This window comes from Lactuca virosa, chromosome 7 (genome assembly GCF_052849685.1).
Source record: "Lactuca virosa cultivar CGN04683 chromosome 7, Lactuca_virosa_CGN04683_v6, whole genome shotgun sequence".
In the NCBI taxonomy this organism is placed as follows: Eukaryota; Viridiplantae; Streptophyta; class Magnoliopsida; order Asterales; family Asteraceae; genus Lactuca; species Lactuca virosa.
In genome coordinates this window covers 252760810-252832898 of record NC_136432.1, presented here as the reverse complement: position 1 = coordinate 252832898, position 72089 = coordinate 252760810, and the positions used below count along the sequence as shown (strand labels likewise).

General features: G+C 40.1%; 2 non-coding genes across 2 annotated transcripts; both read left to right on the top strand.

Annotated features, from left to right (window-relative positions):
• The first annotated feature begins 29331 nt into the window (after positions 1-29331).
• TRNAQ-UUG (transfer RNA glutamine (anticodon UUG)) lies at positions 29332-29403 on the top strand. The gene has a single exon. It is a non-coding gene; the product is annotated as a tRNA-Gln (tRNA).
• Positions 29404-29468: 65 nt separating this feature from the next.
• On the top strand, positions 29469-29540 carry TRNAQ-UUG (transfer RNA glutamine (anticodon UUG)). Its single transcript has one exon. It is a non-coding gene; the product is annotated as a tRNA-Gln (tRNA).
• Positions 29541-72089: the final 42549 nt, after the last annotated feature.

Below are 72089 nucleotides of genomic sequence, written 5' to 3'. Positions count from 1 at the left end.
TACGAGGGTGTATCGGGACTGTGTCCTGAATGTGCTTGGGTAGAGGTTTCGTGTTGATCTAGTCCCAATACTGATGCGAGGGATGAAGGTGATTGTCGGGATGGACTGGTTGGGGGCCAATGGGGCCATGATAGATTGTAAGCGCCATTTGGTGAGGGTTTGAACCCCAAGTGGAGGAGAACTGGTCATTCATGGAGAGAGGGCCTCGTAGGGGCCAACCCTCTGTTCAGCTGCAAGGGCTAGGAGATTTCTGCAGCAGGGTTGTACGGGATTTCTGGCATATATCTCGGATACGAGGGTTGAGACCCCGATGGATTTCGACAATGTACCGGTTGTACAGGAGTTTCGGGATGTCTTTCCCGAGGAGTTACTTGGAGTGCCTCCGAAGAGGCAAGTGTACTTTTCGCATTGATTTGGTGTCGGGTGCCGCTCCGATAGCCAAGGCACCATACCGGCTAGCTCCGCCCGAGATGCAGGAGCTATCTATGCAGCTTCAGGAGCTGCTAGATCGAGGGTTTATCCGTCCGAGCAGTTCCCCGTGGGGAGATCCGATCATGTTCGTGAAAAATAAGGACGAGTCACACAGGATGTGTATTGATTATCGAGAGTTGAACAAACTAACGGTGAAAAACCGTTATCCGCTACCGAGGATCGACGATTTGTTCGATCAGCTGCAGGGTGCGTTTTGGTTTTCCAAGATTGATCTTTGTTCGAGGTACCATCAGATGAGGATTCGGGATGAGGATATACCGAAGATAGAATTTAGGACTCGGTATGGGAACTACGAGTTTGTGGTGATGCCATTTGGGCTCACCAATGCCCCAGCAGTGTTCATGGATCTCATGAACAGAGTGTGTAGACCGATGCTGGATCGGTCGGTGATCGTTTTTATTGATGATATCCTGGTCTATTCTAAGACCAAGAAGCAGCATGAGCAGCATCTGAGGGAAGTATTGGAGACACTAAGAACAGAAAGACTTTATGCCAAGTTCTCAAAGTGTGATTGCTGGATGCGAGAGGTGCAGTTCTTGGGGCACATCATCAACCAGGAGGGTATATCGATCGATCCAGCCAAGGTTGAGGTAGTGATGTGGTGGGAAGTACCGAGGAACGCATCTGAGATTCGTAGCTTCTTGGGTCTAGCAGGGTACTATCGTAGATTCATCTATGATTTCTCCAAGATCGTCATGCCTTTGACCCGCTTGACCAAGAAGAATGTGACATTTCGATGGGGCACAGATCAACAATTGGCTTTTGAGACCCTATGCGGTACTGATGCATAGGGGGCATGTGATTGATTACGCCTCGAGGCATTTGAAACCTCATGAGGCGAACTACTCCACTCATGACCTGGAATTGGGGGCAATGGTGTTTGCCCTCAAGATTTGGAGGCACTACTTGCATGGAGTACGGTGCACTATTTATATTGATCATAAGGGTTTGAAGTACTTGATGGATCAGCAGAACCTCAACATGCGACAGAGGAGGTGGTTGGACGTGCTGAAAGATTATGACTGCAAGATCTTATACAATCCAGTGAAGGCCAACGTGATGGCCAACGCTTTGAGCCGCAAGATGGTGGGTTCCCCGATTGGGAACGTTTGTTTGAGGATGACAGTGATCTCTCCATTGTTGGATATGATCAAGGAGGCTCAAGTGGAGGGTTTGAAGAGGGAAAATTGGAAGATAGAGCGGATACTGGGTCAGATCCCTTTGTGTTGTCCAGGATGGTCGGGGTCTCTTGACCCAGTGTGGCTGAGTGTGGGTCCCAGCATCTGGAGGGGTGAGGCAGAAGATATTGGAGGAGGCACACAAGTCCAAGTTCTCTATACACCCAGGGGCTACAAAAATGTATAGAGACTTGAGACTGAGTTACTGGTAGCCCTGCATGAAGCGGGAGATCGCCTGGTTTGTGGAGTGGTGCTTGACCTGCCGGAAGGTAAAGGCCGAGCATCAGCGGCCTCATGGCAAGGTTCAGCCGCTACCCATTCCCATGTGGAAGTGGGAAGAGATCACCATGGACTTCATCACAAAGTTACCAAGGACGGAAAGGGGTGTGGATGCCATATGGGTTATTGTGGATTGACTGACGAAGAGTGCCCACTTTATTCCGATCTCCGAGAGCATCTCCGCGGAGAAATTAACGGATATTTACGTGCGAGAGGTGGTGTTTAGGCACAGGGTGCCAGTCTTAGTGGTTTCCGACCGGGATGTTCGATTCACATCTAGATTATGGAGGAAGTTCCACGAGGAACTGGGAACTCAGTTGCATTTCAGCATGGCGTACCACCCCCAGACAGATGTCCAGAGTGAGAGGACGATCCAGACACTTGAGGATATGCTTCGGGCATGTATGTTGGATTTTAGAGGGAGTTGGGATACATACCTCCCACTATCAGAGTTTTCATATAACAATAGTTATCACGCTAGTATCGACCGACCACCGTTCGAGATGTTGTATGGTCGGAGGTGTAGGACCCCAGTTTGTTTGGGCGAGGTTGGACACCGAGTCATGAGGAGCACTGAGGTAGTGCTCAAGACTACTGGGTTGATTCAGCAGGTACGCGACCGGCTACGAGTCGCATAGAGTCGTTAGAAAAGCTATGCTGACCGGTGCCGATCAGACCTTGAGTTCTAGGTGGGGGATTTCGTCTTACTGAAAGTGTCACCATGGAAGAGTGTCATTAGGTTCCGGAAGAGGGGATTTTGTGCTATATTCATCTTTAATTATAATTCGTTATTTTATTTTGTGCTTCTAGTTTTTCTTTAAGAGGCTTGTTTACTTTCTTAATTTCATAGATTTAATTTTTAAGATAAAAAACTTCTCTAACTAATAACTTATTTTTCTCACGATATTTATTAACTTTATCTTCATAGGACTGAGAACATGATGTTTCACTTACCTCCTCGGTACTAAAAGTGGTGATTGAACTGTTGTAAGAGCTCATTATTTACCAAAGGTAAAACTCTGATTGTGCAATTTGATTTTGACCGAAGACCAAAAATAAATGTTCTTTGACCGAAAACACCAATAGTCAACACCCTGCTGACCGAGAACCTTGAAGGTTAACTCTTTGACCGAAAGGCCTGACTGAAACAGTTGACCGAGAACGATATATCTTGGCCGAGAACTCTTCCAAGCCTAGAACCCTATATCTTGTTACCGAGAACGTTATTCAACCGCTGAGAACACTAAAACCTAACCGAAATCAAGGTTTTTATCGTGTTTCCTTATCCAATGAATCCCAAATTTGGTAATTTACCAAAAACGATCTCTAACGCAATATCCTCCAAAATTAGTGAAGAACACTAAGAAAATTGTAACACCTGTTCCAGGTATCATTAAATATTCTAAGTTTTAGGGTTTTGTGCTGAAACTCGACGAGTTGGGGAGCTCCAACTCGTCGATTAGAGATCATTTATGAGGACGCAGGATTTAGATCCTACTCGATGAGTCGGAAGGCCCCGAATCGACGAGTAGGTGTTGTAAAGGAAAACCCTAAGTTTCAGGGGTTTGTACCCTATTTAAAGAACTTATGGCTCACTTGTAGCCTCTTTCATCGTTCTTACAGTCCAGAGAGAAACCCTAGCCGCATTTTGGTGCTTTCTTGAGTGTGTGTGAGCTTTTGAGGGTGAATCTTATGCTTTATGGGAGGAAAATTGGAGGGTGAAGAGATTGAAGTGAGGAGAAGGCTTTGGATCCAGCATCTACTTGTTGTTAGCATCCAGTTAGAGGTAAAAAGTGTTGGATTAGGTGTCTAAGCCCACAACTATAATTGGTATGTACTTGAATTGATAGCAGCACAGTCCTTTTGGGTTGCCCTCAACCTAGCAACTGGACAAGGAAATTATGAAAGGAGAGATATTAATTTATAAGATTAATAAATTAATATATATATATATATATATATATAAATGATTTATTAATATGTTAATGGATTAATATATTAATTAGAAATCATTATGTTTAATTAATTGTTAGCCAGAAATTAATCAGAATTGATTTTGGGGTTAAAAGAATTAATTATAAAGTGCAGGGACTAGTTTGCAATTAACTGATAGTTGAATGGAAGGATCCAGAACTCCCTTGGAAGGGGGTGGACGAAAACCCTAGGGGAAACCCTAGAGAATTCGTCCAAGGGGTCCAAGATAAGGCCTTGGGTCTTGCTTAGGCCCTAAGCAAAGGATAACTAGGGTTTCCCTTAAACCCTAGATCCCTCAGCTATATAAGGAGCCTCCTGGTTCATGTTTTTGGACACTCTTTCTTTTGAAGAAACCCTAAGGCCGAGATTTTGCATACTCCCTCTCCCCTCTCTCTTCTACTTTCCTTCTTGCTAGTTTGGGTGTGATTCCATTAGAGGCATTACACTTGTGGTGCTAAAGCTTCCAAGAAGATCAAGATCAAGATCAAGAGGATTGTCAATTGTTTGCTATAACAATTGAAAGGTATGTAAACCCTAAACCCTAGTTTACTATTTTCGAAAATAGCCTCTCTCCTCTAGGGTTCTTGTTTTGCAATTCAAAGTTGTATGTTCAATAGTTAAAACATAGATCCAAAGTAGGTTGCATGTGAACTTAGGAATTGTTTTCTAGTTTATTTGTTGTACCTAAAACCCATAAGTGGTATCAGAGCCATTGTTTGTTTTAAATTGAATTGCTATAATAGTTGAATTGCAAATTAGGGTTTATAGCCATTAAACCCTAAAGGCCAAATTTTCGCAATTAGGGTTTTGGATTGAAGGGTTTTCGAAAACCCTAGCCTCCAAAGAACCCTAATCGAAATTAAGGTTAGGGTTTTGAAAACCCTAGCCTACTCCCTTGTGAATTTCGAAATATGCTAGAGGATAACTAGGGTTTCTTGTTTTGGATAATTGTTACTTAATTAGATTAATTGGATAATTATCCTTACCCTATTTTTCGAAATTTAGAGGGATAAGGATTAGGATTAAATTAATGGATTAATTTAATTAGATAATCCTTACAAGATTTAATAATTTGATTAATAGTTAATTAAAAGATAAATGTTAAATCTAGTTAATTGGTTTATTTAAATTTAAATTTAATAGCTTAAATTTCGAAATTTATAAACCCTTGAAGTTTTAAAATGTTTTAAAACACACCTTATATATATATTATAATTAAAAGTTTAATATTATATATGTATAAGAATATGGTCAGTCAAATCGCTAGTATGCCTCATTCACGAAGCTAATCTATAAGGGGGGTATAAGGAAACTGCCTATAAAATGGTAGTTGAATGGGTGTCCACTCTCACCCACCGCTTCCTTGATTAGTGGAGGGTCGTTAGCAGAACGGATTTGATAGGACAACTAGTTCTCATTAAAAGTATAATGATATTAAAGAAAGTACTAGAACATTATTTTCAAAATCCCAACTCTAGTTACTTTAGGAAAAATGTGAAAAGTATGCCAATCCATGAAATTGCACATTATGCTTTATTGGTCGTTAGTGGAGCGTGTGTGGTTAACCAGCACACTAAAAGGCACTAATAAAGAGTAGTAATGGGTATCTCATAATTGTCATTTTGATGGAGCGTGTGTGGTTTACCAGCACATCAATAGTTAATGATAAAGACAATGAGGTTACCAAGCACATTTGCATGGTTATTCACATCTTGTTTGTGATCCTCGACATCCCAGTCACAAATAGAAGAGCATAATCTGAGATTAAAACATGCCATTGAATAGTTTCAATGTATCTCAAAAGAATTAGGAATTTCACTTCGTTTGTTTCGTCTAATGGTGGAATTGGTGAATCGTCATTCACCTACCTTTATGAAATTTGCACTTGGATCTCGGCATCCCATTTCTAAGTTGTGAATCTTCATAGTTGGATCCTAACCTTGATATTATATCTTTGGGTTATTCTATTAAGGTATCTTGAAATCTAACTAAAACTTTCTTTCTTTTCAGATGTCTACTCCTGGAAACACTTCTGCTTCGTCCTCCTCCAACCAAAACTTCTCTTTGCTCAATATATGCTCCAAAGTCGTTATGGATGGCTCAAACTATAACGATTGGATGCGCAACATCAAGATGGCTCTTCGTTTCGAGAACAAAGAATATGTTCTTGAAAAGGAGCTCAAAGAGCTTGATGAGAATGAAGCTACTCCTGAAGATCTTGCTGCCTACAAGAAACATTGCGATGATGCTACCAAAGTGGCATGCATCATGGTGGCAACTATGTCCCCAGAACTGCAGAGGTACTATGAGGACTACTGGCCTTTCGAGATGAACAAGGACCTTATGGAAAAGTACCATAAGCGAGCTCGTCAAGAAAAGTTCGAAGTAGTCAAGTCACTCATGGCTTGCAAGATGAAAGATGGGGAGTCGGTTGTGTCACATGTACAAAGAATGCAACGCTACATAGAGCGTTTGGTCAAGCTCAATATTCACTTTGATGAGGAATTGGCCATTGACATGGTCTTGAACTCACTTCCTGAATGTTATGGTCAGTTTATTCTAACTTACCATTTGAACAATACTGAGCAGACCTTGGCCCAATTGCACAACTTGTTGCAGACAGCTGAGGCAGGGATGAAGGGTAAAAGTATACCTTCCACACCTACGAGTGCCCCTGTTTTGGCTATTGGACAGGGAAAGGGGAAAAAGAGGAAAGGTCCTCCCAAACAAAACTGGAAGAGCAAGGCTCAAGCTGGGTCATCTAGTAATGGCCCAAAGGCTAAGCCCAATGGTTCCACTCCCCATGTTTCTGATCCAAAAGAGGCAGTTTGCTTTTACTGCAACCAAAAGGGGCATTGGAAGAGATCTTGCCCACAATATCTGCAAGATATCAAGGATGGCAAAGTGAAGCCATCTTCGGCAGGTATTTACACTATTTCTGCTAATAACTAATTATCTTCTCGTTCATGGGTCCTTGATACAGGATGTGGTTTTCATATCTGTTCTGATTTGCAGGGTCTAAAGGAAAGTGAGGAGATAGAGCGAGGAAGGATAAACCTGATCATGGGAAACAGAAAGTCTTCACCAGTAACCAAGATCGGAGTTTATCAGCTTCTGCTCAGTAATGATGTTAGATTAGATTTAATAAATTGTTGCTATTCGTCTGAGATGACGAGAAACATTATTGCATTTCATGCATTGTTCAGACAAGGTTTTACATATTCTTTTAATGATTTGAATGGTTCAATTTCTGTTTATAAGAATGGTGTTTTTATGTTTGAAGCTTTGCCTTGTAATGGTGTGTATGAAACAGTGACTTGTGTTGATAGCCTAGGAAATAGTGTACTTAATATTGACTTGTCTAATAGTGTAGACAAGGCATGCTTGTGGCATTGTCGTCTTGGACACATTAACAAGAAACGCATAGCCCAACTCCAAAAGGATGGAGTGTTGGAATCATTTGACCTAAAGTCAGATGATATGTGTGAATCTTGTCTTTTGGGAAAGATGACAAAATCACCATTCACAGGGTCTTATGAAAGAGGTGAAGGTCTGTTGGATCTCATACACACGGATGTGTGTGGGCCCTTCAGATCAACTACAAGAGATGCTAATCGATTCTATGTGACTTTCACTGACGATTATAGCAGATATGGATATATCTACTTGATCAAGCATAAGTCAGAAACTTTTGAAAAGTTCAAAGAGTTTAAGCATGAAGTCGGAAATCAATTGGGCAGAAAGATAAAGATACTTAGATCCGATAGAGGCGGGGAGTATCTTAGTATCGAGTTTAACGACTATCTGAAAGAATGTGGGATAGTCTCACAATTGACTCCTCCTAGGACACCACAGTTAAATGGTGTAGCTGAGAGGCGCAATCGAACCTTGTTAGACATGGTTCGTTCTATGATGAGTCGGGCTTCACTTCCTATTCACTTCTGGGGGTAGGCCTTAGAGACAGCCGCCCACATCCTCAATCTTGTCCCTACAAAGAAGGTTGCCAAAACACCTCACGAAATGTGGACAGGGAAAGTTCCCTCGTTAGCACATATTAAAGTCTGGGGTTGTGAAGCTTTCGTAAGACGAGAGACTCACGACAAGCTAGCCGCTAGAAGTGAGAAATGTGTTTTCATTGGTTACCCAAAGCAGTCTTTTGGATATTTGTTCTACAGGCCTAGTGAGAACGTGGTCTTTGTAGCACGAAGAGGAGTCTTTCTTGAAAGAGAGCTCATATTCAAAGAGGACAGTGGGAGCACTATTGACCTTGAAGAAATTCAAGAGTCAGCCAATGAAGGAACCTTAGATGACACTAGCACTCAACCAGAGGAAACAGTTCCTGTTGAACCAATCGATAACTCATTACCTCTTAGAAGATCCACTAGGGTGAGTGTGCCACCTGAGTTATATGGTTTTCATATTACTTCAAATGGTGACACATTCATAAGTGACAGAACACTGGTAAACTTAGATGAACCAGTCACTTATAAGGAAGCAATGGCAGGCCCAGAGGCTTCCAAGTGGAAAGAGGCAATGGACAGCGAGATTAAGTCCATGTATGACAACCAAGTTTGGAATTTGGTTGATAGTGCACCAGGTCGTAAGACAGTTGGGTGCAAATGGATCTTCAAGAAGAAGACAGACATGGATGGAAATGTGCACACATTCAAGGCTCGACTGGTTACAAAAGGTTTCACTCAAACCCCAGGGGTTGACTATGATGAGACCTTCTCGCCAGTGGCTAAGATTAAATCTATTAGGATATTGCTCGCCATAGCTGCCTTTCATGATTATGAAATCTGGCAGATGGATGTCAAAACTGCTTTCCTTAATGGGAAGTTGGCTGAAGATGTTTACATGAGTCAGCCAGAGGGTTTTGTTGATGCGAAGTTCCCCAATAGAGTGTGCAAGCTTGAGAAATCCATTTATGGATTGAAACAAGCATCTCGCAGTTGGAATCTTTGCTTCCATGAGAAAGTCAAAGAGTTTGGTTTCTCTAGAAGTGAAGATGAGTTTTGTGTGTATATCAAGGCTAGTGGGAGTATAGTAACTTTTCTGGTGTTATATGTCGATGACATATTACTCATTGGTAACGATGTTCCAACCTTGAAAGAAGTTAAGTCTTGGCTTGGAAAGTGTTTTGACATGAAAGACCTTGGAGAAGCTGCCTATATTCTTGGGATTAGAATATTGAGAGATAGAAAGAAGAGACTAATTGGACTTAGTCAGAGCACATACTTGGATAAGGTACTAAAGAGGTTTAGTATGGAAAATTCCAAGAAGGGAGAGCTACATATCCAGAGCAATACCAAATTGAGTAAGACTCAATGCCCGAGTACAGATGTTGAAATAGATGACATGAGTCGTGTACCTTATGCTTCCGCTGTCGGATCGATCATGTACGCTATGACATGTACTCGCTCTGATGTGGCATTTGCTTTGAGCATGGTCAGTCGCTATCAGGGAAACCCAGGTAGAGCTCATTGGATAGCAGTTAAGAATATACTCAAGTATTTGCGAAGGACAAAGGACTGGGTCCTTGTGCTTGGTGGCAGTGATACTTTGAGAGTAGATGGTTACAGTGATGCCAGCTTTCAGACGGATAGAGATAACTTCCGTTCTCAGTCGGGCTGGGTGTTTTTACTGAATGGAGGAGCAGTTACTTGGAAGAGTTCCAAGCAAAATACGGTGGCTGATTCTACTTGTGAATCAGAGTACATAGCAGCAAGTGAAGCGTCGAAAGAAGCAGCTTGGTTGAGGAACTTCATCGGGGATCTCGGAGTTGTTCCAACCATCCAGGAGCCTATGGAACTGTTCTGCGATAATGAAGGAGCGGTTGCCTTGACAAAGGAACCGAGAGATCATGGTAAGACCAGACATATCGACAGAAAGTACCATTTCATCAGACATAGAGTAGAAGAAGGCCATCTTATAGTAAAGAGGGTGTCATCTGAAGATAACCCAACAGATCCTCTCACAAAGGGTCTGAGTAGGGCTAAGCATATTTAGCATGCTCGGAGCATAGGACTGAAAGATGATATTAGTTTTAGTAGTTAGATTAGTTTTTGAAACTTGTAACAAAGTAAATGTAATTGACTTTTGGTGATTAAATAATAAAGTATTATTTATAAGTTTGGCTACTACCTTTTGTCAATTGTTTATTATTGTGTTTCATTTTTGCATGTTTTACTTCCTGAATAATGAGATTATTCAAACTCCACAGTCACTCGTACTCTTGGAAGTAAGTAGTGAATTAAGACTGTCATGAATTGGATTGTAGATTGTCTAAGGATAGACATGGCAATAGAATTGCTGCAACGTTCATGAGTACTCAGAAATTGAGATTTGAGTATTGGATAAACCCTCGCTCAGAGTATTACTTCATGGAATTCATCACGAGTAATACTGAGACGATAATATCTTATAATCTTGAAACGAAGATATATGAGTTGTAATTTACAAGTCGGTTGTGCATTGGTGATACGAAAACGCATCAGTAACTTGGTGTTATAAAACGTATTGTCATGCATAATTTGATGAGTAAAAGATACAAGCATATGAATCAACATTTATTCGTTCCTTTTGCCCTAACAGGAAAAGCGATATCTGTGGGCCCCTCGATGATTTGGTGTTGACTTATGTGTTGGGCCCAGCCAGGACTAAATTGATGTGTTCGATTAGAAGTCCTACATCATCACAAATCAGGAATCGGGAAACATAGATTCTGGACAAACAGATTGATTACATTCCATGTCTTTTGTCTGGGGATATCAAGCAGAACGAAGGGTTATATGATCACTTATCTTAGGACACGTAACTGACTGGGTCAGAGTTCGGCAGCAGCTTTTTGGAAGCTACAATTTGCTGGTCAAATTTAGAAGGCATACTAGCAATTATAGTTACAGACTTATCCAAGTGGGAGACTGTTGGATTAGGTGTCTAAGCCCATAACTATAATTGGTATGTACTTGAATTGATAGCAGCACAGTCCTTTTGGGTTGCCTTCAACCTAGCAACTGGACAAGGAAATTATGAAAGGAGAGATATTAATTTATAAGATTAATAAATTAATATATATATATATATATATATATATATATATATATAAATGATTTATTAATATGTTAATGGATTAATATATTAATTAGAAATCATTATGTTTAATTAATTGTTAGCCAGAAATTAATCAGAATTGATTTTGGGGTTAAAAGAATTAATTATAAAGTGCAGGGACTAGTTTGCAATTAACTGATAGTTGAATGGAAGGATCCAGAACTCCCTTGGAAGGGGGTGGACGAAAACCCTAGGGGAAACCCTAGAGAATTCGTCCAAGGGGTCCAAGATAAGGCCTTGGGTCTTGCTTAGGCCCTAAGCAAAGGATAACTAGGGTTTCCCTTAAACCCTAGATCCCTCAACTATATAAGGAGCCTCCTGGTTCATGTTTTTGGACACTCTTTCTTTTGAACAAACCCTAAGGCCGAGATTTTGCATACTCCCTCTCCCCTCTCTCTTCTACTTTCCTTCTTGCTAGTTTGGGTGTGATTCCATTAGAGGCATTACACTTGTGGTGCTAAAGCTTCCAAGAAGATCAAGATCAAGATCAAGAGGATTGTCAATTGTTTGCTATAACAATTGAAAGGTATGTAAACCCTAAACCCTAGTTTACTATTTTCGAAAATAGCCTCTCTCCTCTAGGGTTCTTGTTTTGCAATTCAAAGTTGTATGTTCAATAGTTAAAACATAGATCCAAAGTAGGTTGCATGTGAACTTAGGAATTGTTTTCTAGTTTATTTGTTGTACCCAAAACCCATCAAAAAGTTACTACCTTGATCTCTTTTTGCTTAGATCCCATCTTATGGAAGATTATGGCCACTTTTGGTGCAAAGAGGATGTCAAACTCGGATTTGGACGTGTTATAAGGATATAGTTCCAGATCTGGACACCTCTAGGCCTTCAATAAAATAAAGTTGCTTCCTTTACCTAGTCTAATCCCTTTTCCATGTCCTAAGTGTTGTATGAACCCTAGTTTTAGTATTTTAGCCATTTGAGGCCTTTCATGCACGTAAAGTTTGCAACTTTACGTGGTAACTACACCATAAGGGGTTGGATCTGTGATTTAGAGCCATGGATTCCACTGGAAAGGACTGAACAAAAAAAAGGCCGAAGGGACTTGACGATTTGCTTAGCCAACTCGACGAGTCGGGGAAGGTTTTCCCGTTTTTAGGATCCTGAGTGATTTCGGTAAGCTGATTAATGGATGTCGGTCAAGAGATTTCGGTTTAGAGTTTTCGGCCCTTGGACATTAAGGAACTCGACGTGTTACTCAGGTGACTCGGCGAGTTGACTCGGGATTTCGGTTGTATGGACTCTGAAGGAACTCGACGAGTTACTGGATGCACTCGACGAGTTGAGGTCAACATGGACTGTTGACCTTGACTGTTGACCGTGACTTTGACCAGGGTTGACTTTGAGGGAATTTATGGTATTTCGGGATTGTGACAAGTTAATCACATGATGATTATAGGCAGTTGAGTTGGAGCTGTGCGTTGGGACTTATCTGATCTTATCTTGTTAGTTCATCATTCACGAAAGGTGAGTCTTCTCACCATACCAATGGGTCCAAGGCACCAAGGCCTACCCATTTTATGATATATATATATATATATATATATATATATATATATATATATATATATATATCTATACTACTTTATAATACATATATAATGTGGGGTCTACTAAATTTTAAGACCAAAGTCTTAAAAACAAGGAGGTAAGATTTCATCCATTAGATCAAATTTGAATGGCCAGATTTAATATTTGACAATCCATGTGAAATGAAATTGACCAATCAAAAATAAACTTTAAAAAAAATGAGATATATAAATTAGACACTCCTTTCAAACCCTAAACCTAATCAATCTCCACAACCATTCTAGCTGCCGCCATTGTAGAGATCCAGTGAGACCTTCATTCCGACGATTTTCCCCAACCTCATCGGCGACTTCATTCATATCACCGTACATTACCATCACACAACAACAACATGTGAAACATCTACTACCCATACCTATCACTTCCATTGCATCACCAACGTCGTAAAGGCTTCCTCTGTTAGATTTTTGAACCACTTTCTTTGTCTGTTTTTGCCACACTTAAGCTGATGTTGATAGCTCTTCTCATTTGCTTCCGAAACCACCGCCTCCGTGCTCACCTACTTCGTAAACCCTAGCATCGTCGTGGCCACAACAACAGTTTCTCTGTTCGTCTCCGACCATGACCTCCACCTAGCGCCGCCATGCCTTTTTCTTTCTCTGTTGATCACATAACAACATAGTTTTCTTGTAATATATGTTTGTAAGTTGAATATTTGTGTGTTTTTATTTTGTACATACTTCATATCAGTGTTTTGTGTATTGTAGATATGTGTGTGATGTGTATGATAAGATCATTCTGATTCAAACTCTGAGATCTATATCTATGTTTATGTTAAAGGTTTGTTTATGAGAGAGTTTGTATAGGACCACTGAACATGGTCAATGTTATTAAAGTTTGTTTGGTTTCAAGAATTGTGTTTTAAACTTTGATTTTTTTAAGGCTTTGAGGATTGGTTTCTATATGCCCCTGTATGCTTTAATTAAAGCAAAATGCCTATTCATATGTGTTGCATATGTATAGATTTTGAGAATTGTATTTAAAAATATGGTGTATTTGTGTAGTTCAATGATGTATTCTTTAAGAAGTTTTAGATATTTGTTAAATTATGTAGATTTAGAGCAACAAGTTTCAGATCTGTATTGTATTTATAATTATGCTATATTTTGGTTCTATTCTTCGAATATTTTTAAAGCTTATTAAAACAGAACAAATTATCATCCTTTTAATGAGAATGAGTTTTTTTTAATGAGAATGAGTTTTTTCGGATATTTGTTTTAGAAATGATATAATAATAATAATAATAATATTATCATTAATAATAATAATGTTTATGGTTTTTTATTATGCTGTTTTATTTGATGTTTTTTGGTTGTTTGATTTTGTTACGAATATCCATGAAAATAAGAAAGTTTTATATTATAGTTGGAGTAGTGTTAATTGATTATATTATAGTAGAATAATTTAAATGTTAAATTATAAGTAAATTGGATATATTAAGACAAGCGGTGAAATTGTATGTAGCATTGTTTATCAACTTTTTCTATTCAAGCATTGGATACCGAAAAATCTGAAAAAGGTCTATAGCTATTACCTGATATTGAAAGGAAAAATGTATTGAACACTAAACCTGCAAAAAGACAATTATTAGGTTTTGTGTTATTGAAAGAATAAAAAAAAACGATATCAAAGTAAAATTTCTTTTCATTTAACCATTTGTTTTAAAGGATAACTTTTAAAGTATATACTATTAATTTATTTAATTTACATTTTAAACTTTATAATGCTATTGAAAACTTAAAAAAAAATTGTTAAATCTTGAAAGTTGTACCGTAAAAAATTGTATTTAGAACTAACAATATAAATTTATATCTTTGATTTATTTAAATTAAAGTTTTTAGAAATGATTTTAGTATGAATAAAGAGACATTTATTAAATGTTAAAAGGTTAAGTATTATATTCTTATTATATAAAGTTTATTAATTAAATACGTTACAAATAAATATCTATTTTAAAAAGAAATTTTATTGTTTATACATATAATTAAAAAAATGATACAAAAATTGCTTAAATGACGTAGGTGGTAGTAGCAATAAAAAGAGTATTAAGAACTAAAAAATATGGTTTTTTATAGTTGATATTAAATCAAGAAACAAAAACAAACTTTTTTCTATAAATAAATTACAAAGCAGTATATGTTTTTTAAAGTATTATATCATTTTTTTTTGAAATTTCAATTAACAACATTGTTTTGTGTGCATATCTTATAGATAGATTTTGATGGTAGCTTTAACGTAAGACACTAAAACGTCAAAAATGTATTTATATTTGTATTCTAAAACATCAACACAATTTAAATTTCAATAAAAACACATATTTTTATTATTAAACGTAACTATTCATCGAAAAGAACAAATTGTAATGATAAATGAAATTATGCGTTTAAAGTGAATACATATTGTACATACTACCAAAATATATTTTGAATGATTATGATATTTATCAAGGTTCTAAATAATATTAAGCGTGACTTCCACAATATTTTAGGAGTCGTAACGAGCAACGTCGTTTGTAAGGTGTACTTTAATGCAAAAACTTTATGCATAAATAATAAATCTATACATAATTTCTATTATTATTCATTTTCATATAAAAAATGACTTAAAACGAAATTTTGTCAATAGAAAATATTTCGAACATCTGCCTAAATGAAAACGAATTGCCGAAAAAATTATTTGTCGCCCTGTATTAGCGCCGCTGCATCGCGCGGGTACCCCACTAGTATATATATATATATATATATATATATATATATATATATATATATATATATATATATATATATATATAAGTATATTTGATGATATGTCGCTATGACACTTGTATGAAAGTCCCCGGGGGGTTCCCGTGGCAATATGTTAAGACCATGAGGAGGTTCCTATGGCATTTGGTATAAGTCCTTGGAGGGTTTCCACGACTTCCTAGTATGTTTACATGTTTAGTTTTTATGATATTTCTAGGATTAGGGAAGACCGTGTGGAGGTTCCCACGGCAGTGAGCCAAAACCACGTGGGGGTTCCAGTGGCGGCTAGTAAAGACCACGTGGGGGTTTCCCGTGGCACTTGGTGTAAGACCTTGGATGGTTCCATGACATCCCTATATGTTTATATGCATGGCTTATGTGGTTTATGTAGCTTTTATAACTAATATGATTATGTGATTATGTGGATTGTGTGGGGTATGCTCTGGGGAACTCACTAAGCATTAGCTTATAGTTTGTGGATTTGTTTCAGGTTCATCTGAGCCTAAGGGCAAGGGCAAGGCTTGATGACGCGGCATGTACTCTCTCTCAGGTATTTTTATGGGACACTCTGATGTTTGGAATAATATTGTTGATGTTATGAATTTGAAAACAAATGTACTTGAGATTTTATGGTTTATTGAAAATGTTTTTGGCTGTTTAAAAATGAAAATTTTCTTTTGAAAAATTGGGTCGTTACAAAAATGATGAAAACGAAGAACGGAAACAATTATTTTCGTCAAAAAGAACTCAAAAACACCAAAAGAATTATTTGAAAACGAAGAACGGAAACAATTATTTTCGATTGATACTAATCCTTGCTTTGATACCAATTGTAAAACCCCAATCTAGGTATCAATCCAAATCACTAGATTGGTGCGGAATCCCAATCAAGTGAATAACACAAATCGTAAATATGAAATAAGAACACAATGTTGAATCTTCAATGCACACTATATTAATCAATAGTCTAGTACATAAGACTCTCTATGTTTCTCGGTTCTCTCTGTCTCTCTCAAAATCTCGAAATCAACAATTAGAATGACTAACCCTAAACACGGCTGAATCAATACAATATATATACCTAGACCTAATTACAAAGGCCTAACCCAAAGCCCAACCGAAATCACTTAATGATTTTGGTCCAAACACTACCGAATTCATGGTGTTTTCGGTCCTAGACAGAGAACTCTAAAAGCTATGTAAAGTAAAGTATAAACCACAAATTATGTCCCAACACTAACATACTCTTAAAACCACCTATGTCTCCTAATTAGACTTGAACACATGACCTCTCATTTGAGAGTGTCTCTCCTTATTACATTAAGATTATACTAAGATAATAAGATAATATTAAAAAAATATTATATATATATATATATATATATATATATATAATATTTTTTTTAATATTATCTTATTATCTTAGTATAATCTTAATGTAATAATTTATGTGTTAAACAAAGTATTATCTTACTATTATCTTATTGTATTTCCCTGCTATTATCGTACAAAATTATTTTTTTTAAAAATATACAAGAATCTAAAAGTTATAAAAAGGTTATCTTTAGAAAAAAAAACATTTGTTAAACAATTGATACCAAGGTTAAAATCACAATCCTAATACTAGGATCTTATGATCATCTATATAAAATGTCCTTATTAGAGATGCATCTTTCATGTTTTATGTTCTTGACATCCTATAGACAGGATCTAGGGATGTCTGTAACATCCCGTTTTCTAAAGAAAGTGGGCCAAGACTTAAGGAATCAAATAAGGATTTTTGGAGCAGACCCTTAGCCACGACGTGGGGCTTGGATGCCCACGACGTGGCATGATATTTATCGAACGCACATTTACGAGAGTCACCACGACGTGGTGCCTGTTCAGGCCCAACCCCACCTAGTTTTAGGGTTTCATCCATATTTAAGCATCTTAAGCCCCATTTTAGGTCATCTTCTTTAGCCTCCGTTCCTTCATCTCGAAACCCTAGCCTCTCTTCCATGAAAATGAGCTTGGTGGCTATATCTTGAGGTTGTTTGCTTCATTTGGTGAAACTTGAAGAAGAAGGTGGTTCATTTTGGTGCAAGGAAGCAAGGAGCAAGCTTAGATCCAAGATATTCTTCACATTTCTGAGTTATTGGAGGTATAAAGTTCATATCTTGACCTTTGTGTTTCTTGTTTGATGTTTAAGCCCATTTTTGGATGATTTGGTCCCATTCTTGAGTGCTCTTGGAGTTTGAGGAACCCCAAAGTTTGATGTGGTGCTCATTTGGTCATGAACTTCTGGGCTAGTGAGAAAAAGGTCTTATCTTGAGTGTTCTTAGCCTCATGTTGGAGTTTTGGTCACATTTAGGACTTAATGGACTTATGGTTTAAGATCTTGTCCTCTGGTGTGGTCCTAATGGATAAAGTTGGAAACTTTATCCATTAAGTCAGTATGGAGAAGTAGATCTGGAAGTATGAGCTTAGATATGAAATGATTAAGCTCTTACTGATAAATTGGTGATTTTCTAATGGCCATGGCGTGACGAGGGTGGCCACAGCGTGGCAAAGTCAAAAATCACGACTGACTTGTTTTGGCATTGCCACGGCGTGGCCAAGGAGGACCACGACGTGACGTTGACCGTTGACATTTTGACCAAGTTTGACTTTAGGTCAAACTTGAGGGTTTTGGGCTGTTGATTAAGATTTTACTTGGTTTTGGTGATTAGCGGATTCGTAGGTGCAAGCAGTGCTGGAAAGGGGTCGTATCGCGGTGTTTCAGAGTTCTTCGATTCAGGTGAGTTTTGCTTCATTGTACCCGTAGGTCGAAGGCACCAATATCGGCCCACTAGTTTTGATTATCTTTTAGTAGAGGGATGCCATAGGGAATGTATATGGTCATGTAGGATATACTGAAGACTCTTGATATAGGCTCTATTGCCTGTTCCTTGTTTGGTTGTGACTCTAGAGTAGGATCACCTGTTCGGGTGTCTATCTCACCTCTGAGTATATACGGTCATGTATTCCTTGTATTGTTGATACTTAGTATGTTTTTATGATGTAGTGATCTGTTAGATCTGTATCCTGGTATATAGGATGTTGCTATGTTGTAGTGATCTATTAGATATGTATCTTGGTATATAGGATGTTGCTATGCTGTCCTGGTATATAGGATGTTGCTATGCTGTAGTGATATGTATTCTGATATATAGGATGTTGCTATGCGATAGGGATCTGTAGATTTGTATGTATACCGATACTTGTTGGTTATCATCTAGTGAAGTGCCCTAAGGGTTGTATGTAGTCATGTAGGATAGCCTGAGAACTCTTGATCTAGGCTTTCTTGTCTGTTCCTTGTTTGGTTGTGGCTCTAAAGTAGGATCATTTGTTCGGGTGGCTATCTCACCTCTGGGTACTAATGGTTACACATTTCATGAAGGTTAGCTGGTAGCGGGACTGTGTGCTGTGAAAGGACTAATAGGCGGTAGTGACTAGTAAGCTGTATGATTATTGTTGTCTGTAATATGTGCCTACTTGATCTTGATTGTTTATATATCAACATATGGTGGTAGTGAGTTAAGGCGGTCCTGCTTTGTGTTGTAGGCCAAGATACCTGGTGTGGGCCGGCTGTAAGTCGTAGGCACGGAGGCTCGGGAAGAGCGGTTGGGTTGAGGCGGTAGGCCAACTGTAAGTCCCTAATCTGCTTGTGTATCAATCAGATCCGTTTGATGGTGCGGAATCCCAATCAAACGGATGATGTCAGATCAAATAGAATAGAAGGAGAAGAAGAAGATGATGAATCTTGTATGTATTGATATGAATGAAGATCCGGATACAAGATTCACACACACTCTCTTTTCTCTCTCTCTAGAACACCTTCAAATGCACACACTTAAGCTCCTCTTGTTCTATTATGTTCATCAATCTATTCCTCACACCCCTCACCCCTATATATATACATGAGAAACATGGGCCGTAAATGGGTTTACGGTCGTAAATGGGTTTACGGCCGTAAACATCCATTGGGCCGTAAACAGGGTTTACGGCCGTAAACCTGTTTACGACCGTAAACACCGAGCTGTTTACGGTCCTAGACATAAAAATACATTTTCCTAGAAAAGCAAAGTATAAACCATATTTTTGACCCAACAATCTCCCCCTTGGTTTATAGCTTTCTTTTCTTTTCTTAAATGACCCAACAAGCTCCCGCTAAAAAGTAGCTGGCTTTCTTGATAATCTTCATTGGGAGCTTTGGCTTCAGCTTTAATCTTCGAATTCTTCACAGCTTCAAGATGAACATGATGAATCTTTAATAATTGACTTCATCTTGAGCAGTTGGGCATTTCTTCAGAATTTGGCATTGAACGCACATTGGGTGAGGAGGCTTGACGTACTGATTCTTGAAAAATAGCGCCTTCAGCTTGAGAATCTTCAGAGAGAACATCAGAGAGAACAAATCTTCTGGATCACTTCAGCAGGTTCATAGATAGCAACAGACTGATTGAGGAGGCTTCAATGCAATCCGTCACCTAATCTTCAAGTGCAGCTTCACCTTGCTTCTGGGGTTGAAAGATTGAATGTCGAAAGAATAATCTTCATTTCTTGCTCCTTCGAACGAGAATTCTTCGATGATCACGGATGAAGCCTTGGCTCAGAAATCTTCGACACAAACTCCATGAGTTTCATCATTACCTGAATTCACTATTCAAGACAAAACAAAACTAAAAGAAAAATTTAGCACACAATATTTTTGGATTTTTTTTTATATTTTCTGAAAAAAAAATAAAACAGAAATAACACTATTTTTGGATTTTTTTAATTTTCTGATTTTTGTTTGGTTTTTTTTTAAATTTTAATTCTCCCCTAATATTTAAATTAGAAGAAAACTATGAGCAAATTTAACAAAAATAAAAATGATATCTAACTTTAAGAGTGATTTGGGATCAAAGTTTTTTGACAACCTTTATCCGTTTATCAGTACCTCTCCCTTCATGAATAGATCTGGTCAATCGCCGATATTGTGGTCCACTTAAACACGAGAGATTGTGACAAAATTAGGACATGCTATAAGTGACAAGACAATGTGATCCTAAGTTCCTAGATAATATTCCTTAAGGACCATTCAGCTGACGACGACCAAAGATATTGTTGTCCACCTAAATTGAGCAGCGAGATCAATAGACAACCTAGTGATTGTTCAATTTTAAATGTACTAGAACGTGTTTCCCACTTCCTGACATACCCCAATAATCAGGAACTTCCAAAGTACTCCTTACTTTAGGTGAGCAGACAATTATTATGAGAGAAGTCAGATTTAGAGTGCATATGCTATACACCCAGGTCGGATCTCTTCCAATCTCGCAGAGTGAAACATATGACTAACCAGATTTAGAGGGATTGAGAAGTAGAATGGTGCATATGTTGTGTACCAGGTCGGATGTATTTCAATCACGCAAAGGAGACAGCATATGACTAACAGACAGGAAGAATTGCATAGATAGAAGATGCAGAGAAATAGAGTTGCATATGTTGCAGTCCAGGTCGGATGTATTTCAATCACGCAGAGGAGGAAACATATAACTAACAGAAAGAAAGCAAGAAAATAATTTCCTACAGACCTACTTTATCGGAATTTCCCAGTCGCCCCATCAATACCGGAATTAAGGACAAAGTCCGTACATCGAGGAAGAGTTAAACCACAGTTCTAGATACAGATAACTTTAATGTGGCCGGTGGATTATCATGTATATCTCCCTGCTCAACCTATCCGAGCGTCGTATTGTCAAGCTAAACGGATTTAACTAGGTCAAGATTTGTCAAGTCTTTGAATTCCTAAAGTTCAACTCTGCCTAGTCAAGTCCATTTAGAATCTTTCGTGCCTACCAGCGCATTGAACACAGAGCCTAGACAATCCAGATTCAGTCCCTTACACAGATTCAGATTGCCTGTTATCACATGATTATATCACTTCCCAAAACATCTCCCTCAAACTCATTTCATAACCAACATATTTTTGGATTTTCTGATTTTCTAAGGTTTTTGGATTTTCTTAAATTTTCTAATTTTTGTTTTGTTTTTATTTCTCCCCCTAAATTTGTGCATAGGAGAGAAACGAAAGTAAATGCACAAATTTAAACTATCCTAAAACAAAAATTAGTCTTTAAAGTGAATCAGCTTAAGAAAAACTCAGGAGTATAGAGAAGAAAACTCAAACCGTAAGTCACCGATTGAATTTGCATCCAGAAGGTCTGAGAACAGCACGCATAATCTCAGAACAGATCCGAAAATTCTTCATGTCATTAAGCACTAACCCCATGTGTGATCCCTTCTTTTCTTCCTTTCCCGCAAAGGACACATACTCCCAAACAAAGTTATGAATATTGTACAGTTGAGAGATGTCCCCTATCATGTGCCTGGAACAGCCACTACCAACAAATCGAAGTCTGATGATATGCCTCCATAGCTGCTCCGACACAGAGCAGGATTAGTTGGTCTTTGGAACCCAGTCCATTTTGAAACTAGGTTGACCTTTTTCATCCTTGCACGGTACTCTCTCCCATGACATGTCCTGCTTATCACAAACAGAAGATGTAGAAATATTAGAGTCATTAGTTGATTTGGGAGAGTGATCCTTTGGAACCCATTTGTAGTTGGGTTTGACCCATTTCTTTTTCGATCCGATGGGTGGCTCAGTACTTGCTTTTGATTTTGATGTCGGCCGTTGAGATGACTTTGACCTAGCCGGTCTTGGTTTCGATGTAGCATCTCTTGAAATTGGCTTCTGGGCCGACATTCCCTTCTTGCCCTTGGGATCCATATTCTTGGCCTTGTGGGTTTGATTCTTGGCCTTCTGCGCGTTCCAGTCACCATTGTCTGAACGTGACCTTGAGGGGTTCCTTTTGGAGTATCTCCCTCTTGGCGCGTTCTGCCACCCTTGTGCATAGTAGGGAACATATGCGCTATTAGGACAATTTCTGACAATGTGTCTAGGTGTTCCACAGTGAAAACATGTCTTTTTCTTCACTGTGAAGTTGTTTCTTCCTGCCCCTGGTGGCGTGTCCTTACCTTGTCTCTTATTTTTCCCACAAGCACAATTGCAACAAGCCGTCGGTTATTTCACTTGATTTGGTGGCCTGTATTTCTCAACAGCAGGTTGATTAGAAGCAGCTGAGTTCGAAGCAACAGATTCAGAGTTCAAGGAGATGTTGGTTTGTTCAATGTTTTTCTCCTTGTTCTCATCTTCTGCTACTTTACCTGCACATGAAGTAGAATTATTAGAATTTTCAACCTGAATACCTCCTGAAACAAAACCAGATGGTTTGCCATATTGAAGATGTGCCTCCCTGTCAATTTCTTCCTGTGTCGTAGGGATGGATGTGTAGTTATGATTGAAAGGTGGAGGAACACTATCATACCCTAGACCCTTGTTTTGATTATCTTTGAATTTTAATTGGGTTTCAAATAAGGACTCGACTGTCTTACTTGACGCAGTATAATTTTTGAAACTAACATCAGTTTTTCCACACTTAATTTTCAAAGCGTCAAGTTCTTTGGTTACAGCATCAAGTTGTCTCTTAATATAGTCATAATTTTCACACTTGTTGCTGAATTCTTCCTGAAGCTTCCTAAAGTCCTTTATTTTTGTTTCTAACTGGGCCTTTAGGGGTTTCTGTCCTTTCCTGAGTTGATAACCTTCATATCTCAGGTCCTCAACTTCTCTTTTTAATAAATCATTTTGTTCACGAAGAAGTTTAATCGTAGGTTCACATGATTGAGAACATGAAACTTCACATGATTGAGAACAATAAACTTCATTGACCGGAAGGTTTGCGGAACTCATTGTTTTTCCACACTTCAAAGCATCAAGTTCTTCAATTATAGCAGCAAGACTAAGACGATTGAGATCTTTTGTCTTCTTGATGATAGCCACGTTCATATCCCACGATTTCGGAAGTGCATTCAGCAGCTTTTTGTTTATCTCCGATTTAGACAAGAAGATCCCAACTATATTCATCTCAGTAGTAAGTGTAGTAAATCGCTGCAACTGAGCTTCCAGGGTTTCTCCAGGGATATAATCGAACATGTTGAAATTTTGTCTTAACATATCCTGACGACTCTCTTTCATGTCTTCAATTCCCTCGTAAACTTCAAAAACTATTAAAAGCACAACTAGAAGTCAAACTTAAATTTAAAAATGCCCTTTGACTATAAACCTCAAAAGTCAACCTTAAAAGTCAAAATTAAAAAGTCAAACTCAAAAGTCAAACTTGAAAAGACAAACTTAAAAGTCAAACCGAAAAGCTAAATTTGAAAATTTAAAAGTTAAATGAGAAAGTCAAAGCTTAAAGTCAAAGGTAAAATTTTAAAAGTCAAAGTCAAAATTTTAAGTAAAAAATCAAAAATAAAAGTCAAAATTTAAAAACTATAATTTTTGGTGGAAAAAGAAATTTAAAAATGAAAGAAATTGATTTTTGGGGTTAAAAGTGTTAAATTTGCGAAAGTTTGGAACCGAATGGGAGTCTTTAAGAATAAAAAACGGGAGTTATGGAACAACACGGATGCTTAGAGGAGTTGGTAAGGCGCTGAGTTGATTAACCAGAGGTCCCGGGTTCGATCCCCGGCACCCTCAAATCCGTTTCCCCTTTTTTTAGTGTATGCGAGGCGAAGATGCTGCTGCGAGGACGAGGCCGATGACGCAATGAGAGGATGTGCGAGGCTGCTGAACGAGAAGGCGTGCGAACCGGAAACCTTGCTGGACCGTACACGTGCGAGCCGTAAACCGCCGGGCCGCAAACTCCGAACCATAAACTCGGACCGCAAAATCCGGACCGTAAACCCTTCAAAGACCGTAAACACAGCTTCAGATCGCGAAAAAAACGACGTTTTTCACCATTTTTGCTCCAGAACTCGATCAAAAACTCGTTTTTATGAAAAACGCGAAGAACAAACCCCCCCTAATTTTCAGAGATCTATCCAAAAACGCAAGAATCTCTCCAAAATAAGATCAAATCGGCTCCAGATCTGACAAAGATTAGTGATACAATCCAAGCTCTGATACCACTTGTGAGTCCCTAATCTGCTTGTGTATCAATCAGATCCGTTTGATGGTGCGGAATCCCAATCAAATGGATGATGTCAGATCAAATAGAAGAGAAGGAGAAGAAGAAGATGATGAATCTTGTATGTATTGATATAAATGAAGATCCAGATACAAGATTCACACACACTAACACACACACTCTCTTTTCTCTCTCTCTAGAACACCTTCAAATGCACACACTTAAGCTCCTCTTGTTCTATTCTGTTCATCAATCTATTCCTCACACCCCTCACCCCTATATATATACATGAGAAAACATAGGCAGTAAATGGGTTTACGGCCGTAAATGGGTTTATGACCGTAAACACCCATTGGGCCGTAAACACCGAGCTGTTTACGGTCCTAGACATAAAAATACATTTTCCTAGAAAAGCAAAGTATAAACCATATTTTTGACCCAACACCAACAAACCCTAGGTATTCTAGCATGATGGTTGATTGGATCCGTTGCATGTTGACATTCCAGTCCAAGGACTGATTGGGCCTGGGCATTCCAACTGGGAGGTTGTGGGCCGTTATGCATGCTTGTATATTATCATATAGGGTATTTTGGGGGAAACCACTAAGCTTTATGCTTACTTAGTTGTTTATTGTTTCAGGTATCATCAATGGCTATGGGAAGGAGAATGCGGGATTGTACACACTCATCATCAGTATTAAGGATTTCGCATTCATTATAATACTCCGATTTTTAATAATTGTAACTGATGAGAGATAGTTTTCTTAAAATGGTTTTATAATTGGGAAGTTTTACTTTAAATAAAATGAAAAAAAATTATCGTGAAAAGGGACATTACTATGTTAATGGGGGCAAAAGGGACGGAGATTGCATCCCCCGCCCCCACCCCAAAATTTCTAGCCTCCCCACCCCCATTCCCACCCCTGAATTCATGGATTACCCCAATCCCTGCCCCCGTTCCACACCTCCAAAACAGGGACCCCATTGGGGGGGGGGGGGTTCTGGACGAGACTACCTACCCTCGTCTCCGCCCACTTTTTTTTAACAAATATCTCCCATATGGGATCGGGGCCCTATGGGTTTGGGGTCCCATGAGATTTTTTAACATCCCTAACAGGATCTTACAATCACGGTTTTGCAAAGCGGAAAAGCAATTTTATATAGAAGAAAGAAAATATGATAAGATTAATGTAAGATAATACAATTTATCAGACATAAATATTATAAAAAAGATAAATTTTTAGAAGAAAAAAACTGTTTTCATAATAGATATTCTCCATTAGACAAAGAAAATGTCATAAGATTATTGTAAGATAATATAACCCATTAGATAGCATATATATATATATATATATATATATATATATATATATATATATATATATTTATATATATATATATATATATATATATATATATATATATATTTATATATATATATATATATTAAAGTTCTTATATTTTGATCATATATATGAAAAAGTCATCATATGTTGTTGGTGACCGGTTTAGTGGGTAAAAGATCAAAATGCAAACAATTGTCACTTTTTGAGACTTAAATGCATAAAAATTTGTAAGGACAAAATCGATTATAAAACCAATATATATATATATATATATATATATATATATATATATATATATATATATATATATATATATATTTGAAGATTTCCCAAATAATAATGCATACTAAAAATGCAAAATACATTGCCTTGTCTTATATTTTTTAGAACCGTTGAATTTTAAAAAACACAAAAAAGACCCTAGCAAGAAGCTAGAGACCAAGACAAAATATTACATCGAAATGTTTAGAATTGAGTTTTTGAAGCCATAAATTCCAATTAATGTGAAATTTATACTTTCTATGAACCACCCAATTAAAAGAAAAAACAATAATGTCTTCAAATAACCTATCACTCCTAGGCTTAACCTGATCAAACACACATTTATTTCTAAAGTTCCAAATCGCACACCACGAAGTGCTAATGATAGCCGCCAAAACTGTTTTGCACTTACTCGAAAACACCACCACCTCATCAACACCGTCATGTGTGTGTGTGTTTGATTCATACCTTTGCTTGGACAAGTCCTAATAGAAACTAGGTTGGCTATGATTAAGACCTGGAAGATCTTAATCATCAAGGACTTAATGGGTTAAGAGATGAACCCCAAGACCTTAGTTATGTTTGTTTGTTTGTTTTTTTTTTTTTTTTTTTTTTTTTTTTGTAAAAAATCACTCTTCTGTCAAGTTTTTGTAAAAATCATAACTAATTATAGGAAAATATTTTGAACCTGAAATCGACGCCCAAAGTTCCATATATGAGTCTATTTAATTTCATTAGTTTTGGAAAAAAAAATCTGGAAACGACTCTAACTAGGGTGAAAACTGAAAAGTGAGATTTTCACCGACTGGTCCGGTTTTAGCTGCTATGATATGCTGTTTTGTAAAATTCATGATAAATTATAAAATAATCATATGGATTTGTGCAAGTAGTCATTGGAGAGCTAAGAGATAGAACTATTGTATTATGAATTTAGATTTTAGTTTTTACAGGTTATAGTAGGGTTAAAGTAGTCTTGAGCAGACTGTTGTTTTGGGTTATTTTTTTTGGAAAATAACCCAAAGAACATATAATGGTATTAGAGGTTAAAGATGTGTATTAATACCTTTTTAAATTATATTATAGGGAGGTTGTAAGGTGTTTTGATCATGTTGATTTCTCAGATATCGTTTGAGGTTCACACTACGGTTTGAGGTGAGTTTTTTACTACACGGTATGAATATTATACATCATTTACTTTAGCTCGTGAGTCCATGTAGGATGTATGTGGGTAATACTAGGTTGTGCTAGTGTCTAGTAGGTGTATAATATTAGATCAACGTACCGAGGGATATGCATACGGTATTTGCTAATGTACCGAAGAATAAAATATTTGCTCAACACATCAAGGAATACGTGTAGGATATTGGCTTGACGAACTGAGAAATATAGGAGGGCTCGACATATTGTGTAAGGGGGTCGAAATTAGATGAAGTGTCCAAAGATAGTGTATGTTTGTTTCTGATTTGTTCTTATACTTGCATTTGTAGTTATGTTGTTATATTTTAATTGCATCCTTATGATAGGAGTAACGTACATATAATGTTATATTATGCATGTGTTGAAATTCACTAAGCTTTGTGCTTACCATTTCCCTTAAAAACTACTGTTTCAGGATCGTCAGGTATAAAGGATTGCAATGAATGATTGTACACACTGGCTCGACTTAGTATTGTTGGGGTTTTATTACCACATTTAATAAATGATTCTGATTGATTTTGGGATTTATAACTTACAAATGAGTATTAATGATTTATATTGGCTTTGGGCTTGATTTTGGAACTTTTTAATAATAAAGTTAATGTCCTGGTTTTAATAAATATTTTTTTAAAAAGTTTAAATTCATTACAAATTTTGGGACGCTACATGGTTTTAGCATCCTTATTGTGCATTATATATATGACGGGTATTGAGAGTGTCTGTGACAAATGAGTGATTCCTTAAAGGACAAATGATCAATAATCCTAGTTTGAAGGGAACGATTGCCTTGAGTTTGACGAAAGCAATTTCCTAGACTCACAAGTTATAAGCTTAAGGATGAAATTTGAACTCCATTGCATGGGAGTTACGGTAATGATTATATGGTTCTCTATATGAGAGGTTCCTTTTATATGATCTTTTGTGGTCATAAATTGATTCATCTGGAGTCAATGGCAACAAATTGGATTAGCGTGAAACGTTAATTTGGATATAGCCTTAGACCATTGTCTCTTAGAATGAAAGAGACTTATTTGAAAGTAGTGTATTGGGTTGGGTTAGTTGCATGTGCATTGCATCTTTGATTATGATCATATCTACTCTTAAACTTACAAAAAACTATTATAATTTTTTTTTGGGATTGCTTACCACTTTTGACACAGATCAGTTAATTATAAAGATAAAAATAGACATTTTAGTTATCATCATACAACGAATGAGAAGGCAAACGGGCAACAAGTTGCGCCGCTAAGCCCCTTTGTATGGTAAATCCAACTCTTTTGAAGACTACATCCATAGATCTAGGGAATATAACATTGCTATGCATGATCCGTTGTAGTCTACTAAGAAGCTCCACCGCATCCGGCGCAAGTAAGTCAAACGTATCAAATGCAAATGGTATGAACGCGTGTTGATTTTCCATACACGGTTTCTCATGTTTGGTGACCTTGCATGTAGCAACTTTTAATGCAGCTTGTCCCGCCGTGAAACCCCCGACTCTCAAACTTACGAGAGGGGAAGTAAGGTCCACACATGCGTGTTTCCCTCCAACCCATCCAAAAAATGGTTTTCGAAATGAATTGTGATACAAAAAAATGGTTATGAAAAATGTTTGTTATTTTTAAAAGGGGTTTTTTCAAATGTTCTAGGGAATCTAGACATAGGACTCGGGTTATTACCGGTACTCAATTCCATTCCATAGTTTGATTATCACATTATTCATTAGACTATCTAAATCTAAGATGCTACTTTGGCATATACTCATAGATAAAGATGAAACTTAGGATAGCAAGTTTGGACATTTAGAAGATCATATATTTGTGGTTCATCTTAACCTATTGTAATGATATTGAATGGAATACTCCCCTGCCTAATTAAACTAAAACTATTGTTTTGATTTCTAACCATCGCACGAGAAGTGTTACAGCAATCATTAAAAAAATTAACAAATTATCCATTAATATAATTGGATGTATGTTTTATACTACGTTGTAGAAAAGCCGAAGAGACAAATTGGGGAACAACCGGACAAAGCAAACATATTGAAGTATAAAAGCCAAATAAGACATCAGTTTATTATGATTTTAGGTAAAACCGTTCCACGTACGGTTCTATGGTGTAGTGGTTAGCACTCTGGACTTTGAATCCAGCGACCTGGGTTCGACTCCCGGTAGGACCTCTTTTATTCAATTTTTTAATAGATTTATGTATATATATAATCTATAACAAAGCGTTAACACACAAGGTTCTATGGTGTAGTGGTTAGCACTCTGGACTTTGAATCCAGCGACCTGGGTTCGACTCCCGGTAGGACCTTTTTGTCATTTCTTTATTCTTTAGAAGAATTATTACTTAAAACTTAATATATTCAAACCGCAACACAATCTAAATTTGCTATTGGCGGATAGCCGGATACAAGTCATCATTAATCAAACTTAAAATCTTAACTCTTAACTTCTTAAGGCTTGAAATATATGTTCAAATAAGTTTTTATTTAACATATATGTTCAAAATATTTCCAAGTTTTTCGTATCTTTTAGTCAAACTTAAATCTCCATCAGAAAAACTAACGCATCATGTTGTTACTATTTTCAGATCAAATAACTTTTCATTTAACATATATGCTCAAAATATTTCTAAGTTATTCGTATCTTTTAGTCAAACTTGAATCTTCATCAGAAAAGACACGTCGAGCTATCAAATCTAGTTTGAACTTAGACTAAAACTAAAAATATTTCTAAGTTATTTGTATTTTTTAGTCGAACTTGAATCTGCTGTCGAAAGCCCAAAATACTCATTGAACTATGGAATCTGGTTTGAGTTGAGTGTAAATGATTGTTTGATATGTCTCTTATTCAATATAGTAAAATGTTGGGTCTAACTCGGTCACATTCAAATTGTTTGATATCACACTTAGAAGTTTCTGACTCGGTCCAAACTCCTCTAATATGTATGTTACTCGGTCAGAGTCATGACAATATCTAACTAAGTCAAACCTTGACTCAATCAACCATAATCAAATAACCTCTCACATAGGTATGATCATGACTCATGCACTTACATCATATGTTATTATTATTATTTTATACAACACGTCATCATAAATTCAAAATATTAAAATCAAAGTGACTCAAACCTTAGTAATTCAATTTTAGAGTGTTTTATTGTAACTTTCCAAAAATTAAGACCAAAAATTTTAATTTTTAAAATAATAAAATCATCATTCAAAACGTGTTCATAAAACCATAATACAATCATAGTATGACTGTCACACCCCCGAACCAGACGGCGGAAACGTCCGAGGGCTCGTGTGACTTAAATTGAAATATCATCACAATGAATATACATGAAACATAACATAAACATCCCCATACATTACAACCGTCATTGTTCACTTCCAGTACATTGTTTACATTACATAATCCATAGCATAAATTGTTTGAGAGTCACAAAACATAACATCCTAACACACTTGGTAATTTTCTTCAGCTTATCTGTTACCTGAGAATACAAGTTATTTTGAAAACGGTCAACATATATAATGTTGGTGAGTTCATAAACAGGTTTGATATGAAAATGTTTTGTGTAGTTTGTAAAACCCAGAAAATCCGATATTTTCTGAAAAGACAATTGTTTACGAAATAGGTGTGATGATCCATAAGTATATGTGTGAATGTTTTCAAAACGTATAAAAGTAGTATGTATCTCATAATGAATTCTTGTATTATAGTTATCGAAAGTAAAAATGAATAATGTTATTCCCCCGGAAAACCCGATGTTTTCCGATATAAACCGTATGATCGTTTTGTTTTAATGTATCGTCACAACGAATGAATATGATTTCCCATGATTACTTAGATGGTATTGAATCTCTATATGAGTCGTTATAACCATGCATAATAATGACTATTTCGTCTGTCTTGGCATTCTAGTGAAATCCGGTATTGAATTTAAGATTTTGTCACCCTAGACTGGCCGAGTCTAACTGTAGCGAACAACTTAGGTATGGGAGAGTCACCCCCGTATAGATCTATACACAAACTCTCGCTCTCCCTCCAGGAGACTTTGATTATAACTACAGACTACGACCGACACTTATTGGTGTCCCCCGTTATTACTCACTAAATCCAAATGAAATTGAATAACCTTGTTTAACGACCTGATTTATGTTTACTTGAATAAAAGGTAAGCCTAACAGACGAAGAAAAGAGGACTACGGGGGCCCACTAATCACGTATGTTGTTATAGGCTGTCGAGTATGCGACGGACACGTTAGCCCATCACACATATGATTGATTTGGACCTTACTAGCAATGCAAATGGGCCACTACGGCCTAATAGCATGTAAAAGCCATTGAGGGTCCATTAGGCATGTAATTGGGTCACCTGAGGCCCAATAAACATGTGTATTTATGTTGGGCCCAAAAATCATGATATTGGGCCACAAAGGCCCAATAACACGAAAAAAGGTATTTGAGTCTAACCATTGAATCATTTATGATTTATCGAGTTTAAGTTCGTATTGTTGATATTTTTGTTGTCTACTAAATGTTTATTCACAATGTTTAAAAAGAAATAACTTAACGTTCGAATTATAACGAAGCTTTAGTTATATATATATATATATATATATATATATATATATATATATATATATATATATATATATATATATATATATATATATATATATATATATATATATATATATTAAAATCATGCGTTATAAACTTGATATTTTTAACCTAAACATTCATAAATGTTTATTTGGCCCAAAAACATTTAGATTGACCATTTTGGCCCCTTTTTCTTTAAAAATGGCACTTTTAGTCCCTTTTTATGAAAATTGACATTTTTGGTCCTTAAACCATTTCTCTTGACATTTTCCACCCAAACTTTATTTGAATAGAAATTTTAGCCCAAAACTATTGCATTTGTCATTTCCAGCCTTTATTTGTAAAAAGTTTACATTTTTGGCCCAAATTCCGTAAGTTTTACAGTTTTGACCCCAAAATCAAAAACTTTGCATGTTTAGTCCAAATTTGGTGATAAACTCATTTTTAACCCCTGAAAAAGTTTATTCACATTTTAGACCCATAGTTTGTTATATTTTCCAATTCAGCCCCTCAAAAACCTCATTTTTTTGCAACCTTGGGCCCAAAACCCATTAGGCCCAATTTTAAGCCCATTAAGCTAAAATTTATGTTTTTGACCCTTTGAAAAGTGTTATTTTCATAGAAATAAGCTTTTATACAAATAAACAACCTATAACCCTCATAAAACCGACAATTTACAATTTATACCCAATCTTTGTTATTTTTGCAAAAATGACACTTGTAAGGTTCTTTTGGTTTTGTTTTTCACTTTTTAAACTTAAGGACCCTTAGATCTATGATGTATATTGTTTATTATGTTTTTGTTTATGATTCTTTCACCCTTTTTGCTATAGATATCGAAATATAACAAATATTACATATTATCACAACCAGAAACTAAAGAAGTCACATATAGCATGCAAACACACATAGATCATCACATAATACTTGTATTCTCCTCCCAAAAACAAGTAAAAACCAAAAACAAGGGGGTATGAACTCACCTTGCTTAGTTGTTTCGGTTTTGAAGAAGATGTGAAGAAGATTTTTGGTCTTGGCAAGCCTCCTTGAGTTGATTTCGAACTTAAGAAGCTTCTAAGGTGTTCATGGAGTAAAGTTTTGTAAGAAAGAATTCTAGATGTTGTAATGGAAGAAGATGTTTGTGTTTGATAACACTTACCAAAGATTAACAACACTTGATGAAGATCCTTGAATCCAAGCTAAATTTTCAAGATTTCTTTGAAGGAAGAAGGAAGATGATCTTTGAGAGTAATGTAGAGAGTTTGTATAATGTGTGTGTGTGTTCCTTCCTTCGGCCGTAGATAAGAAGAGGGGAGAGAGGAGAGAAAGGATTGAAGTGACAAATGTGGATGTATGTTGGACCATGCATGTTTATTTGGTGTATAATAAGAAGGTGGCACATAAAAGTCAACCCTTCTTATTCTCTCTCTTTTTTTATAATGGGCCGAGAGAGAGAAAGAAGAGAGATGGAATGGGCCTTAAATTCTTGGTTCTAATAATAGGAGGCCCATTTTGATGGTTTTCGACCCATTAGACCCTTAGGAGGGTTTACGGCCCAATTAGAATGAAAGAATGGGTTTCACGGCCCATTGAGGTTTATTAGGTTTGTTATGGCCCAATAAGGCCCATTAAGGTAAACCAATTCATTTTGGATTCATTATGGACCAAAATGTTAAGTTTCATGGAAGTGGGTCCAATTAGGGCCCATTTAAGGGTCCTAAGCCCAAAATAGTCAAATTGGAAGTTTATTGGTCCATTAGGCCCAATAAGGAAATCCTAGTCCATAATGGACTTAAACCGGAATTTTTAGGGTTTCCAATCTTTTGTTGACCATTTGAAGTGTTTGTATAGAGTGTTTGATGAAATTTTGTTGTCATTGTATAAACATCATGCATACTTTCAAGTTTTAGACACAAATGTTACTCTTGTTAATGTTTACAAAAACCTTAGAATTCCTAGTTGTGACATCATCCCCCCGTTAGAGGGAATTTCGTCCCGAAATTCTTTTTGAAGCTAGATTTGAGAATGCGCGAATAAGTGAGGGTACTTTTGCTTTATCTGGTCTTCGCGTTCCCACGTGAATTCCGGTCCATGTTTTGCGTTCCACCGAACTTTCACAATCGGAATGCGACTTTGCTTAGTACGCTTCACTTCCCTGTCCATGATTTCAACTGGTTCCTCGATAAACAGGAGATTCTCGTTGATTTCGATTTCTTCCAATGGGATGACGAGAGTTTCGTCGGATAAGCACTTCTTCAAATTGGAAACATGGAACACGGGGTGTACACTGCTGAGCTCGGTAGGTAGCTGCAGTCTATAAGCCACTGGACCAATTCGGGCAAGAATCTCGAATGGCCCAATGTACCGTGGGTTTAGTTTTCCCCGTTTCCCGAAACGAATCACCCCTTTCCAGGAGAGACCTTTACCAACACCCGATCCCCGACTTGAAACTCCAAGGGCTTTCGCCGTTTATCAACGTAGCTCTTCTGTCGGTCCCGTGATGCTTGAAGTCGAGCTCTGATTTGAACTATCTTCTCTGTCGTTTCGCGTATGATTTCTGGTCCTGTTAACGCATTGTTTGGTGTCTGTCTTGTTGCTAGTTGAGTGTCGCCTACCTCAGCCCAACACAACGGTGATCTACATTTACGACCATATAATGCTTCGAAAGGAGCAACTTTGATGCTTGTGTGATAACTGTTGTTGTACGAAAACTCAATTAAAGGTAAGTGGGTATGCCACGACCTTCCGAAGTCTATCACACATGCCCAAAGCATATCCTCAAGCGTTTGAATGGTTCGCTCACTTTGACCATCCGTTTGTGGGTGGTAAGCAGTGCTCATGTCGAGTTGTGTTCCCATAGCCTTTTGAAGTGATTGCCAAAAGCGTGAAGTGAACCTACTATCCCGATCTGAGATGATAGATATTGGCACTCCATGGAGTCTCACAATTTCCTTGATGTAGATTCTTGTTAGTCGCTCCATCTTGTATGTCTCCTTTATTGGCAGGAAATGGGCGGATTTTGTCAACCTATCAACTGTTACCCATATGGCATCCATTCCATCGATTGTCTTGGGTAATTTGGTCACAAAGTCCATGGTAATCCTTTCCCATTTCCACTCGGGTATTACTGGCTGTTGTAATAGTCCCGAGGGCTTTTGGTACTCTACCTTCACTTTAGAACAAGTGAGGCACTTACTAACGTAAGTGGCAATCTCTGCCTTCATGTTTGGCCACTAATAATATTGCTTGATATCCAGGTACATCTTATCTGAACCCGGATGGATGGAGTATCGTGTCTTATGAGCCTCATTCATGACTACCTCTCTGAATCCCCCAAGTTTTGGGACCCAAATTTGGTTCATGAAATAATATGTTCCATCCTCGTTGACTTTGAAGTTCTTTTCCATTCCACGTAACGCTTCGCTTGTTCTGTTTTCTGTTTTCATGGCATCAGACTGGGCTTCTTTGATTTGCGAGAACAGGTGGGATTGAATGGTTATTGAAAGAGTTTTCACACGATGATTTGAGTATTCTTTCTAACTCAAGGCATCTGCTACCACGTTAGCCTTGCCTGGGTGGTACTTGATTTCGCACTCATAATCGTTTAGCAGCTCAACCCATCTTCGCTGCCTCATGTTTAACTCCTTTTGATTTAAAATGTGTTGGAGACTCTTGTGGTCAGTGAAAATGGTGCACTTCGTACCATAAAGGTAGTGCCTCCAAATCTTCAAAGCAAAGACCACGGCTCCCAATTCGAGATCATGGGCGGTATAATTCACCTCATGTGTCTTTAGTTGTCGGGATGCATAAGCTATCACCTTCCCACGCTGCATGAGTACACAGCCTAAACCCTGATTCGAAGCATCGCAGTAAACTAGGAAGTCCTCAGTCCCCTCTGGTAATGATAGTACTGGTGCACTACAGAGAGCTCGTTTCAGAGTTCGGAAGGCAACCTCCTGCTTTTCTGTCCATTTAAATCTGTGTAAGCAGGGTAAGTGGCTTGGCTGTTCTGGAGAAGTCCTGAATGAATCTTCTGTAATAGCCTGCGAGACCCAGAAATTGACGAATTTATGTGGGTGTCGTTGGGACTGCCCATCCTTCAATGGCTTTGATCTTAGAAGGGTCCACATGTATCCCTTCTTGGATGACGACATGCCCTAAAAAGTTTACGCTACGGAGCCAGAACTCACACTTAGAGAGTTTTGCGTAGAACTTTTCAGCTCGCAGGGTTTATAGGATTTGTCGGAGATGTCGACTATGTTCCTCTTCGCTTCGTGAATAGACCAGGATATCGTCGATGAAAACGATGACAAAGTTGTCGAGGAATGGTCGGCATACTCGATTCATCAGGTCCATGAATGTGGCAGGGGCATTCGTTAGACCGAAGGGAATTACAACAAATTCATAATGTCCACAGCGAGTTCGGAAAGCGGTTTTGGGGATATCCTCTTCCCGGACCTTGAGTTGGTGGTAGTCGGATCGCAGATCTATCTTAGAGAAGTAGTTTGATCCTTGAAGCTGGTCGAACAGATCGTCGATTCGTGGAAGTGGGTAGCGATTCTTAATAGTGAGCTTATTCAGTTATCTATAATCGATACACATCCTAAAGGATCGGTCCTTTTTCTTAACAAAGAGGACCGAAGCTCCCCAGGGTGAGAAGCTAGGTCGGATGAATCCTTTACTCAAGAGTTCGCTGAGTTGGCTTGACAGTTCTTGCATCTCTGCAGGAGCCAACCTATAGGGTGATTTGGCAATGGGTATAGCTCCTGGAACAAGGTCAATTCGGAACTCGACTTGTCTTTCTGGGGGTATCCCCAGAAGATCTTCAGGAAAGACATCCGGGAAATCGCAAGCCACTGGGATGTCTCGAATATTGACCTCTTCCTTGGACTTATCCACTATGTGAGCCAGAAACGCCAAGTCATTCTTTTGTAGACACTTATGTGCCTTAATGCACGAGATAAGACGAAGGTTCGTACTGGGTTTGTCTCCGTATATAATTAGGGTTTCGTGATTAGGGAGATGAAGGCGAACGACCTTCTCGTGACACATAATTTCGGCATGATGGGGGCTCAACCAATCCATGCCGATAATCACATCAAAACTCCTAATAGTTACAGGCATCAAGTTTATTTGAAAGGCGTGGTGATTTAAGGTTAGGGTACATCCTACGTAGATTTCCCCAGTTGATTCTGTTTTCCTATTAGCCATTTCCACCGTAAAGGTTTCAATAAGCTTCTGGGGTTGTTGTTTTAGCAAATGTTTGAATTTATTACTCACAAAACTTCGCTCTGCCCCGATATCAAACATAATGTATGCATATGTGTGGTTAAGGAGAAACGTACCAGTGACAACATCGGGATCCTGAACCACTTCTCGTTGACCCATGGTCAGCACTCTCCCTGCTCCTCCATTCCCTTGATTGTTGACATTGGGGCAGTTTCGACGGAAATGCCCAGTCCTTCCACATCCATAACAGGTGTGGCTAGCCCCAACGTTTTTGCCGTTTTTGTTAGTGTTGTTGTTGTTGTTGCGGTTGTTGTTGTTGTTTCCTTGTTGCTGGTTCTGGGGAGGATAGGTCCTACAGTATTTTGCCGTCTGACCCTTTTGGTTGCAACTAGTACAATGCATCTCCCTGCATTCACCATTGTGATGGAGGTTGCACTTGTTGCACTTTGGGAGATTCCCAGAATACTGTTTAGGGGCACTTGGGGTGATGAGGCTGGAGCATGTGGTGTGGAGGGAACTTGGGTGGTTGCAGCATGAACTGTCACTGTTTGTTGTTTCTTTGACGACTCTGAGCCTTGTCGTCCCTTCCTCTTGTTATTCTTTCCTTTCTTGTTGTCACTCTCCTTCTTGCCTTCAGTTTCCCCTACCTTCTCGCCCTTCTTGTTGTTGTGGTCGTATAGCTTCTTGGCCAACCTCTTGGCACTGTCAAAGGTTTCAGGATTCGCAGCAATCACGTTTCCTTGAATTGGGGGAGTTAATCCCCAGATGAATCGTTCGATTTTCTTCCCTTCCGAAGTAATCATGCCAGGGCACAACAGAGACAGTTCGCTAAACCTTGATATGTAGGCATCGATGTTGGAGTTTCGGACAGTGAGGTTCCATAATTCTTGCTCCATTTTCTGAACCTCGCCACGCGGGCAGTATTCAGCCATCAACATTTCCTTTAATTCCGTCCATGGCATGGCATTAGCCACCGGAAGAGTCATAGCCTCCACATGTCCATTCCACCAGGTGAGAGCTTGATCAGCAAATGTGCATGCTGCAAACTTCACCTTGACTTCTTCAGGGCATCCACATATCTCGAACACCGATTCCACCTTTTCAATCCATCTCTTCAGGGTTATCATTCCCCCAGTGCCATTAAAGGTCCGTGGTTTGGCGTTGGTGAAATCTTTGTAAGAGCATGTCTTGGTAGGTCCTTGGTTCATCCCGTTGTTTGAACTTCCGGCCCCCTGCCCGTTTCCTCCACCATTGTTCCCATTGTGGATTTGCGCCATTGCTGCTGTGACTGCAGCAGATACAGCTGCTTGAAACGCAGCTGAGTTGATTTTCGGTGGTGTCGGTGGTTGATTGTTTCCGCGGTTTGGTCTTTGTGGCATCTTGTTGTTATGGAACGGAAAGATGTTGAGTACGTATTGTATTAGGTTGGGAATTTCGTGAGTCAATTTTTGCATTTAAGTGATTCCATATATTTACACCAAACAATAAGAGTATAAAACACATAGCAGATCACAACATCACAAATAAACACATAATATTTTCCACTAATAATATCCGCACTTTGATACATGAAAATTTGCTCTAAGGAGCATACATAAGGGTACAAAGTTCGGCAGCATAACAACTCTATGAGTAGTGTAATAACTTAAACATGGAGTCGGTAGTACATAACATGGTAAGCATAAGAGAACATAGCACCAGTAGGGGGGTCTACTGATCCGGAGTGCTCCGAGATGTGTCGGGTGGTGGGGCTGATGATGTGGATGCGCCCTGAAGACGCGCAACTTGTTGTTCTGTGGCTCGTAGTCGATCCTCCCAAATTGCTTGACGTACATGAAAGTTATGGATTACTTCCCGAGTTTCTCGTTCCGCTCTTGCCACTGCGGCTCGCATCTGGTTTAGCTGCTCGACTGTGTCCTGGGCTAGGTCGCCGGTGTTTCGCAACCTCCTCACCCTAACAGGAAGTGCTCGGTCAGCTGGCCCTCCATCCATCAGATCATAGAATTCCCTTGCCATGCCGTACGGGGGTCGCTGACCTTGCTGACAACTCCATCTCCAAATGTCAACTCCCCATGGGGGTGTAGGGCCATTAGGGCCCATCCGATGTGCTGACACCCTAACTGGAAATGATGGGTTGATGAATACAGACTCTGCGTCCGAGTCATCATCACTACTGTCGCTAGATTCTTCCCCTCCAGAGTCAGCCACAGGCTCTGCAGGCCCGTCTTCGATCCCAACCTCCTGTTCTTCCTCAGACTCCTCTGCAGGTTCCTCTTCAGGTTCCTCCTCAAGCCATCCGTTATTCCCCTGATTAGGGAAATACGGATCTCCAGGAAGATGGAAACCAACCATACTGACTGCAAGAGGGTATATAATTAAACCATTATTAATCCTAAGATATTTTTAGTTGTTATAAATATTGGGTTGATGTTCTCCTCTTGTTTAACAAGAGGGTATGCCTTAGGTTTACTGACCATCCCGATCGCCCCAGGGCATGTGATAGTCGTATTCTGAAGAAATGAAGTTGATCAGGCTACATTTATCCCTAATACAACTGTAAACAGTCCTGACTTAACCGAGACGTCAGGTTTTCCCAATCATCTTCTTTAATTTGTTATTATGTTCATTTTTCTAAGTCGACAAGTAAGAGTGTTTATTATTATGTTTTATTCGTTTTGTTCAGAGTTATTAAGTCCCTCTTTGGGTTTATAGTTGCATATCAATGTGTGGTAAGATATGCTAGTTCACTATAAACAGAGCTCTGATACCAACCTGTCACACCCCCGAACCAGACGACGGAAACGTTCGAGGGCTCGTGTGATTTAAATTGAAATATCATCACAATGAATATATATGAAACATAACATAAACATCCCCATACATTACAACCGTCATTGTTCACATCCAGTACATTGTTTACATTACATAATCCATAGCATAAATTGTTTGAGAGTCACAAAACATAACATCCTAACACACTTGGTAATTTTCTTCAGCTTATCTGTTACCTGAGAATACAAGTTATTTTGAAAACGGTTAACATATATAATGTTTGTGAGTTCATAAGCAGGTTTGATATGAAAATGTTTTGTGTAGTTTGTAAAACCCAGAAAATCCGATATTTTCTGAAAAGACAATTGTTTACGAAATAGGTGTGATGATCCATAAGTATATGTGTGAATGTTTTCAAAACGTATAAAAGTAGTATGTATCTCATAATGAATTCTTGTATTATAGTTATCGAAAGTAAAAATGAATAATGTTATTCCCCCGGAAAACCCGATGTTTTCCGATATAAACCGTATGATCGTTTTGTTTTAATGTATGGTCACAACGAATGAATATGATTTCCCATGATTACTTAGATGGTATTGGATCTCTATGTGAGTCGTTATAACCATGCATAATAATGACTATTTCGTCTGTCTTGGCATTCTAGTGAAAGCCGGTATTGAATTTAAGATTTTGTCACCCTAGACTGGCCGAGTCTAACTGTAGCGAACAGCTTAGGTGTGGGAGAGTCACCCCCGTATAGATCTATACACAAACTCTCGCTCTCCCTCCAGGAGACTTTGATTATAACTACAGACTACGACCGACACTTATTGGTGTCGCCCGTTATTACTCACTAAATCCAAATGAAATTGAATAACCTTGTTTAACGACCTGATTTATGTTTACTTGAATAAAAGGTAAGCCTAACAGACGAAGAAAAGAGGACTACGGGGCCCCACTAATCACGTATGTTATTATAGGCTGTCGAGTATGCGACGGACACGTTAGCCCATCACACATATGATCGATTTAGACCTTACTAGCAATGCAAATGGGCCACTACGGCCTAATAGCATGTAAAAGCCATTGAGGGTCCAGTAGGTATGTAATTGGGTCACCTGAGGCCCAATAAACATGTGTATTTTTGTTGGGCCCAAAAATCATGATATTGGGCCACAAAGGCCCAATAATACGAAAAAACGTATTTGAGTCCAACCACTGAATCGTTTATGATTTATCGACTTTAAGTTCGTATTGTTGATATTTTTGTTGTCTACTAAATGTTTATTCACAATGTTTAAAAAGAAATAACTTAACGTTCGAATTATAACGAAGCTTTAGTTATATATATATATATATATATATATATATATATATATATATATATATATATATATATATATATATATATATATATATATATATAATCATGCGTTATAAACTTGATATTTTTAACCCAAACATTCATAAATGTTTATTTGGCCCAAAAACATTTAGATTGACCATTTTGGCCCCTTTTTCTTTAAAAATGGCACTTTTAGTCCCTTTTTATGAAAATTGACATTTTTGGTCCTTAAACCATTTCTCTTGACATTTTCCACCCAAACTTTATTTGAATAGAAACTTTAGCCCAAAACTATTGAATTTGTCATTTCCAGCCTTTATTTGTAAAAAGTTTACATTTTTGGCCCAAATTCCGTAAGTTTTACAGTTTTGACCCCAAAATCAAAAACTTTGCATTTTTAGTCAAAATTTGGTGCTAAACTCATTTTTAACCCCTGAAAAAGTTTATTCACATTTTAGACCCATAGTTTGTTAAATTTTCCAATTCAGCCCCTCAAAAACATTATTTTTTTGCAACCTTGGGCCCAAAACCCATTAGGCCCAATTTTAAGCCCATTAAGCTAAAATTTATGATTTTGACCCTTTGAAAATTGTTATTTTCATAGAAATAAGCTTTTATACAAATAAACAACCTATAACCCTCATAAAACCGACAATTTACAATTTATACCCAATCTTTGTTATTTTTGCAAAAATGACACTTGTAAGGTTCTTTTGGTTTTGTTTTTCACTTTTTAAACTTAAGGACCCTTAGATCTATGATGTATATTGTTTATTATGTTTTTGTTTATGATTCTTTCACCCTTTTTGCTATAGATATCGAAATATAACAAATATTACATATTATCACAACCAGAAACTAAAGAAGTCACATATAGCATGCAAACACACATAGATCATCACATAATACTTGTATTCTCCTCCCAAAAACAAGTAAAAACCAAAAACAAGGGGGTATGAACTCACCTTGCTTAGTTGTTTCGGTTTTGAAGAAGATGTGAAGAAGATTTTTGGTCTTGGCAAGCCTCCTTGAGTTGATTTCGAACTTAAGAAGCTTCTAAGGTGTTCATGGAGTAAAGTTTTGTAAGAAAGAATTCTAGATGTTGTAATGGAAGAAGATGTTTGTGTTTGATAGCACTTACCAAAGATTAACAACACTTGATGAAGATCCTTGAATCCAAGCTAAATTTTCGAGATTTCTTTGAAGGAAGAAGGAAGATGATCTTTGAGAGTAATGTAGAGAGTTTGTATAATGTGTGTGTGTGTTCCTTCCTTCGGCCGTAGATAAGAAGAGGGGAGAGAGGAGAGAAAGGATTGAAGTGACAAATGTGGATGTATGTTGGACCATGCATGTTTATTTGGTGTATAATAAGAAGGTGGCACATAAAAGTCAACCCTTCTTATTCTCTCTCTTTTTTTATAATGGGCCGAGAGAGAGAAAGAAGAGAGATGGAATGGGCCTTAAATGCTTGGTTCTAATAATAGGAGGCCCATTTTGATGGTTTTCGACCCATTAGACCCTTAGGAGGGTTTACGGCCCAATTAGAATGAAAGAATGGGTTTCACGGCCCATTGAGGTTTATTAGGTTTGTTATGGCCCAATAAGGCCCATTAAGGTAAACCAATTCATTTTGGATTCATTATGGACCAAAATGTTAAGTTTCATGGAAGTGGGTCCAATTAGGGCCCATTTAAGGGTCCTAAGCCCAAAATAGTCAAATTGGAAGTTTATTGGTCCATTAGGCCCAATAAGGAAATCCTAGTCCATAATGGACTTAAACCGGAATTTTTAGGGTTTCCAATCTTTTGTTGACCATTTGAAGTGTTTGTATAGAGTGTTTGATGAAATTTTGTTGTCATTGTATAAACATCATGCATACTTTCAAGTTTTAGACACAAATGTTACTCTTGTTAATGTTTACAAAAACCTTAGAATTCCTAGTTGTGACATCATCCCCCCGTTAGAGGGAATTTCGTCCCGAAATTCTTTTTGAAGCTAGATTTGAGAATGCGCGAATAAGTGAGGGTACTTTTGCTTTATCTGGTCTTCGCGTTCCCACGTGAATTCCGGTCCATGTTTTGCGTTCCACCGAACTTTCACAATCGGAATGCGACTTTGCTTAGTACGCTTCACTTCCCTGTCCATGATTTCAACTGGTTCCTCGATAAACAGGAGATTCTCGTTGATTTCGATTTCTTCCAATGGGATGACGAGAGTTTCGTCGGATAAGCACTTCTTCAAATTGGAAACATGGAACACGGGGTGTACACTGCTGAGCTCGGTAGGTAGCTGCAGTCTATAAGCCACTGGACCAATTCGGGCAAGAATCTCGAATGGCCCAATGTACCGTGGGTTTAGTTTTCCCCGTTTCCCGAAACGAATCACCCCTTTCCAGGAGAGACCTTTACCAACACCCGATCCCCGACTTGAAACTCCAAGGGCTTTCGCCGTTTATCAACGTAGCTCTTCTGTCGGTCCCGTGATGCTTGAAGTCGAGCTCTGATTTGAACTATCTTCTCTGTCGTTTCGCGTATGATTTCTGGTCCTGTTAACGCATTGTTTGGTGTCTGTCTTGTTTCTAGTTGAGTGTCGCCTACCTCAGCCCAACACAACGGTGATCTACATTTACGACCATATAATGCTTCGAAAGGAGCAACTTTGATGCTTGTGTGATAACTGTTGTTGTACGAAAACTCAATTAAAGGTAAGTGGGTATGCCACGACCTTCCGAAGTCTATCACACATGCCCAAAGCATATCCTCAAGCGTTTGAATGGTTCGCTCACTTTGACCATCCGTTTGTGGGTGGTAAGCAGTGCTCATGTCGAGTTGTGTTCCCATAGCCTTTTGAAGTGATTGCCAAAAGCGTGAAGTGAACCTACTATCCCGATCTGAGATGATAGATATTGGCACTCCATGGAGTCTCACAATTTCCTTGATGTAGATTCTTGTTAGTCGCTCCATCTTGTATGTCTCCTTTATTGGCAGGAAATGGGCGGATTTTGTCAACCTATCAACTGTTACCCATATGGCATCCATTCCATCGATTGTCTTGGGTAATTTGGTCACAAAGTCCATGGTAATCCTTTCCCATTTCCACTCGGGTATTACTGGCTGTTGTAATAGTCCCGAGGGCTTTTGGTACTCTACCTTCACTTTAGAACAAGTGAGGCACTTACTAACGTAAGTGGCAATCTCTGCCTTCATGTTTGGCCACTAATAATATTGCTTGATATCCAGGTACATCTTATCTGAACCCGGATGGATGGAGTATCGTGTCTTATGAGCCTCATTCATGACTACCTCTCTGAATCCCCCAAGTTTTGGGACCCAAATTTGGTTCATGAAATAATATGTTCCATCCTCGTTGACTTTGAAGTTCTTTTCCATTCCACGTAACGCTTCGCTTGTTCTGTTTTCTGTTTTCATGGCATCAGACTGGGCTTCTTTGATTTGCGAGAACAGGTGGGATTGAATGGTTATTGAAAGAGTTTTCACACGATGATTTGAGTATTCTTTCTAACTCAAGGCATCTGCTACCACGTTAGCCTTGCCTGGGTGGTACTTGATTTCGCACTCATAATCGTTTAGCAGCTCAACCCATCTTCGCTGCCTCATGTTTAACTCCTTTTGATTTAAAATGTGTTGGAGACTCTTGTGGTCAGTGAAAATGGTGCACTTCGTACCATAAAGGTAGTGCCTCCAAATCTTCAAAGCAAAGACCACGGCTCCCAATTCGAGATCATGGGCGGTATAATTCACCTCATGTGTCTTTAGTTGTCGGGATGCATAAGCTATCACCTTCCCACGCTGCATGAGTACACAGCCTAAACCCTGATTCGAAGCATCGCAGTAAACTAGGAAGTCCTCAGTCCCCTCTGGTAATGATAGTACTGGTGCACTACAGAGAGCTCGTTTCAGAGTTCGGAAGGCAACCTCCTGCTTTTCTGTCCATTTAAATCTGTGTAAGCAGGGTAAGTGGCTTGGCTGTTCTGGAGAAGTCCTGAATGAATCTTCTGTAATAGCCTGCGAGACCCAGAAATTGACGAATTTATGTGGGTGTCGTTGGGACTGCCCATCCTTCAATGGCTTTGATCTTAGAAGGGTCCACATGTATCCCTTCTTGGATGACGACATGTCCTAAAAAGTTTACGCTACGGAGCCAGAACTCACACTTAGAGAGTTTTGCGTAGAACTTTTCAGCTCGCAGGGTTTATAGGATTTGTCGGAGATGTCGACTATGTTCCTCTTCGCTTCGTGAATAGACCAGGATATCGTCGATGAAAACGATGACAAAGTTGTCGAGGAATGGTCGGCATACTCGATTCATCAGGTCCATGAATGTGGCAGGGGCATTCGTTAGACCGAAGGGAATTACAACAAATTCATAATGTCCACAGCGAGTTCGGAAAGCGGTTTTGGGGATATCCTCTTCCCGGACCTTGAGTTGGTGGTAGTCGGATCGCAGATCTATCTTAGAGAAGTAGTTTGATCCTTGAAGCTGGTCGAACAGATCGTCGATTCGTGGAAGTGGGTAGCGATTCTTAATAGTGAGCTTATTCAGTTATCTATAATCGATACACATCCTAAAGGATCGGTCCTTTTTCTTAACAAAGAGGACCGAAGCTCCCCAGGGTGAGAAGCTAGGTCGGATGAATCCTTTACTCAAGAGTTCGCTGAGTTGGCTTGACAGTTCTTGCATCTCTGCAGGAGCCAACCTATAGGGTGATTTGGCAATGGGTATAGCTCCTGGAACAAGGTCAATTCGGAACTCGACTTGTCTTTCTGGGGGTATCCCCAGAAGATCTTCAGGAAAGACATCCGGGAAATCGCAAGCCACTGGGATGTCTCGAATATTGACCTCTTCCTTGGACTTATCCACTATGTGAGCCAGAAACGCCAAGTCATTCTTTTGTAGACACTTATGTGCCTTAATGCACGAGATAAGACGAAGGTTCGTACTGGGTTTGTCTCCGTATATAATTAGGGTTTCGTGATTAGGGAGATGAAGGCGAACGACCTTCTCGTGACACATAATTTCGGCATGATGGGGGCTCAACCAATCCATGCCGATAATCACATCAAAACTCCTAATAGTTACAGGCATCAAGTTTATTTGAAAGGCGTGGTGATTTAAGGTTAGGGTACATCCTACGTAGATTTCCCCAGTTGATTCTGTTTTCCTATTAGCCATTTCCACCGTAAAGGTTTCATTAAGCTTCTGGGGTTGTTGTTTTAGCAAATGTTTGAATTTATTACTCACAAAACTTCGCTCTGCCCCGATATCAAACATAATGTATGCATATGTGTGGTTAAGGAGAAACGTACCAGTGACAACATCGGGATCCTGAACCACTTCTCGTTGACCCATGGTCAGCACTCTCCCTGCTCCTCCATTCCCTTGATTGTTGACATTGGGGCAGTTTCGACGGAAATGCCCAGTCCTTCCACATCCATAACAGGTGTGGCTAGCCCCAACGTTTTTGCCGTTTTTGTTAGTGTTGTTGTTGTTGTTGCGGTTGTTGTTGTTGTTTCCTTGTTGCTGGTTCTGGGGAGGATAGGTCCTACAGTATTTTGCCGTCTGACCCTTTTGGTTGCAACTAGTACAATGCATCTCCCTGCATTCACCATTGTGATGGAGGTTGCACTTGTTGCACTTTGGGAGATTCCCAGAATACTGTTTAGGGGCACTTGGGGTGATGAGGCTGGAGCATGTGGTGTGGAGGGAACTTGGGTGGTTGCAGCATGAACTGTCACTGTTTGTTGTTTCTTTGACGACTCTGAGCCTTGTCGTCCCTTCCTCTTGTTATTCTTTCCTTTCTTGTTGTCACTCTCCTTCTTGCCTTCAGTTTCCCCTACCTTCTCGCCCTTCTTGTTGTTGTGGTCGTATAGCTTCTTGGCCAACCTCTTGGCACTGTCAAAGGTTTCAGGATTCGCAGCAATCACGTTTCCTTGAATTGGGGGAGTTAATCCCCAGATGAATCGTTCGATTTTCTTCCCTTCCGAAGTAATCATGCCAGGGCACAACAGAGACAGTTCGCTAAACCTTGATATGTAGGCATCGATGTTGGAGTTTCGGACAGTGAGGTTCCATAATTCTTGCTCCATTTTCTGAACCTCGCCACGCGGGCAGTATTCAGCCATCAACATTTCCTTTAATTCCGTCCATGGCATGGCATTAGCCACCGGAAGAGTCATAGCCTCCACATGTCCATTCCACCAGGTGAGAGCTTGATCAGCAAATGTGCATGCTGCAAACTTCACCTTGACTTCTTCAGGGCATCCACATATCTCGAACACCGATTCCACCTTTTCAATCCATCTCTTCAGGGTTATCATTCCCCCAGTGCCATTAAAGGTCCGTGGTTTGGCGTTGGTGAAATCTTTGTAAGAGCATGTCTTGGTAGGTCCTTGGTTCATCCCGTTGTTTGAACTTCCGGCCCCCTGCCCGTTTCCTCCACCATTGTTCCCATTGTGGATTTGCGCCATTGCTGCTGTGACTGCAGCAGATACAGCTGCTTGAAACGCAGCTGAGTTGATTTTCGGTGGTGTCGGTGGTTGATTGTTTCCGCGGTTTGGTCTTTGTGGCATCTTGTTGTTATGGAACGGAAAGATGTTGAGTACGTATTGTATTAGGTTGGGAATTTCGTGAGTCAATTTTTGCATTTAAGTGATTCCATATATTTACACCAAACAATAAGAGTATAAAACACATAGCAGATCACAACATCACAAATAAACACATAATATTTTCCACTAATAATATCCGCACTTTGATACATGAAAATTTGCTCTAAGGAGCATACATAAGGGTACAAAGTTCGGCAGCATAACAACTCTATGAGTAGTGTAATAACTTAAACATGGAGTCGGTAGTACATAACATGGTAAGCATAAGAGAACATAGCACCAGTAGGGGGGTCTACTGATCCGGAGTGCTCCGAGATGTGTCGGGTGGTGGGGCTGATGATGTGGATGCGCCCTGAAGACGCGCAACTTGTTGTTCTGTGGCTCGTAGTCGATCCTCCCAAATTGCTTGACGTACATGAAAGTTATGGATTACTTCCCGAGTTTCTCGTTCCGCTCTTGCCACTGCGGCTCGCATCTGGTTTAGCTGCTCGACTGTGTCCTGGGCTAGGTCGCCGGTGTTTCGCAACCTCCTCACCCTAACAGGAAGTGCTCGGTCAGCTGGCCCTCCATCCATCAGATCATAGAATTCCCTTGCCATGCCGTACGGGGGTCGCTGACCTTGCTGACAACTCCATCTCCAAATGTCAACTCCCCATGGGGGTGTAGGGCCATTAGGGCCCATCCGATGTGCTGACACCCTAACTGGAAATGATGGGTTGATGAATACAGACTCTGCGTCCGAGTCATCATCACTACTGTCGCTAGATTCTTCCCCTCCAGAGTCAGCCACAGGCTCTGCAGGCCCGTCTTCGATCCCAACCTCCTGTTCTTCCTCAGACTCCTCTGCAGGTTCCTCTTCAGGTTCCTCCTCAAGCCATCCGTTATTCCCCTGATTAGGGAAATACGGATCTCCAGGAAGATGGAAACCAACCATACTGACTGCAAGAGGGTATATAATTAAACCATTATTAATCCTAAGATATTTTTAGTTGTTATAAATATTGGGTTGATGTTCTCCTCTTGTTTAACAAGAGGGTATGCCTTAGGTTTACTGACCATCCCGATCGCCCCAGGGCATGTGATAGTCGTATTCTGAAGAAATGAAGTTGATCAGGCTACATTTATCCCTAATACAACTGTAAACAGTCCTGACTTAACCGAGACGTCAGGTTTTCCCAATCATCTTCTTTAATTTGTTATTATGTTCATTTTTCTAAGTCGACAAGTAAGAGTGTTTATTATTATGTTTTATTCGTTTTGTTCAGAGTTATTAAGTCCCTCTTTGGGTTTATAGTTGCATATCAATGTGTGGTAAGATATGCTAGTTCACTATAAACAGAGCTCTGATACCAACCTGTCACACCCCCGAACCAGACGACGGAAACGTTCGAGGGCTCGTGTGATTTAAATTGAAATATCATCACAATGAATATATATGAAACATAACATAAACATCCCCATACATTACAACCGTCATTGTTCACATCCAGTACATTGTTTACATTACATAATCCATAGCATAAATTGTTTGAGAGTCACAAAACATAACATCCTAACACACTTGGTAATTTTCTTCAGCTTATCTGTTACCTGAGAATACAAGTTATTTTGAAAACGGTTAACATATATAATGTTTGTGAGTTCATAAGCAGGTTTGATATGAAAATGTTTTGTGTAGTTTGTAAAACCCAGAAAATCCGATATTTTCTGAAAAGACAATTGTTTACGAAATAGGTGTGATGATCCATAAGTATATGTGTGAATGTTTTCAAAACGTATAAAAGTAGTATGTATCTCATAATGAATTCTTGTATTATAGTTATCGAAAGTAAAAATGAATAATGTTATTCCCCCGGAAAACCCGATGTTTTCCGATATAAACCGTATGATCGTTTTGTTTTAATGTATGGTCACAACGAATGAATATGATTTCCCATGATTACTTAGATGGTATTGGATCTCTATGTGAGTCGTTATAACCATGCATAATAATGACTATTTCGTCTGTCTTGGCATTCTAGTGAAAGCCGGTATTGAATTTAAGATTTTGTCACCCTAGACTGGCCGAGTCTAACTGTAGCGAACAGCTTAGGTGTGGGAGAGTCACCCCCGTATAGATCTATACACAAACTCTCGCTCTCCCTCCAGGAGACTTTGATTATAACTACAGACTACGACCGACACTTATTGGTGTCGCCCGTTATTACTTACTAAATCCAAATGAAATTGAATAACCTTGTTTAACGACCTGATTTATGTTTACTTGAATAAAAGGTAAGCCTAACAGACGAAGAAAAGAGGACTACGGGGCCCCACTAATCACGTATGTTATTATAGGCTGTCGAGTATGCGACGGACACGTTAGCCCATCACACATATGATCGATTTAGACCTTACTAGCAATGCAAATGGGCCACTACGGCCTAATAGCATGTAAAAGCCATTGAGGGTCCAGTAGGTATGTAATTGGGTCACCTGAGGCCCAATAAACATGTGTATTTTTGTTGGGCCCAAAAATCATGATATTGGGCCACAAAGGCCCAATAATACGAAAAAACGTATTTGAGTCCAACCACTGAATCGTTTATGATTTATCGACTTTAAGTTCGTATTGTTGATATTTTTGTTGTCTACTAAATGTTTATTCACAATGTTTAAAAAGAAATAACTTAACGTTCGAATTATAACGAAGCTTTAGTTATATATATATATATATATATATATATATATATATATATATATATATATATATAATCATGCGTTATAAACTTGATATTTTTAACCCAAACATTCATAAATGTTTATTTGGCCCAAAAACATTTAGATTGACCATTTTGGCCCCTTTTTCTTTAAAAATGGCACTTTTAGTCCCTTTTTATGAAAATTGACATTTTTGGTCCTTAAACCATTTCTCTTGACATTTTCCACCCAAACTTTATTTGAATAGAAACTTTAGCCCAAAACTATTGAATTTGTCATTTCCAGCCTTTATTTGTAAAAAGTTTACATTTTTGGCCCAAATTCCGTAAGTTTTACAGTTTTGACCCCAAAATCAAAAACTTTGCATTTTTAGTCAAAATTTGGTGCTAAACTCATTTTTAACCCCTGAAAAAGTTTATTCACATTTTAGACCCATAGTTTGTTAAATTTTCCAATTCAGCCCCTCAAAAACATTATTTTTTTGCAACCTTGGGCCCAAAACCCATTAGGCCCAATTTTAAGCCCATTAAGCTAAAATTTATGATTTTGACCCTTTGAAAATTGTTATTTTCATAGAAATAAGCTTTTATACAAATAAACAACCTATAACCCTCATAAAACCGACAATTTACAATTTATACCCAATCTTTGTTATTTTTGCAAAAATGACACTTGTAAGGTTCTTTTGGTTTTGTTTTTCACTTTTTAAACTTAAGGACCCTTAGATCTATGATGTATATTGTTTATTATGTTTTTGTTTATGATTCTTTCACCCTTTTTGCTATAGATATCGAAATATAACAAATATTACATATTATCACAACCAGAAACTAAAGAAGTCACATATAGCATGCAAACACACATAGATCATCACATAATACTTGTATTCTCCTCCCAAAAACAAGTAAAAACCAAAAACAAGGGGGTATGAACTCACCTTGCTTAGTTGTTTCGGTTTTGAAGAAGATGTGAAGAAGATTTTTGGTCTTGGCAAGCCTCCTTGAGTTGATTTCGAACTTAAGAAGCTTCTAAGGTGTTCATGGAGTAAAGTTTTGTAAGAAAGAATTCTAGATGTTGTAATGGAAGAAGATGTTTGTGTTTGATAGCACTTACCAAAGATTAACAACACTTGATGAAGATCCTTGAATCCAAGCTAAATTTTCGAGATTTCTTTGAAGGAAGAAGGAAGATGATCTTTGAGAGTAATGTAGAGAGTTTGTATAATGTGTGTGTGTGTTCCTTCCTTCGGCCGTAGATAAGAAGAGGGGAGAGAGGAGAGAAAGGATTGAAGTGACAAATGTGGATGTATGTTGGACCATGCATGTTTATTTGGTGTATAATAAGAAGGTGGCACATAAAAGTCAACCCTTCTTATTCTCTCTCTTTTTTTATAATGGGCCGAGAGAGAGAAAGAAGAGAGATGGAATGGGCCTTAAATGCTTGGTTCTAATAATAGGAGGCCCATTTTGATGGTTTTCGACCCATTAGACCCTTAGGAGGGTTTACGGCCTAATTAGAATGAAAGAATGGTTTTCACGGCCCATTGAGGTTTATTAGGTTTGTTATGGCCCAATAAGGCCCATTAAGGTAAACCAATTCATTTTGGATTCATTATGGCCCAAAATGTTAAGTTTCATGGAAGTGGGTCCAATTAGGGCCCATTTAAAGGTCCTAAGCCCAAATAGGTAAATTGGAAGTTTATTGGTCCATTTGGCCCAATATGGAAATCCTAGTCCATAATGGACTTAAATCGGGATTTTTAGGGTTTCCAATCTTTTGTTGACCATTTGAAGTGTTTGTATAGAGTGTTTGATGAAATTTTGTTGTCATTGTATAAACATCATGCATACTTTCAAGTTTTAGACACAAATGTTACTCTTGTTAATGTTTACAAAAACCTTAGAATTCCTAGTTGTGATAATGACCAAAACATCCAAATACATCAGAGGCAAATAAAATGCGGAACAATATGGTGTGTGCGATACAATCACCCCGAGTTCTTCCCATTCGATCCAGAAGTACCTAAAACATAAACTGAAAACCATAAGTACCTAGCTTAATGAGTTCCCCAAAACACCACATACCATACATATCTACCATACGATGGGCCATTGCCCAACACCTATCGGGCCCCGCCCGAAATTGAGCCCCGCTCGGAACAGATCTGTCAATATCATGAGATGGGTCCCGCCTCACCACATCCATCAGGCCCCGCCTAGTATACATATCACATACAACACATGCAAGAGTTACGCAGACATCTAGCATCCTATCCATAAAAAATTATGGGTCGACATTGGTGTCTTCAACCCGTCAAGCACAATGAGGAAACTCACCTCGAGCTGCTGAATATCTTTGATAAAAGCTCGGACTGCTGATCCGAAAAATCCCCGTGCTAACCAATCAAATAAAACTCAATTAATAAGTTGGGCCATAAACCAAAGCTATGAATCTCATTCATCAGTCCACTCCCATGGTGAAAGACCATTTTACCCTTTCCCCACTTGGGCCAATAGCCAAGGCCCAACCCAAAAACTTCAAAAGCCTAATATAGCCCAAAATCCTAAATGGCACCCAAAGCCCATTATAGGCCCAATCCAAGAAGGCCCAATGAAGTTAAGGGTCCGAGCCCAATCAAAACAAAGCCCAAATAAACCAAGCCCACAATTCCTTCGGCCCACTAATTAGTTTACACTCGGTGTACTAGGCTTGTAGGCCTTGTGTACGCGATTGATCCAAAGACGGGTCCCGCACCTAGTACACTCAACATACTTAGGACTACGCCCTGCGTACTGGCCTCATTCCAAGTCCTTGAACAAAAGTCTTAACCACTTAAGAACTTAACATTCAACCTTAAATAACATCATATTAAGGTCTTAAACCATAAAGTTGAAGACTTTAAGCCTTTGCATGGCTAAAAACACCTCAAAGTCCAACTCTAGCATCTTAACTCCATTAAGAAGAACATCAACCTTGCATGGTTGAGCTAAACCCATCAAGTTGTCATTTGTATGTACAAGGGACCTCAGAAAAGCCTAGATCTATCATCCCAAGCTGTTGGAGTAGCCCATACTCCCAAACAAGACTTAAAGGAGCCAAAAGTGCACAAATAAAGCCCTAAACTAGATGTAGCATAAGGAACCATCAAGTTAGGAGCTTTATACCTCAAATAGCTTGCAAAGTTAATGAAGATACTGGATCTTTAAGCTTCAAGTCCACCAAAGCCTCACTACTAAGCTTCACTTCCTTCAAGGGCACACAACACCACAAAAATCACACAAAGGCTCACAAACACTCAGTGAAGATTAGGGTTTCATTCTTAGGGTTTGGAGAAGTGCAAGCTGACCATAAGATGCACCCAAGGCAACATAAGTTGTTTAAATAAGGCACAAACCTTAAAAATTAGGGTTTGCCAATGCTTAGCATACGCTCAACATACTCCCACGTACGCCTAGCGTACATGGATGCCTCCATGTCCAATCTTCGAGCTAGCACGTCCAACGTACTCATAGAGTACACCCAACGTACTCGGTGAAGGACCAATAATGAAATGAATTTTACAAATAGGAGTTAAAGGAACATACCCCAAAATGCTGAATGTTACATTTATTCCATATGATCACCCCTAGTGGTGGTGACCTTATATGTTTAAATATTACATTAGTTCGTTTGACTTTGTACTATATTACTATAAGGGTGGAAGGAAACCTTACCGACGAACCCACACAATGTAACGACCCCATTTTTCAAAGGAAAATTTTCATTTTTGATTAACCAAAACACATCCCCATAAACCGCGAAATCCACATACAATTGTTTTCAAAACTCATATCAATTACAATTTTATTTCAAAACATCAGAGTGTCCCATAAAAGTGTCTGAGAGAGTGCACGCCGCGCTAGCAAGCCTTGCCCTTGCCCTTGGGCTCAGATGTACCTGAAACAAATCCACAAACTGTAAGCTAATGCTTAGTGAGTCCCCCAGTGTAACATCCCAAAATCGAGACCCAAAATTTTTTTGTTTAATTATAATACTTATAAAAATAGTTTACGGAAAACATCGTTATTATCATTCCAAAACATCAAGTCACAAATCACAAGTCTCGAAAACCATAACATCAAATAGTAAAATGTCAGAGTACAATCCCAGGGTTCTCAAAGCGGAAATCTATTCTCAGTCCCTGTTAACAAGAACGTATTCTAGTTCACAATTTTCTATGAACAAGACCCTTTCAGATATGTTTTGTTTATATTTTGAGGTTTGTTTAACAAGTTTGAGAAAAAAGAAGTTTTTACACCATTTTCAGTTTATATATTACCTGAAAATCGTTTTTGTTTAGATTTTACTTCAACCCCTGAAACACTTGTTTGTAACCAGAGTTGAGATGTTTGTACATTTACCAAAGTTGTTTATTTGGTGTTTTTTCAAAAAAAAAATTTGAGAACAAAAAAAAAAAGAAGAGAAAAAAAAGGAGGGTAGAAAGGGAGTTCTACATGAAGCAATCTGTAAAAAGAAATGTACAGAAAGCAAGAATTCGTAGTCCATAGAGAAAAAAAAAGAGTTGTGTTTGCCTTTTACCAAAATGCATCCCATCATCTCTATCGTAAATGCAAGTTCACATTTACAGTAAATGGTACACAAAATATTATAAAAATAGGCCATCACTCCTAAGCCTACAATAAAAAAAGGGGATACAGGTATATACAGTGTACACCATAAATCAAAAGACAAAAGACAAGTGGGACCCACCTGGTCTAATTCTCAACATACTCAAAAGTCAAATGTAGCCGGCCCCACCTGGATCTCTTCCTCCAAACCCTACTCATCGACCGTTGGTAAACGAAACCAATGCGGCAGAGACCTCCGACTAGAACTTAACCATCACATGTCTTTCTCAAGTTAAACGATGCTGCTACTCCACCATAATAGCCCCGGTTACCGACCTCCTCCAACCTTTCCGTTCAACAACAGATCGCGAAGGTGGCACTGCCATCGTCACCACTAAATCACATACAGTTACCAGTATCCATATGTTACTCCTTTGCCACCGTCGACTGAACAGATCGACACTTCCAACGAACTCACCCAGCCGACCTCCTCTAGCCGACGATGACGCCCGAAGAGAAACCCAAGACCACTCGTCGACCTGCAACTCGACCACCTTCAACACTGGTGACCCAGTAGGGTGTGTTCGGCGCCAGTCGTCTCGGTCAACCACATCGCCAGTCGACGATCGCTTTTCCTTCACAACGACGACCCCGGGTGATCAGTCCAACTGGGTAACAGGTCCAACGCCGATCTCCTTCTACAGTTGACGAACAGATGGATGTCGCCAACAGGTTCACCGCCTGACGAGCCACCTCTTCTCGCCGAACAATCTCAACGGTGATCCAACAAATTTCCGGCGCCGATGAAATCGCATCCCCGTTCAATCCCACAGCCGGCGACGATGTAGCTTCTCCGATCCTCTTCTGCATCTAGCGCCTCCAATGGCCATTACCACCGGACTGCCTCTTGCCGCCTAGCGCCTTTACCTATCGATTTAACAGGTTGACGCCACCAACACATTAGGGATCCGATCTCCCCTTACAAACAATACAAAAGAAACCACCACTGTGGCCTATAAGATATCCAGTTGTAATCTTTTTTCATTTTGGGCCTCTCCAACGAGCTACGATAGTGAAGAACATGGACTGTGGTCCTTTAAAGCTGATAAGGAAAAAGTGGCGGGCCCAACATGTGGTACTTCTATACTGAATACAGCTCATATACACAAAAATGAAAGGAAGAACATGGGCTGTTCGAGTGGGCTACAACAATTCTGTGGTAGGCTCCTTCAAGATAGCATATGTCATGACTATATTTCATGTTATTTGACTGCAGTAAATATATTTTGGGCCTCTGCATAATAACTTTGGACTCCTCACATTAATAGTGGCCTGCAACCATGACTTTTTGGACTCTTTCTAAAACTTTCAGATTATTGGACTACATCAACAATAAAACAGGCTAATTTTATGAGACAAATTTGACAGCCAGTCGCCCAACGCTCATAGGGTGCAATCTCATCCAACAAAATTCAAATTGCAAAAGATGTGTCAACGGCTCAGACCACTCACCGTTTTCGGAAAAAAAAAGAAGAAGAAGAGAATATGAATTTGGGCTTCACATAAATTGGTACTTAATGGGATACCTCCACAATACAAAAATGATCCAGTTTTACAAGACAAGAAGTAGCAATTTAATACTCGTGCAACGCAAACTCCGCTCAACAGAATGCGTTGCAACTCGAACTCTTGCGACATCTTTCAAAAAAAACAAAGGGGGGGGGGAGGGAGAAGAGTAGTATGCTACTACTACTCAATGAAGCATTTCAGAATGCGATCGCGATAGAAAGGCTCAAGGTCTACTTTCTCTCCTCTCTCAAGTAAATTAATATCATTTATATATTATCTCTATTTAGTAAAAACTAAAATATTTACTAAAGCTTTGTTATGACAATTGTGGCATGCATTTACCTTCAGAGAGTTAAGGTGTTTATATATATATATATATATATATATATATATATATATATATATATATATATATATATATATATATATATATATATATATATATATATATAAAATATTAATCTACTATGCATAGTAGAAAAACTTTTTGCTACGACATCTTATTTTCACATACAAAGATGCCATGTTTTGATAACTGAATTGGCAAATAGTTTTTGATTTAATCAAACCATTTTGTCGTTGTTGGTTCGTAACCACTAATTGCATGCTACACAAACATTTTACTTCACATATACAAGAAGTTTTCCTTACAAGCTTACAAGGGCACATGATGTAAACAACCCCTAGAACTACATGCTTTAATTGTCATTACCATGCATTATGGAATTAGGTAACTTACTATTATTGTTTACAATGGCATGTACAAACAAATGAGGCTCGAACGTGCAAAAACAAGCCAGTGTCATATATCCGTTCGTTGTCACTTCTCGCCTTTTCTAAAAAGGGGGGGGGGGAGTATAAGGGTCAGCACGACACTACATAAGTGTTATTCCAAGCAAAGAGCTGAACTACATAACGAGTTGACGTTATATACGATTGTGCATCTATGAGAAGAGATTGGTGTCATTAATGAAGAAGAAGCTCCATGGCCCAACACCAAGCACCAACCATGTTGCCTGGCTATCAACAACTGTGGTGGCCGACCCCATGCAATCTCGCGGCCCAGCTCTCAGTAGTCGTATTGCTCGGATCCCAGTAGTTACGATGCCCAGCTTTTCCTAGTAATCATGCGGCCCAAATCCCAACAACCATGCTGCCTAACTCTCGTCAGCTACGATGCCCAACTTTTCCCAGCAGTCGTGCTGACTGGTCCTTGGCAGTCTCTTTGATAACTCTCAGCAACTGTGCTTCCTGACAATCAACAATTGTGTTGACCAGCTCCAGGATGTCTCGCTACCCAGCTCTTACCAGTCGTTTTGACTGGCTCTCGCTATTCTCGATTCTCAGTTTTCAGCAGTCGCGTTGGCTGGACCTCAGTAGTCGCACAACCCGACCCTATCAGTCTCACTGCTCAGCTCTCAGCAGCCATGCGACCTAGCTCAGCAGCCGCAAATCCCAGTCATCACCAGTTACATTGTCTGACTCCCAGCAATCGCGTCAGCCGTGCTACCCGACTTTTGTCAAGCACTTGTGTCACCTAGCCTTTCCTAGTAGATGTGTCGCCCAGTTTCCAACAACTATGCATCCATTATTCCCTTCCTTCGCCTCTTTTTTGAAAAAAGGGGGGGGGGGAGGGGGAGAAGGGTTGGTATAACACTATGAAGAAGTGATTTTCATTCTAAAAGGGCAGAGTTAAAGTATACGAAGAGCTAATACTTCATGATAGTGCATCACCGAGGTGGCATTAGTATTCCAGATTGAAAAGGCAGCCTCGTAGTTCAACCCTCGGGAGTCTTGCGCCCAACTCTCAATAGTCATGCTGCTCATCCATCACTAGCAGCTCGCTTCCTAGCCCTCAGTAGCCCTGCTGCTCAACTCTCGACAACATTCCCACTACACACCTCTTGACAGCAGCTCCACTGTCTAGCTCTCAATAGCCTTACAACATAGCTCTCGAAAAGTAGTCTCGCTGCATGGCTTTTGACAAAATCATTAGAAGACGAGGCACTAATCGTCACCATAACTAATGGTTCTACAAAGCATCAAGTACCATCACACTTCATCCCGGATTGATCACCTGGGCAAAACACATAGATTGCCAGCCGTTGCGCCCAATCATGCAGGGTTCAGAATCCTTGCCTTGAGTCGTCTGGTTTCTCGGCCCTATGCAAAAGTGATTATTATTCCGAAGGGGCAGAATTAAATTGCATGAAGAGTTTATGCTATGCATGATAGTGCACTCCCGAGGTGACGTTAATATTACGGATCGAAAGAGCAGCCTTGTGGTTCAACCCTTAGTAGTCTCGTTGCCCAGCTCTCAGTGGTCGTGCTGTTTATCTATCACTAACAGCTCGATGCTCAGTTCCCAGTAACCTATCAACCAGCTCTCGACGGCATTCTCGCTATGCACCGCTTGACAACAGCTACATTATCCAACACTAAGTAGCATCGCCACATAGCCCTCGACAGACAGCCAAGACAGCGAGATACCAATCGTCGCTACAATTAATGATGCAGCAAAGCATCATGTGCCATTACATCTCGAATCGGACTGATCACCCGGTCCAGACACAAAAGATTACATATTGTTGTGCCCAATCGTGCAGGGTTCAACATTCTTGCCTTGAGTCACCTGGCTTCTCGACCCGACTCTATTATAGCGGCAAGCTCCGCATGCAAGGTTCAACACCCTTGCCTTGAGTCACCAGGTTTCTCAGTCCGACTCCATCATAGCGGCACGCTCCGCATGCGAGGTTCAGCACCCTTGCCCTGAGTCGCCTGGTTTCTAAGTCCGACTCCATTGTAGCGGCAAGCTCCGCATGTGAGGTTCGGTACCCTTGCCTCGAGTCGCCTGGCTTCTTATCCAGACTCCATTGTAGCGGCAAGCTCCACATGCGAGGTTAAACACCCTTGCCTGGAGTCACCTGGTTTCTCAGTCCGACTCCATTGTAGCGGCAAGCTCCGCATGCGAGGTTCAGTACCTTTGCCTCGAGTCGTCTGGCTTCTCAGCCAGACTCCATTGTAGTGGCAAGCTCCGCATGCGAGGTTCAGTACCCTTGCCTCGAGTCGTCTGGCTTCTCAGCCAGAATCCATTGTAGCGGAAAGCTCCACATGCGAGGTTCAGTACCCTTGCCTCGAGTCGCCTGGCTTCTCAGCCAGACTCCATTGTAGCGGCAAGCTCCGCATACGAAGTTCAGTATACTTTCCTTTAGTCGCATGGCTTCTCAGCCCGATCCATTCCACGCGATGCTCTCCCGCATGATGTATCTAAGATCATTGGTAGCTAAGACCGATCCATTCCACGCGATGCTCTCCCGCATGATGTATTTACAATAATTGGTAGCTAAGCTCGATCCATTCCACGCGATGCTCTCCCGCATGATGTATCTACGATCATTGGCAGATAAGACCAATCTAGTACACGCGATGCTCTCACGCGTGACATCTCCATGATCGTTGACTTCTAGGATTAAGCTATCCTTCTAAGCCGCACAACATAAGTCTCGCATCATCTCGCGCCTTAATTTGTGCATCACAAGCTTATCCGACGCCTAACACCGCGCCCTCGTTGTTTCCTCTCTCACAGCTATCATGGATCTCCTATGCTCGGACGATCAATGAAGTGTTATCCACATCACATCCTGCTATAGTGAGGTTACTTTTAAGCAAGAAGGTTATCAAGACAGTGGCCCCGTTACCTACAACCCCTCATCATCCCTATTTCCTGGATCTCGACAACGGTCTTGCTGCGCATTACCCTCCCATGGCCTCGTTGCTTATACCTCAGCATCTCGGTTAACCTGGCTCTCAGAAATGGTCTCATTGCGCAACCCCGACCTATATCCTCGCCACGTATCCCTTAACATCTTTGCTCCCTAGCTCTCGGCAACAGTCTCACTGCGCAACCCAAACCTATAGCCTCACCTCGTATCCTCATCATCTCTGCTTCCTTGCTCTTGGCAACAGTCTCGTTGCGCAACCCAAACCAATATTCGCACCTCGTATCCCTCAGCATCTCTGCTTCCTGGTTCTTGGCAACAGTCTCACTGCACAACCCAAACCTAATTCCTCACCTTGTATCCCTCAGCATCTCTGCTGACTGGCTCTCGACAATAGTCTCGCTGCATGACTCTTGCTAGCAACCTAATCGCCCAGCTCTCGGAATCTTTGTCACTTATGTTACGATAAACAACCTCATGGCTTATCCTTGTGACAACATTCATCTCGTACAAAGATTTTTGCTACTTCATTGTGCATTGACATAGCAAACTTGCCTTATTCGTCATAGTCTGATTCGGCTACCTACGCTACCCACATCACACTGGGGGGAATCCAGCTAGGTGTAGCCCAAGCAAGGAACACCTTCAAGACGGTCACTGATGCTCATGTAAAGAAGACTATGTTGATGGTTATCAGTGACATTCCATTTGAGCGTAACTACCATAAAAATTGCGTCGGGTAACAGTCTTAAGGACTAAATGGCAAGGTTACGCTTCTCAGCTACCTTGGCCCAACGCCTTATCGACATCATTGTCTCACAGCAGCTCCGCTCCGCATAACATTATCAGCAGCCTTGCTCCATATAATAGTAGGAACAGCTACGTTGCATCAGACTGACCGGATCATATTCCTAACAAGGAAATATCAGTAAGCCAACCCATGCTTGGTTTTTTGCGCAACACCACAGCTCCCGTGGTTAAGGTTTGGTCATTCTTTTTATTCTTTGGTGCATTGGTGCTTTGCCTAGTCCGATCTGATTGTTAGCAATCCAATCACACCGGACTAGGGGGACTTGATGACACATGGTTTATATGACTTAGTCCAGTCCATTGTCATTGGCAGCATACCAATAACATCAGACTGGGGGGACTTGATGATGTATGGTTCGTTAGCATGGCCTAGACAGCTCGGGCGCGCCAACATCACCTGGCGCTCCCTTGCCAGCCTTGCCGATGACTCCCTCGCCAGCTTCGCTGGGGACTCTCCTACTGGTTTATATGACTTAGTCCGGTCCAATGTCATTGGCCGTGTACCAATAACATCGAACTGGGGAGACTTGTTGATATATGGTCCATTAGCATGGCCTAGACCGCTCTGGCGCGTCATCCTGGCGCTCCTTGGCCTATCTCTCCCTTGCCAGCCTTGCTGGGGACTCTCGCGCCGACCCGGCCTGGCGCTCCCTTGCCAACCTTTCCTGGTGCGCGCCCGCCAGCCTTGCCTGGTGCACGCCCGCCAGTCTTGCCCGACGCCTTCGGGCGGCCTCGCCCAGCTCCTTGCTTGCTGGGCCTGAATTGGGCTGGCCCAAGGCCTGACCTAATTCCCCTTGACCTAATTGGCCCTTATATAATGAATAGTATCTCCTCCATGGAGAGTGATCTTCCCTTGGGCTCAGCTGCCACACTATACTCCGGCCGGGTGGCTCAGCCGCCACCCGCCGCCGTCGGCCACCATACACCACCACCAGCACCAAGATGGTTCTCTCTAGCTAAAGAGAACCGTCTCAGATCTACTAGATGATCTAACTTGACCGTCGGAGCCTGCTCCCGGGGCACAGTCCCTGGGGCGGCTCTAACGGCCTTGTGACCTCGCAGATCCGTCTCCGGCGCAGAAGCACATCCTCATAGCAGGTGGTCGGAGACGATGTCGCATCAGACATACATGTCCAATGCATGTCTTTAAGTCAAAATGGCCAAAAACGGGAAATATACTCTAAAAACCCTTGCATGACATCCTTGCTTGACCAAAAGCTAGATCTAGCCCACCTTGGACTATTTTTCCCTGGGGATCCATAAAGTTGCAAAATTTATGAACTCCATGCATGCAATCAACAAGAATGATAGGAAATGAAGGGTAAACTCAAGATCTAACCATATCCTAAGATAAAAATCGAGTCTTGAAGACTTACAACAGTCCACAAGATGGTCAATTCAAGAGTGAAGGCTTGGTTTGCTGGATCTTCTCCTTCCTGTCACTATCTCCTTCTTCTTAAGCTCCACAAATCACTCTAGCTCACAAAATGAAAGAGAATGGGGGTTAGGGTTTAGCATAAATGCTCTTAGGGTTTAGAGGATGAGGGAAGGTCAGCCTCAAGGTTCTTAAGGAGATTATATAGGGTGCAAACCCTAAAAATTAGGGTTTCTCTCTACAGCTCCTACTCGTTGAGTCGGAGCACCAAAACCCGTCGAGTCCTCATAATAGCCTCTACTCGACGAGTCAGAGCTCCCAACCCGTCGAGTCCCAGCACCAAAACCCTAACATTGAGAAAATTAAATTAATACCTGGAACGGATGTTACAAATCCCCCCCACTTGAACTAGACTTCGTCCTCGAAGTCTTCCGACCCAAATAAATCTCGGTAGTGGTTGCGCATCTCATCCTCCGGATCCCATGTCCATTCGGAGCCCCTTCGGTGCTGCCATTACACCTTTACCAGCTTTAGTTCCTTGTTCCGAAGAACCTTGGTCTTCCTATCTAGAATCGCAACATGCCTCTCAATGTAGTTCAGGATCTCATCCACCTGAATGTCGTCCAGAGAGACGACTGCGGCCTTGTCTGTGACACACTTCCGAAGTTGTGACACATGGAAGGTATTGTGAATCTAACTAAGCTCATCCGGCAGATCCAGGTGATAGGCCACCTTGCCCACTCGGGCCGTGATCCTAAACGATCCACTATATCGGGGCCCTGGCTTGCCCCTCTTCCTAAACCTGATGACTCCCTTCCATGGCGACACCTTTAATAGCACAAAGTCCCCCACCTGGAACTCAAGATCCGATCGTCGCCGGTCAGCATAACTTTTCTGACGACTCTGCGCGACTCGCAGCCGGTCACGCACCTGCTGAATCAGCTCGATAGTCTTGAGCACTACCTCAGTGCTCCCCATGACCCGGTGTCCAACCTCGCCCCAACATACCGGGGTCCTGCATCTCCTACCATACAACATCTTAAATGGAGGTCGGTCGATGCTAGCATGGTAACTGTTATTATACGAAAACTCTGTCAGTGGAAGGTATGTATCCCAACTTCCTCCAAAATCCAACACACATGCTTGCAGCATATCCTCCAGTGTCTGGGTCGTACTCTCGCTCTGGCCATCTGTCTGGGGGTGGTACGCCGTACTGAAATGCAGCTGAGTGCCCAGTTCCTCGTGGAACTTCTTCCATAACCTCGATGTAAACCGAACATCCCTGTCTGAAACTACCGACACTGACACCCCGTGTCTAGCCACCACCTCTCGCACATAAATATCCGCCAACTTCTTAGCGGATATACTCTCAGAGATCGGAATGAAGTGGGCACTCTTCGTCAGTCTGTCTACAATCACCCATATGGCGTCCACACCTCTCGCACGTCCTCGGTAACTTCGTAATGAAGTCCATAGTGATCTCTTCCCACTTCCACATGGGAATAGGTAGTGGTTGAACCTTGTCGTGAGGCCGCTGATGCTCGGCCTTGACCTTCCTGTAGGTCAAGCACCGCTCCACAAACCAGGCGATCTCTCGCTTCATGCAGGGCCACCAGTAACTCAGTCTTAAATCTCTATACATTTTTGTAGCCCCTGGATGTATAGAGAACTTAGAATTGTGTGCCTCCTCCAATATCTTCTGCCTCACTCCTCTAGTCACTGGTACCCATACCCGACCACACTGTGTCAAAAGGCCACGACTATCCTTAACAAACAAAGGATATTGCCCCCGAATCCGCTCTATCTTCCAATTCTCCTTCTTCACCCCCTCGACCTGAGCCTCCTTGATCATATCCAACAATGGAGAGATCAAGGTCATCCTCAAACAAACGTTCCCAATCGGGGAACCTGCCGCCTTGCGGCTCAAAGCATCGGCCACCACGTTGGCCTTCCCGGGATGGTATAGGATCTCACAATCGTAGTCCTTCAGCACGTCCAACCATCTCCTCTGTCACATGTTGAGGTTCTGCTGATCCATCAAATACTTCAAACTCTTGTGATCAGTATAGATGGTGCACCTCACTCCATACAAGTAGTGTCTCCAAATCTTGAGGGCAAACACCACTGCCCCTAATTCCAGGTCGTGAGTGGGGTAATTCGCCTCGTGAGGTTTCAACTGCCTCGAGGCGTAAGCTATCACATGCCCCCTCTGCATCAGTACCGCACCTAACCCCGAAATCGATGCATCACAGCACACCACTGAATCATCTAACCCCTCAGGTAGTACTAGAATCGGTGCCTCGCATAACCTCCGTCTCAGGGTCTCAAAAGCCAACTACTGATCCGCACCCCATCGAAATGTCACATTCTTCTTGGTCAAGCAGGTCAAGGACACCACAATCTTGGAGAAATCCTGGATGAATCTCCGATAATAGCCCGCTAGACCTAAGAAGCTACGGATCTCGGAAGCATTCTTCGGTACTTCCCATCGCATCACTGCCTCAACCTTAGCTGGATCAACCGAAATACCATCCTGATTGATGATGTGCCCCAAAAATTGTACCTCTCACAGCCAAAAATCATACTTGGAGAACTTGGCATACAACCTCTCTGCCCTCAGGGTCTCCAATACCTCCCTTAAATGTTGCTTGTGCTGCTCCTTGGTCTTAGAGTAGACCAGGATATCATCAATAAAAACGATCACTGACCGATCCAACATCGGTCTACACACCGTGTTCATGAGATCCATGAATGATGCTGGGGCATAGGTGAGCCCAAATGGCATCACCACAAACTCATAATGCCCATACCGAGTCCTAAAAGCTGTCTTCGGTATGTCCTCATCTCGAATCCTCATCTGATGGTATCCCGACCGAAGATCAATCTTGGAAAACCAAGATGCACCCTGCAACTGGTCGAACAAATCATCGATCCTCGGTAACGGATAACGGTTCTTCATCGTTAGTTTGTTCAGCTCTCGATAATCAATGCACATACTGTGTGATCCATCCTTCTTTTTCACAAACAGGATCGGAGCTCCTCACGGGGAACTGCTCGGACGGATAAACCCTCGATCTAGCAGCTGCTGATGCTGCGTAGATAGCTCCTGCATCTCGGGCGGTGCTTACCGGTATGATGCATTCGCTATCGGAGCGGCACCCGTCACCAAATCAATGCGAAACTCCACTTGCCTCTCCGGAGGCACTCCTGGTAACTGTTCGGGAAAAACATCCCGAAATTTCTGTACAACCGGCACACTGCCCACATCTGTCGTGGTCTTAACCCTCATATCCGAGATATAAGCCAGAAATCATGTACATCCCTACTGCAGAAATCTCCTTGCCTTTGCAGCCGAACAGAGGGTTGGCCCCTGAGAGGCCCTCTCACCATGTATAACCAGTTCTCCCCCACTTGGGGTTTGAACCCTCACTAAATGGCGCTCGTAATCGATCATGGCCCAATTGGCCCCCAACCAATACATCTCGACAATCACCTTCAGCCCTCGCAGCGGTATCGGGACTAAATCCATGCTAAACCTCTCTCCCAGCACATTCAGGACACAATCCTGATGCACCCTCGCATCACTCACAGTGCGGTCGTCTGCAATCTCTACCTCGAGCAGGGAATCCAAAGTTCCCGGCGCATCCCGAAACTTCTTGCTAAGCGCAAGAGACACGAACGATCGGGTAGCACCCGAATAAAAAAAACATGAGTCGACATACCATTGACCAAAAAGGTCCCTATACATAAGCACAATGCACACAGAGAAGAATAAACACATACCAGCCACAACGTCTGGCGCTGCCCGAGCCTCCTCGGTAGTCAGCTGAAATGTGCGACTCTTCACCGTTGCAGTATCCGCCTTAGTAGGGCGGCCATCAGTAATCCTCATCGTGGCGGGCGCGGGCACCGCCAATGCTCCTCCCCCCTCCCCGCAACCTCGGGCAATTGACATTTTTATGGCCAGCCTGGTTGCAGTGGAAACATATCAAGCCCTTCTTGGGGCAATACCTGCTCAACTGGCCTTGTTGGCCACATGCATAACATCCTGAGCCTGCTGTCCGACAAGCCCCACTGTGCGCTTTACCGCACCTGGCACACCGGCCCCGGCCCTGCTGGAACCTGCTGAAAGTGTCTGAAGTATTAGGCTTTTTAGCCTGACCCTCCGCTGCCTGTGCTTGCTCCGGCTTCCGCTTGGTGCGGAAGTCCAACTCCATCTCCCTCTCACGTGCCTTCTCTACCATCTCATTCAGGGTTTTGCACCCTGTAAAGCTCACAAACTCCCGGATATTATCCCTCAGCATGGAATGATATCTCATCCTCTACATGTCCTCATCGATAACATACTGTGGGATCAACAATGCTCGCTCCCAAAACTTGGCGGTGATCTCCGCCACAGTCTCGGTGGTCTGCTGGAGCTCCTGGAACTCCCTCACCATCCGTTTCACCTCAATAGCTAGTGCAAACTCCAAGTCAAATCACCGAACAAACTCGGCCCATGTTATCTCAACCACGCCGGCTGCTCCCACCTGACTAGTCACCTCGCCCCACCAATCTCGGGCTCTGTTTCTCAACATGCATGAAGCGAAACCCACCTTTTCCGCATCCGGGCAAGAACTCGTGCGCTGGGCGATCTCGATATCCGCCATCCAGTGTCGGCTCACGATGGGGTCCCTGACCCCGAAAAACTTCGGCGCTCCACATGCCTTGAACTCCCGAAACGAGGGAGTTCGGGCCCCGACCTGGCCCACAACAACCTCGGCTCTGAATGACCTGAGCCTCTCCTCCATAATCTCTATCATCCCCTCCTTGACCGTCCCAAAGATCACTGGGGTAGCGTCAAGGATGCCCTTCGTCACCTCGGCTGCAATGATCTCGCGCAACCACTCATCAATGGGCTCTGCACCGCTGCCCAATCCGGATTCAGATCCTGATCCTGATCCCCCTGTCCCAAATTGTGTCACCACCATGCTGAAATGAAATGTCATAAATCATAATAATTAGGACATCTATATAGGGGATCTTCCTGTTGGATTAATGTCTAAGTCCATAACTATAATTGGTAAGACTTGACTCGACCCGGCATGGTCCATTTGGGTTGCATGGCATCATGCATTTGGATAGACTATAATGAGAGAAATAACACTTAAGGTTGGTTAATATATTATAAGTTCTAATATATTAATAAGGTTATTTAATTAGTATTGATCAAGAATTAATTTGGAATTAATTAAGTGATCAAAAGGAGACTAATTAAATATATGGGTTGATTGTGTAAATCATTCATTCTTATATATGTGGGCTTGTGATCCAAGATTTCTTATGTTGGACTAAGTCCATGGGGTGACCCATGGATACTCCATGGAGGTTAAAATCCATGGAGCATAAGGAATGGGTAAAGTTATGAGTTACATGGTATAACCCTAATAGCCATCATATAAAAGAATCCCATGGCTCAAGAAATCGTGCACTAATGTGTGAGTGAAAGGGCTAGACGATTTCAAGGAGTGTTCAAGTTTCTCTCAAGTTATTCCAACTGTATTTGGTGTTGTGTGAACCATTTGAGGTGTCACACTTGGGGCACTAGGCACTCAAGCTTCATGAAGACATTCTACATCAAAGAGGTATGTATTCTATCTTGTTATATTTATTATTTTGTATGCTAGATTAGGATAATACCTTGGATGTTCATAATTGTATGTATAATAGAGAAAACATAGATCCAAGGTATTTAGGGTTGCATGTACACTTAGGAGTGTTAGAATGCTCATAACCCAACAGTGGTGTCAGAGACTAGGCTTGTTTTCTTGTTATACTTGCAAAAGTAGCTGACAAATCGAGTTGGATGCATATATTCGATTGTTTTGGCTGGAATTGGACTAGGAACATTACCCTAAGATGTTTTTGGACTTATAAACTTGTTTTTGATGTGGTAATGTTCATGCTAATCCAATTTCTAAGATAATTGTCATAATTTCAAGATTTGTATTAGTTTGTATGTTCATGCTAATTTCTTGAAGATTGATGATTTGAATTATCTTGTTCTTATGAGGTTCTTAGATTAATAGAAAAGTTGTGTGAAATAGTTGTTTTCAATCCATTTTAATCTAAGAGTTGATTCCAAAGTGTGTTTTTTTAACTTGTCCTCAAGTTATATGAAAAGTCACATTTAAGAATCATAAAACTCATAAAAGTTGGCAAAGGTTACAAAAATAAAGAGTCTTGTCCTCATTAAATGGTTTTATGACTCCATAAATTGTCCTCAAGTTATGGAGGTTCAAGAGTCACTTCATTAAATGATAAAATGTGTAACCTTAATTAGTTCCATAAGTTACAAAAATAAAGAAAATTTACATTCTTTTATTAGTTTAAAGTCTTCCATAACTTGTCCTCAAGTTATGGAACTTGAAGAGTTTTTTTTTTAATTAAAACTATCTTTAAACACATAAGTTATGGAATTAATTAGTTTTGAATAGTTTCAAAACTTGCTCTCAAGTTTTGGAATTTGAAAAGTTTTCACTTATGAATACTTTAATTCCAAGTTAGCCCTTAGAATTTTAAAAGTTAAAATTCAACCCTTATACTTTATAATATTATAAGTTAATAATATTTATATATATGTATAAGAGTAAAGTCAGTCTTACCGTTAGTAGGCCTCATTCACGAAGCCGGTCTATAAGGGGGGTATAAGGTTACTGCCTATAAAATGGCAGTTTAATGGGTGTCCACTCTCACCCACCACTTCCTTGACTGGTGGAGGGTCGTTAGCCGAACGGGTAGGACAAGGACTATAATTCTCCTTTCATTAAAAGTATTAATGATAAATACTAAGTAACTAAACTCTTATTAATACCCAATCTTAGTTACTTAGGAAAATGTGAATTTGGTGCTAACCCATGAAATTACACTTTGCACTTTGCTTAAGTCGTTAGTGGAGCGTGTGTGGTTAACCGGCACACTAACCTGGACTTAACAAGGTAGGCAAAGGGTAACTTAATATTTATCATAGTATCGGTGGAGCGTGTGTGGTTAACCGGCACACTGATTAAGGGGTAAATATTAAGGGTACCAAGTATATTTGCATGGTTATTCACACCTTGTTTTGTGATCCTCGGCATCCCAGTCACAAAACCTGAAGGGCACACTCGAGATTGAAACATGCCTTTGAACAGTTCAATGAATCTCAAAGATCTAGGACTTTCAAATCCAATTAAAACCTAATAAATTATTTCGTTTTTCATGGTGGAAATTGGTGAATCGTCATTCACCTACCTTCAAATATTTTATAGCTTGGATTACGGCATCCCTCTTCTAAGTTATAAAATAGTTTGTTGGGTCCTAGCCTTAATATTTCATATTGGGTGTCATATTAAGGACTTTAAATCAACTATCTTGAATATCTCCCAAAAAGATGTCTGGTCTAGACATCTATGATCTTCCCAAATCTCTTGGAACTTTACTTCCTCCACCTCCTCCAATTATTCTCCCTAACCCACAAGTTCAAGGTCACTCAAGCCCTAATGGCAAGCAAGGTCTATGTGTGATCACATCTTAGAGATGAAGTCACATATTGACAAGCTGGGAGAGTTGGGTGTCAAAGTCTTGAGAAAGTTGGATGTTCAATCACTTTCTAAGTCACATAGTGAGTTCCTTTGGGACTACTATGAAACAGACTATGACATGAACCTTAATGATCATATCTATTTGCTTGGTGCTGCTGAATCAGCAATGATTTGGAACGATAGTAAAGCAAATTTGGTTAGAAAATCAACTTCCCAAAAACTTTATGGACAGTGACAATGGTGACACTGGAAATCCAGAAAACGCATTCTCTTCCCAATGGAAAGGGATTGGCCATAGTCAACCCGGTTGACCAAATGGTAAGGAGAAAGGCTAAGTCTGAGATAGTCCCATTACCAAAGGGTCCATATGTTTATTTTGCCAAAGGAAGGGGCGTTGATTGCAAAGCTGCCAAGTTTACCTAAGGATGTTAAAGTCAATAAGTCTGACTCTACTTCAGGTAGAGCCCATTATCTAACTCTGTTAAGTTTCTATTCTAAGATCCTCATTACATGATGTGACTGGGTCACATGTTGATGTTTTAAGAATCAAAGAATAGAGAGAAAGCTTAAAGGAAGTATATGCTGATTCTGATCGCGTAGGTGGATTTCGATCGCATCAGAATTTTGAAGCTGTTACTTAGGAGTTATGATATATTGCTTAGGAATAGATAACAACAAGTTTTTCCGTATGCATTTGCACTATAAGGATAAGTTTTTTCCGCAAAGTTTTGAAATAAAATAAAAGTTTTTAATTTTATATTTATTTTAAATATCCTTACAAGTGGCATTTGTGAAAAATGGTTGTTTATATGATTCCATTGATAGCAATATTTGAAAAAAAATGGACTTGATTCTTTCGTTTGTGGTAGTGTCATAATTTACCAAATAAGGAAAGATTCTCATTCCCAAGGCTTCAGTTGGATAGAAACTTGGAATCATGCAAGTTGAATAGTATGATGAATGAGAACTTTCAAGCATTGGAAAATTAAGACTTGTTCACATGGATGTGTGAGTCAAGTTAAGGACTAAAGGGATCGAGTACACATTCTTGTGCACTGGTCAAGTCCACCACAAAGCTCATTAAGACTATTCGTCATGATTTACTAAATTTTAGTAAATATGGGTATACTTACAAGTTTAAGTATAATTCTGAAACATTGGAAAAGTCTCAATGTATGGCAGAACGAATGGGAAGAATCAAATTAGGCAGACAGATAAAAGTTTCTCAAATCTGAAAAGATGGGAGAGTACTTTAGTATCATGTTTTGTGATCATCTTAATGATTAAAGAACCACATCACAATTGGTCTTCTAAGGACATCTTAGTGCATTCTTATGACTAAGAAGAGGAGTCATGAATTGTTGAAATGGTTAAATCAAGAAGATGAGTCATACTTCGTTTCAAAACAAGTCTTAGAGTCATACTCCAAGACTATAAGTTGAGTGACATATCTTAAAGAAAGGTTTATAACACTTGTCAAATGTAAGAGTAAAAGTGTCCTACTCTTGTACATTTGAAGTTGGTAGGTTGTGATGTTTTGGATTAAACAAAGACCAACTAAGGCCAATTGTGTGAAGTGTTTGTCTTGATAAAGAATCCGCATTATCTCTTGAATATTTGGCAAGATAGTCTTATATGTCAAGAGGACAGTGGGAGTCTTAAAGATCCTAAAAAGAATTTCAAGAACTAATCAAGAATAAAATCTGAGGTTCTTCACTAGCACACGACTTGAGGTTTATAACCTATCATGTTGACATATTCTGTGCCCATTCCAGTTAAAGTTGGCTTTGCATATGAGTTATGAAAGTTCTCAATTGGTTGCATAACAACTTGGAAGCAATGGCAGGCCCTGTACTGCCAGGTGGCAAGAAGTTAAGATTGCATAAGTTCAGTCCATATGAGTTTGGATTTGTCATTATCCTTGTCTTG